The 72,089-nt window shown below is 39.8% G+C and overlaps 3 protein-coding genes across 3 annotated transcripts; all 3 read left to right on the top strand.

The window, feature by feature from the left end:
- Window positions 1–24,717: 24,717 nt before the first annotated feature.
- Window positions 24,718–32,935, top strand: LOC124152639 (transient receptor potential cation channel subfamily V member 3-like). Its single transcript, XM_046525635.2, has 2 exons — window positions 24,718–24,884; window positions 30,546–32,935. Exon 2 carries the CDS (start codon window positions 30,562–30,564, stop codon window positions 32,761–32,763), a length of 2,202 nt encoding a protein of 733 aa, XP_046381591.2. The 5' UTR covers window positions 24,718–24,884; window positions 30,546–30,561; the 3' UTR covers window positions 32,764–32,935.
- Window positions 32,936–38,114: 5,179 nt separating this feature from the next.
- LOC125377461 lies at window positions 38,115–39,008 on the top strand. Its single transcript, XM_048391037.1, has one exon. It carries the CDS (start codon window positions 38,115–38,117, stop codon window positions 39,006–39,008), a length of 894 nt encoding a protein of 297 aa, XP_048246994.1.
- Window positions 39,009–49,570: 10,562 nt separating this feature from the next.
- On the top strand, window positions 49,571–62,476 carry LOC124129024 (transient receptor potential cation channel subfamily V member 3-like). Its single transcript, XM_048391502.1, has 2 exons — window positions 49,571–49,714; window positions 59,122–62,476. Exon 2 carries the CDS (start codon window positions 59,137–59,139, stop codon window positions 61,426–61,428), a length of 2,292 nt encoding a protein of 763 aa, XP_048247459.1. The 5' UTR covers window positions 49,571–49,714; window positions 59,122–59,136; the 3' UTR covers window positions 61,429–62,476.
- Window positions 62,477–72,089: the final 9,613 nt, after the last annotated feature.

Genomic DNA, 72,089 nt, shown 5'->3' with positions numbered 1-72,089 from the left:
ATTCCACATAACAGCAGGGAGGATAAAGTCCTTTTAACCAAAAAAACCCAATAATTTGACAGAAATGTAATATAGATTAAGTGTTAGTCTAAGTTTTGCGTTAAACCGCCCTATTTCGCAGGGTTTCAAAAAGTGTCACACAACAAAGATAGCTGTATCGCTTCGAGCTTTCCTCCCACGCCGAGCTGACACGTCGTCACATGGTATACTGTTATATGTGGCGTTCAACCCAACTCACTCACTCACTCAAAACAACCAATACAACCAATACTGCGCTTACTAATACGAACCTAATTCTCATGTATGGAAACACACAATACAAGTTCTGCAACAATAACTACTTCTACTGCAACAACGTCTTGCATTATTACGACATCAGCTACTACACTGCCACAACAAATGTCACTGTCAACCACAACTACAGGCAATATACGCCGTATTACAATGTGGCAAAAGGATTCATAACATATACTAGATTCGCACAAATATATACGACATTCCTAGATATATTTCATGTATCATATCACAACAACAAATCGATTCTCTTTCAGCAGGCACGCTTTTAGAATTGAGAGTGGAAAACAAATTCAGATATTAATCTGAAATCTAAAGATTTTACTCCGACAGTTTGAAATGTCTTCGCCATAAAGTACAGTCGCTTTCGATATTCTCATGCACCTTCTAATAACTAAACCTGTCGCCCAAGACGCTCAATTCGCCATTATCACACCTGTCACCGGTGTGACGTGACATCACGTGACATATGGGGTGAGGTGGATTGACAATGGGCACAGAAACTGCAGTAGCCGCAAACAAAAGATTCGAAACCGCAAATGTCCTTGTAACTTGTTTATCAACATTGACGTACGCTGTTATATTATTCAGCGTGGCAACACAAACGTCATCCAGGCGCGAAATTAAAACATATATGTTACAGTTATGTTAATGCTGTTGACATATATAAACTCCATTATTTTACATATGTTCATTATCGAATATGAAAAGTTTGGCATAGTTATGTCCCCTGGCAAATAGGTGGGATTCACGGGTTGCACTGAGCTGGGTTTATGTTTTGTGATTGCAATCGACGGTTAATTGGTTTCGTATTGACCAGTGATACTATGACATTCGGGGATATTTATGTTTTATATTTTACATTTTGCTAAAGTAAAATAAAATTTTGGTGTTTCAGCTAACACTATTACAAGAACTTGTAGATTTGTATGTATCTAAAACTGATAATCTGTTAGATTTGAATTGCATATTATTTATTCTTGGCGAACCTAGCAAAGGTATACTACTAAATCACCTGTTCGGTACACACGTAAAGATACGGGTTAGACCAGGTCCTGTTCACTATTACTAAGCAATCCCGCCCCGATTATGTTTCTAGGTTTGTCAGCACCATACCCGTGCTCGTGGGTTTTACCGAAGTGGTAAAATTCATAAATGATGATATATAATTAATGATGGGGCACGGGTGGCCCAGTCGTCTAAGGCGCCGCGATTCGCTGTGCAGAGTTGCGTCCCTTGGGCACGCCAGAAACCTATGATTGTGGGTTCGAATCCCGGTTCGCCCCGATTATGTTTCTAGGTTTGTCAGCACCATACCCGTGCTCTAGGGTTTCACCGAAGTGGTAAACGTCTGAGACCTGCATCACTTCGGGTTTCCTCCCACATTATGCTGACACACCGTGATATAACTGGAATAATATTAAAAGCGGCGTTAAACCCAACTCACTCACAAAGCTATGCATATGTACAAGCAAATGTCCCAGTTGAACCATTTATTACTCAGAAATATACATGAAAATGGAATGGAAAAATGCATAAGTAGCGAAGATAAACTATGTACAGATAGATGGACTGCGGGATCATAACGATAGAAGCATTATAGTTCATCATTAATTATAGTGAGTGAGTGAGTGAGTTGGGTTTTAACGCCGCTTTTAACAGTATTCCAGTTATATCACGGTGTGTCAGCTTAATGTGGGAGGAAAGCCCGAAGTGATGCAGGTCTCAGACGTTTACCACTTCGGTGAAACCCACGAGCACGGGTATGGTGCTGATAAACCTAGAAACATAATCGGGGCGAACCGGGATTCGAACCCACAATCATAGGTTTCTGGCGTGTCCAGGGGACGCAACTCTGCACAGCGAATGGCGGCGCTTTAGACGACTGGGCCACCCGTGCCCCATCATTAATTATATACCATCATTTTTATGAATTCTACATTTAGTCATAGCAGTATAACGATCTATAACTATATATCCTGTATTTGAATTATTTATTCCTAACGCAATGTAACATGTTTTATATGATTTAAAATGTTTTAATATATTTTACAAATTGCTCTGTTTGGATCATGTTTGGCTGATGTAAAATTGAGTGAGCGAATGTTGCTTCACGCCGCAGTCATATTGCTCATCATTACATACACTATAAGTCCGTGTATTTCCTGAGATAACTGCCCCTGGAGAAAAGCAAGGATACGCTTTATACCAAACTGACATAGCTCTGTAATGTGTTTTCTTTTATCAGTGAATAAGTTAGAGTTCGAATCCCAAGATTAGTATGGCACGCGAGTCCCCATCGACATATGGCAGTAAGCACTTTTTTAAACATTTAAAAACGTAATGCGTTATCGACTATGCATTTCGGTAGACAGTGAGTGATCTTTTATACTAGATGTATTACAACTTCCTACATATAATCGAATTGATAAACACACACACACACACACACACACACACACACACACACACACACTAAAGAATTGACTAAAAATATGTTTGTTTTCTGTTTTGTCTCTTTGTTGATAAACGCCGCACTCAGCAATATTCCAGCTATGCGATGGCGGTCTGTAAATAATGGAGTCTGGACCAGACAATCCAGTGATTGTTATCATGAGCATCGATCCACGCAATTGGGATACGATGACATGCATCAACTCACTGGCTCACAGGCTCGTTGACGTGGTTGATCCATGTCATCGTATCCCAGTTGCGTACATCGATGCTCATGATATCAATCACTGGCGTTCCGTCTGAATAAAGTGTTGTTTTGTTTATGGTCCTTGGACCAGTAATTGAGTTATACAACAGTATGCCAGCTTCATGTGGGAGGGAAGTCCACAGTCGGATCAGGTCGTAGCAGACCCATGATCCCCGGTATTGTGGTGAAAAAGCAAGAATCACAATCAGGGAGCATCTAGGATTCGAACCCGGATACTTGCAGCGCTAAGGGATGCAGACCGTCCGCGCCCCACGAGGCTCCGCGCTTCATTATTTCCGTTGGACCAAAGATGAAAATCGGAGAAGTTCCCAAACCGGTTCACTAATCAGCTGGTTCAGACATTGTCACTACGATATGTTCTGGCACGTTCACAGAGGTTTCGATACATTCACGAACGCCGATCTGAAGACGTGTACGTTCGCCTGTGGACGAAGAGCTACCGAGTGCATTGTTGAAAGACTTACGTCTAATTATAGAGAAAGTTTGGCATCAACTAGACTACTTGTGAGGCGTAACAAGGACGAAAGCTCAGTTCCAGAAATTCTTGCCTCTGATCCAAGAACGTGCAGGCGTTTCATTCAACGCTGGAAAACTATCCGACCCGGCCGGCGCTTCCCGTCTGGTGACGTCATCGGAAAGGGTGGCGCTGCTCGAAGAGCGTTGTTCATTGAGTGAGTGAATGAATGAATAATGTTTTACGCTGCAGTCAGTAATATTACAACGAAGACCAAGACGTATTATTATTATTATTATTATTATTATTATTATTATTATTATTGATTAGACAAAGCAGTGGATGACAGCATGAGAATCGACAAACCTTCCACGGGGAACAATCAGTGGCGGGTGGCCACTCCATCTTTTGTTTTACATCTGGTGACATTTTGTTTGTGCATATCCCAGCATGATAACATGTTAAGGTGGTTGTTAAAGTAAAAATAATAATGGTTTACACATAGAGTTTGTGACTTTTGGGAGTAGGCTTTTGAAGTATGCCCCGCTGAAGTTACAAATGATCCAAATGGACCCCCAACCCCCCAACCCCCTCCTCCCCCTTTTTTTTAAATCCTGGATCTGCCCTGAACACTGATGTGTAATTTGCCGAGAAAACTGATGCCGGAGTCCAGTGAATGCCAAGCATTGTTGGGTTTCACCCTCTGGAATCGGAGCATGTGATTTAAGTAATGAAATGTGTACTATCCCTAGAAAATATCAGTGTGTTTGTTTCCTTTCCACATAGGTGTTTGACAGTTTGAGAAGGTGAAATGTCGTGTACATCAGAACTACTAGTTTCTCTTGTCTCTACGTTGGTTGTTGGTTGGTTGGTTTGTTGTTTAACGCCGCACTCAGCAATATTTCAGCTTAATGACGGCGGTCTGTAAATAATCTAGTCTGGACCAGACAATCCAGTGTTTAATGTCATGAGCATCGATCCACGCATTTGGGATCGATGACATGCATCAACCAAGTCAGCGAGCCAGACCATCCGATCCCGTAAGTCGCCTTTTACGACAAGCATAGTCACCTTTTTCGGTTGCTGAAGACCTATTCTACCCCGGAATTTTCACGGGTCGTCTCACCTACGTGGAAAACGTCTACAGTCTGAGTCACTGTCGGCTCTCCTCCCACATTAAGATTACACGTGATCAAACCGACGTCAAATCCAAGTCACTCCGAAGTACGAAGTTATTAGTATGAGAGTGTTTAGATTTCAAGGAATACAAGTGACATTGTTGGCTATCGTGACATGAAAATTGAAGCAATTTATACAGCATTAACACATATTTTTGTCTGCAACTTGGACATTGTTCAAAAATACTGCCCGACTATTTCGCAGCTGTTTGCAATTTTGACCTGCCTCACTTCGTGTTTTCCTCGCACATTAAGCTGACACGCCTTTTAGCAGTGACATACTGTATTACAGTAGACTGTGAACAGCGAATGGTAGGCAAACGTTCAGTTCAGTGAGCATCTCGGCGTTCAAGAACGTTAAGGTTAACAGAGTTACTCCGCTTTAAACAAACTGTCGCGTTTCATGCAAATGATAGCACAGTAGAAGCCCTGATCCGCCCCGATAGAGATGCTAAGATCCAAAGATCTAAATGAGTCTACGACGTCATTAATGGACAAGGGAGCTAGTTCTATGGATACACAACTTCTATATTATAATGAATGCCACGTTACCGTGTATATACTAACACCGTTATCATGCAAATGGCGAACAGACATGTGAAGATGTACGGTTATATGCATGTAGATAATTGATGTTAACAAGGTAAAATGATGACAGATTGATGTTTACAGAACAGATAAGGTTGAAATATTAAGCCTGATTTATAAACCTACGAGTATTAGAATAAATTCACCATGAGCACATCACTAAACCATCTTACCCTCTACTCTAGATACTGCTTCCAATACACTTGCCCGTATCAATCACTGTATCCAATCATGCCTTGTTAATCCTATTTATAATTATATTTATATCTTATTTTAATTTTGGTAAAGGTGGTTTTAAGTATTTGATAATATGTTTATAAACATACATTTGCTATAACAATATTTGGAGTTCAGAAACCTTTACCATCAGGATTTTCCTCTGTTAATGTAACGGTACATATATTCGTATGTGGTTTTCCAGTAGAAACATGTAACTAAGGCGTCTCAATGCACATACCGCTGTAATGATACAACAGATACATAGAGCACTGGTTGACACCGATTCGTTGAAACAATGTTCCAAATACCTGGTGTGACGAACACGTGGTTAAGAAAGCGTACAGCTTTATGGATATAACAACTTTTGGTTTAATGCACATAACTTTATTTCTATATGCAATAAACCAGGAGTTGTTATCCATAAAGTTGTACGTTTACTTACGCACTCACCAACGTCTGGAATGCCAATCAAACAGTTAATCCATCGATTGATGAATTAAGGAACCATGCCCAGAGAAATGTGTACAACTATAACTGTTCAAAGACAATTTATGTGATTATTTCAATTCTCAGTTACCAGAGTAAGTAAAAGGAATAAATAATGACCCTGGGGTATCGCACATGACATACAAGAAGGGCTTGTGTAATTGTGGAAGGCTGGATGGCACCCGGGGTCCTTATAGGATTCGAACTTTCATATTCATAGTAGCTGTGACAGAAATATGAATGAAGTGTCCGTGTTTTCATTCACAACATGGGGATGTTTTGGTAGTATATAAGTAATGCATCTATTGTATTTGAATATTTTAAGTGTTCTGGTGATGTTTTGACTGTAAATAAATACAATCCATAACACCATAATTAGTATGTATGCGATCAAAGTACATATCTGATCCTCGCCTTGTATAATTAACTGGTGTACGACACCTAATACACAAAAAAGATCTAGAATTGTAAAAGGCTGGATGGCGCCTGTGGATCTTAAGGGATTCGAACCCTTATAGTAACCTTTCGGGAGTTAATTGTACCAAACAAAGCGAAGTATCCACATGACTGGGCCGGCCTCGCGGTAACAGTCGAGATTGTAAGTCTATATACGTACCTCTAACTACCGATCTTTTGACAGACAACTGTGAATAACAGACATCTTTGAAATTTTACCTCGAGAAAGAAAATCGTCTTTACCCATAATTATGTAAGCTTTCGTTGACGGTCTATTTGAAACGAATATCGGGTAGGAAAGTTATTTATAGTAACATATTGAGGGTTAGGTTTCCACCCTGCGCATGCGCTGAGGGAACACGTTTGCTGCGAAAGTGGCTGCCAGTGAAAGTTACGGGTTCGAATCTCGTTTTTTGCAAAGTAAATGTCACCGGACGAAAGACGTATTTTATTTTTTGAATTAAATCCACAAAACCTTTCAGAACTGTATATACCAAATATATATGCATATTTATGTATATTTTGAGTGAGAATTTATTCAAAAGAAAATGCATTACATTACATTATTCGATGCATCTCTATGTGTGTGTGTGTGTGTGTGTGTGTGTGTGTGTGTGTGTGTGTGTGTGTGTGTGTGTGTGTGTGTGTGTGTTAGGTTGTAATGTGTTCCCAATTCGTTCATTATTATCAAACAACTATTTCTAGAAACTAATATCTCTTACAATTTTGGAAATTTTGAGTTATTTCCGAGTATCGCCGACTTTGATTGAGAGTATATTAACGCTGCTTAATCCAATAACGTGGCTGATATTACCGTTCGACCTTTCAATTCTTTTAGCGTTAAGTGTCCGAATCTATGGAATATAAGTTGTTGTCTCCATAATAAGGTTAAACGTTATAAAATCAACAACGTTAATCAGTTTTTATTTTTGAATAACGAAATCATGTTGCAATTTCACATCTTTTCAATTTGTCCCCGTTACTTTTGAAAAAAACCAAAACTGTTCACCTCAAACTGTTGTTGTATTTAATCATGCCTTGTTAATCCTATTTATAATTATATTTATATCTTATTTTAATTTTGGTAAAGGTGGTTTTAAGTTTTTGATAATATGTTTTTAAACATACATTTGCTATTAAATCACTCGTGTTAATTTCATTGTGAATATGTGTTTACTTGTGAACACGTGTTCGGTGTACAGTCAAAGGGATGCAAGTCTGCCCTTTACCCAGAACGTTTCTCTCGAAGCTATTTTGACGCTTGTCCAAATGTCCCTTCAATGTTTATGATGTAGTTCAAATGCTTCTTTCCATAGCGTTTTATCTAAATTGGACAAACTTCTAATGATCACAGACATCCAACATGCGCTACATCAGGTTTACAATAACATCTCTTATTTAATCGAATAAGAAAAATGTCCCAGAAAATTACTGAAAAAAGTAATTGTGCTTCAGACTGATGAGGAATAAAATATAATGATGCAACGTGTATTTCTTCTATAAGTATTCAGGTTCAGAGTTTTAATTGAGAAAAAATATCTGGGTTTTGCAGCTGCAGCTGAAAAAATATCTTATCTTCATAAAGAATCCCAGCCAAGCCCTTGTGCAAGGCAATACGTCAGAGAAGTATGGCAGTAGATGTTATGACTGCGTACTATCTTGAAAGACGATAGGGGTAAGATGGAAATTTATAACTGACGTTTGTGGATCAGCAGTCCGTAATACCGCCACGGGTTGTCAAAATGGCATTCACACGACGAGTCATACTGGGTATGAGATGGCCATGGCATCCTATGGATCTTGTGCTGCTGGAGGAGTGCATTGACGTTCATACACGGCGAGCACGGGCGTTGTCGTCCTGAAAGACACAACGCCTTGCAAACGGGACAACAAAGGATGTGAGTATGTTGTCCCGATGGTACTGTCCAGTGACCATTCCTTGCACAATATGGTTCAAGCAGTCATTGTGAGACCACCCTACACCAAACAGTGATCCAACGCCAAGTCTGGAACGAGGTCTCAGTTTGACATTGGATTGACGTTCATTTTGACGTCATCAGACACGACCATGCTTATCACGGAAGTGCAAAGTGAGAGAGACACAAACAGTCACACAGTGAAATACACAAGTCATAGGAACATACACAGGCACACATACAGACACGCGCGCAGTAACGAGGAAAGTATGCGATGTGTGTATGTGTCTGTAAATGAATGTGTCTGGGGATAGGTCAACGAAAAATGAAATATAATGTAATGTATTTTCTTTTGCATTCAAACTCAATTTCAACTCAAAATATATATAAATATACATATATATTTGGTATATACAGTTCTGAAAGGTTTTGTGGAGTTTATTAAAAAAATAAAATACGTCTTTCGTCCGGTAACATTTACTTTGCAAAAAACGAGATTCGAACCCGTAACTTTCACTGGCAGCCACTTTCGCAGCAAACGTGTTCCCTCAGCGCATGCGCAGAGTGGAAACCTCAACCTCAATACGTTACTATAAATAACTTTTCTACCCGACACTCGTTTCAAATAGACCGTCAGCGAAAGCTTACATAATTATGGGTAAAGACGATTTTCTTTCTCGAGGTAAAATTTCAAAGATGTCTATTATTCACAGTTGTCTGTCAAAAGATCGGTAGTTAGAGGTACGTAGATAGACTTACAATCTCGACTGTTACCGCGAGGCCGGCCCAGTCATGTGGATACTTCGCTTTGTTTGGTACAAAATAGGTCTGTCACACTTACTATAAGGGTTCGAATCCCTTAAGATCCACAGGCGCCATCCAGCCTTTTACAATTCTAGATCTTTTTTGTGTATTAGGTGTCGTACACCAGTTACCGTATTCGAGGTAATAAGCGCCCCGCTCTAATAAGCGGCGATATTTGCTGATAGATTGTCTAGTGAACAAAGCCCAATTAGCACCCCTTCCGATTGATCAATGTACACAAGACTTATGTATTCGGTATAATACGCACACGTGTGTTATATGCACCCTTATTTCAATTAAATTCTGGGGAAAATATATCTGTCGTACATAAACATTTCAGGCTGTCAGTATAAACCACAAAATTTATCTTTCAACCATGTTTTGTTTCACCAAAATAGTCCCCTATTTCTAATTTTGAGATCGCCCCGGGCGCTTATTACGTCGAATACGGTTATTATACAAGGCGAGGATCAGATATGTACTTTGATCACATACATATTAATTATGGTGTAATGGATTGTATTTATTAACAGTCAAAACAATCACCAGAACATTTAAAATATTCAAAGACAATAGATGCATTACTTTTATACTACCAAAACATCCCCATGTTGTGAATGAAAACACGGACACTTCATTCATATTTCTGTCACAGCTACTATGAATATGAAAGTTCGAATCCTATAAGGTCCCCGGGTGCCATCCAGCCTTCCACAATTACACAGGCCCTTCTTGGATGTCATGTGCGATACCCCAGGGTCATTATTTATTCCTTTTACTTACTCTGGTAACTGAGTATTGAAATAATCACATAAATAGTCTTTGAACATTTATAGTTGTACACATTTCTCTGGGCATGGTTCCTTAATTCATCAATCGATGGATTAACTGTTTGATTGGTATTCCAGACGTTGGCGAGTGCGTAAGTAAACGTACAACTTTATGGATAACAACTCCTGGTTTATTGCATATAGAAATAAAGTTATGTGCATTAAACCAAAAGTTGTTATATCCATAAAGTTGTACGCTTTCTTAACCACGTGTTCGCCACACCAGGTATTTGGAACATTGTTTCAACGAATCGGTGTCAACCAGTGCTCTGTGTATCTGTTGTATCATGTACAGCGGTATGTGCATTGAGACGCCTTAGTTACATGTTTCTACTGGAAAACCACATACGAATATATGTACCGTTACATTAACAGAGGAAAATCCTGATGGTAAAGGTTTCTGAACTCCAAATATTGTTTCCCTTTTTAATGTAATGATTCTGAAAATTAAGTTAACACATATTCACAATGAAATTAACGCCAGTGATTTAATAGCAAATGTATATTTAAAAACAGAGAGAGAGAGAGGGGGGGGGGGGGGAGGCTCTGAGTGAGTGAGTGAGTTTGTAATAAGTAATCGTCATTAACACGACGACTGATACCAACAAAAGGACTCCCTACAGTGTACCCATCGCGTGACGGGCGAACGCTTCAACCGCTAGGTTATCGTGAGCACAGGGAAAGTTAAATGTAACTTAGAAAGAAAGACTATAAACCAGGTTTTATTAAACTTAAAAGTTTGGATATTCGAACTTTTACATTCATAGTGACTGTGACAGAATTATATATCCTACGTGTTCGTATCCTCATTAATTATATGAGGATATTTTGAAAGTAAATAATTAATGTCTCTATTTTCTTAGGAATATTATAAGTGTTCCAGTGTTTAATTCATATCACCATAACTATTAATATTCAGTTATCAATAACTGTATGTGACCACAGTTACTTTTTCCTTGTATCATCAACTTGGTGTCTGACACCTGACTCATTAATAAGATCTAGTACTGTAAAAGGCTGGATGGCGCCTGAGGTTAGACCCCTTAGGGACTCGAACCCATATACGTCAGTCTGACAGACAGACTGATAGACTGATTTCGCACCGTGCAGGGGGGAAGTAACCACATGACTGAGCCTGCCCCGCGTGGGAAGGGGAGATTGTAGGTCTACATACCTACGTCTAACTGACTATCTGTAAACAGACCTTTCAATTTTTACCTCGAGAAAATCGTGTCAATGCACACATAACAATGCATCACACAGTGCAAACGTTCGAAAATAAACGGTCGACGTGAAGCGACGGTTAGAGGGGAACATTATTTATAGAAACATACTGATGCTGAGGGAATACGTATACAGTAAAGGCGGCTGGTGGTGAAAGTTACGGGTTCGAATCCCGGTTGAATGACTTTTTGTGGTGTATTGAAATAATTATCTTTTGGTTTCCACTTTTTAAGAACAGACCTTTTCTTTTCATTGGCCGTTTCCTAATATTAATTCACATTTCGAGGGAGAACATGTAAAAAATGAAAAACTACAAACACAATGCATAACTACAGACACAAAGTGTGCCAAATTTACATCGTGTATCCCATGATTGTATAACCACGTGCAATACATCCATTCTTATATGGCTGATTATTATTATTTATCTCCTTTTATAGGAGACTATAGGATGTTTATTAAGATTATTTGATTATTATACATATATTTAGTAAATTCACAACCTAACTTGCCTATATTATAGTATGGCATGCCAAAAACAAATGTTCAGATATGGCTTAAAAATAGAAAATCACGAAGAGTCATAGAGCTGATAAGCTATCAAGATAACCAAGGGGAAATGTTCAGATATGTCCGTCTCGTACACACATCAATTAGGTCCGTTCAACACCTACAACAAATACCAGCCACGTGCAGTCCAATAAAATGAGGTGTGTGGCAATTGAAATGATCTAATATTGTAAAAGGACGGATGGCGCCTGTGGATCTTAAGGGACTCGAACCCTTTAGAGTAAGTGTGACCGACTTAATTTGAACCATTTCAAAGCGAAGTATCCACATGACTGGGCCGGCCTCGACGTTATCGGGTAGATTGTAAGCCTGTATACCTACATCTGACTATCAGTCTGTAGATACACTACTGTGACATGAATCTATATCTTGACAACGTCATCTTATAAAAACCACTGTCCCCTTCCCTTATTCGACTTAGTCAATGCAAGATTTCGCTGACAGTCTTATGCATTACTTTGTGGCGACAGGTCGGGATGTTATTCATAGTAACATGTTGAGATTACGATCTGCGCATGCGCTGAGACAATGCCTACACTGTGAAGACGGCTGGTGGTGAAAGTTACGGGTTCGAATCCCGGTTGAATGACTTTTTGTGGTGTATTGAAATAATTATCTTTTGGTTTCCACTTTTTATGAACAGACCTTTTCTTTTCATTGGCCGTTTCCTAATATTAATTCACATTTCGAGGGAGAACATGTAAAAAATGAAAAACTACAAACACAATGCATAACTACAGACACAAAGTGTGCCAAATTTACATCGTGTATCCCATGATTGTATAACCACGTGCAATACATCCATTCTTATATGGCTGATTATTATTATTTATCTCCTTTTATAGGAGATTATAGGATGTTTATTAAGATTATTTGATTATTATACATATATTTAGTAAATTCACAACCTAACTTGCCTATATTATAGTATGGCATGCCAAAAACAAATGTTCAGATATGGCTTAAAAATAGAAAATCACGAAGAGTCATAGAGCTGATAAGCTATCAAGATAACCAAGGGGAAATGTTCAGATATGTCCGTCTCGTACACACATCAATTAGGTCCGTTCAACACCTACAACAAATACCAGCCACGTGCAGTCCAATAAAATGAGGTGTGTGGCAATTGAAATGATCTAATATTGTAAAAGGACGGATGGCGCCTGTGGATCTTAAGGGACTCGAACCCTTTAGAGTAAGTGTGACCGACTTAATTTGAACCATTTCAAAGCGAAGTATCCACATGACTGGGCCGGCCTCGACGTTATCGGGTAGATTGTAAGCCTGTATACCTACATCTGACTATCAGTCTGTAGATACACTACTGTGACATGAATCTATATCTTGACAACGTCATCTTATAAAAACCACTGTCCCCTTCCCTTATTCGACTTAGTCAATGCAAGATTTCGCTGACAGTCTTATGCATTACTTTGTGGCGACAGGTCGGGATGTTATTCATAGTAACATGTTGAGATTACGATCTGCGCATGCGCTGAGACAATGCCTACACTGTGAAGACGGCTGGTGGTGAAAGTTACGGGTTCGAATCCCGGTTGAATGACTTTTTGTGGTGTATTGAAATAATTATCTTTTGGTTTCCACTTTTTATGAACAGACCTTTTCTTTTCATTGGCCGTTTCCTAATATTAATTCACATTTCGAGGGAGAACATGTAAAAAATGAAAAACTACAAACACAATGCATAACTACAGACACAAAGTGTGCCAAATTTACATCGTGTATCCCATGATTGTATAACCACGTGCAATACATCCATTCTTATATGGCTGATTATTATTATTTATCTCCTTTTATAGGAGATTATAGGATGTTTATTAAGATTATTTGATTATTATACATATATTTAGTAAATTCACAACCTAACTTGCCTATATTATAGTATGGCATGCCAAAAACAAATGTTCAGATATGGCTTAAAAATAGAAAATCACGAAGAGTCATAGAGCTGATAAGCTATCAAGATAACCAAGGGGAAATGTTCAGATATGTCCGTCTCGTACACACATCAATTAGGTCCGTTCAACACCTACAACAAATACCAGCCACGTGCAGTCCAATAAAATGAGGTGTGTGGCAATTGAAATGATCTAATATTGTAAAAGGACGGATGGCGCCTGTGGATCTTAAGGGACTCGAACCCTTTAGAGTAAGTGTGACAGACTTAATTTGAACCATTTCAAAGCGAAGTATCCACATGACTGGGCCGGCCTCGACGTTATCGGGTAGATTGTAAGCCTGTATACCTACATCTGACTATCAGTCTGTAGATACACAACTGTGACATGAATCTATATCTTGACAACGTCATCTTATAAAAACCACTGTCCCCTTCCCTTATTCGACTTAGTCAATGCAAGATTTCGCTGACAGTCTTGTACACAACGTTGTCGTGGTTGTGGCGACATGGCGGGAAGTTATTCATAGTAACATTTGAGATTACGATCTGCGCACGCTCTAAGGGAATAAGGACACTGTGAAGGCTGCTGGTGGTGAAAGTTACAGGTTCGAAGCCCGGTTTAATGACTTTTAAAGGTGTTTTGAAATCATTATCGTTTTGTTCCCTCTGTTTAAGAACATATGGTTTCTTTTTATCGTGATTGTTACCTAAAATAATTTGAGAACCAAAATGCTGGTGGAGTGAAGTCCTCGAGTTTCATCATAAGCTGAGTAGCATTTATCAGTTATGTCAGGTATCAGCTATTACACCGAGAACTGTCGCCTGTGTACTCTTGAAGCAATAACAGCGCGAACTGTCGTCTGTGTACTCTTGAAGCAATAACGGCGCGAACTGTCGTCTGTGTACTCTTGAAGCAATAACAGCGCGAACTGTCGTTTGTGTACTCTCAAAGCTATGACACCGCGAACTGTCGTTTGTGAACTCTCAAAGCTATGACACCGCGTACTGTCGTTTGTGAACTCTCAAAGCTATGACACCGATCTGTCGTTTGTGTACTCTCGAAGCAATGATACCGCGAGCTGTCGTCTGTGTACTCTCCAAGCTATGACACTGCGAACTGTCAGTCTTTGTACTCTCGAAGCAGAAGTGACAAACGTAAATGAGGAATGTATTTTGTGATCATGGTTTAAGTGCGTTTGGTTGTTGTGCAAACAACACAAAATGAGTTTCTTATAGTGTTGTAATGCCTATATTGAATGGTTGTAAACAAATAAATGTTCCCATTACCGCGAACGAGGCGCGAATATTCGCACCCCATTCGATTTCAAGGGGACGCTTATAGCGGATCGAAACGGGCAGATACGAGAACATACCCAGAGAGATGCGGCTGTGTCTTACCTGCAAAAATGTCATAGAAGATGAGAAGCATGTCCTTTTATTCTGTCCCCTTTACGACGAAATACGTTTTAGCCTCATCAACAAGTGCAATAGTTTATGGATAGATTTTACTTCCTTGACAGAGCAAGATAAATATATTAGGATTCTATCAACTGATGACCTCACCTTTTACTGTGCCAGAACCTGCCATGACATTTTATTTACCCGGAGGAATATTTTATATCATTGAGTCTTAAACATTGTATTGTATATTAATGTATGTATATTTTAATATTTAGCTTTTGCTAAAAAAACATTTATTATGTGCCTGTTTACAATGTACCGTCTCTCATAAATCGCTGTGCGATTGGTTGTATACAACTTTAATGTAACTATATTTTTAATTTGTTTTAACAAAAATGTGGTATACAAGTGAGACGTTAATAAAATCTTCTTCTTCTTCTTCTTCTATAGTAGAGTGTGATTTCTTCGTTGCCTTGTTGCTACGGTAACGTTGGGAGCAGTTTTCATTTGCATGGAGCACGACGCGTTGATATTGTTTTACGCCACATACTACGATATCTACGCTATATCATAACGGCCTTGTAACACTGCACCTCATTGCTTACTGACTGGTAATCGAGTACATCCCGTGTGAAGACCCGGGTTAGAATTGATCTTCAGGAACCCACGCTGGAAAGAGGCGACTAACGGGATCGTGTGGTCAGACTCGCTGACTTGATTGATGCATGTCATCGTATCACAATTTCGTAGATTGATGGCCATCTGGACAATCACTGGATATTGGTCCAGAGTCGATTATTTATAGCTGGAATATTGCTGAGTGGACATTAAACGGCAAACAAACACACAAATAAAACACCAGAAACTCCATTAATCAAGGGACATCTATCGGAGTCACATTGTAGGATACAATAATTATTCACTTATTATATGGGGTCATTGTATTTATCAATTAGCATAAAAATACACATACCGTTAAAACAGGTATAAAATGTGTCCTGATATCTTAGTTCGAGTCAAATAGATTACAAACACTACACTGTGATTACAGATAATTATTCTAACATGTTGGCAGTAGGTTACCAATGAAAATCCTAATAAATGTTGAATACGTCATCAATGTCGGGAAGAACAACAACTTTGGACACTACATGATGGCAATACCGCAGAGAACATGGACGAGCAAGAAAAACAACGTTGTTGACACATGGGATGTCGGATATCCGAGCGATATCAGGCACCCAGCCATGGATATCCCGATGGTTGATATCAACCACGTACACTTCTCCTCGAGGATATCCAGGTCATTCGCCAGGTCTGGAAGATGGTTGAATGAGATGAAGTAAGCCAAGGCGCCGAGGATTGCTCCAACCATGAATACGGTAAACACCGAGACAGCGGACTGGGTCTTCGAGTAGAAGAAAGCAGCAGCTAGTACATCGTCTCTTCTCCTGCTTCTGTAATAGTGAGTTAGTGAGTGAGCTTGACGTTTCTGGCACTCCCACGGGACGCAACTCTTAGTGTTCAGAGTTTACTCAGTTTTCTGACACATATAGTCATACAAATAAAACATACAAACAAACAACAAACATGTCACCATTCGAAAAGATACGGTGAAGTCGAAAACGGTGCAGGCACTTTAACAATAGGTAATCGATTCATTTAAGGTGATGTGATGTGCTGAATGCTAAAACATTTAAGAGTATATTTTAACTTGATCACATCATGAATCACATAAAGAAGGACCGAACAACAATACCAGGCCACGAAGAGACCGGACCCATGCAGTGTCACCCCGTCAACTTTTGAAATGACCAATCAGATCCACGTGTCTGACGCCGAAAGCCTGCATCAGCCCAAACACAATGACGTGGGAGTAGAACAAGCTCAGCTCGCACATCGAAGCCCATCCCGTGTCCTTCTCGCGAACCATGGTGAAGTTAAAGATACCAGTAATACTGTTCGAGAAAGACATGTGTGATGATCCAGGGTATTATCAGTCGTCATTCTATACTGAACCAAATTAGAAACTTCACAATCCTAAAATTGTAACATTTTGACCAGTTATCATTGTGGTCCCTTATTGTGTATTTAAACAGTAATGGCCACGTATTGTCTTCAGATAACACCCGTTTTTGTGCAGGTGAATCGATCAAAATCATGTGCACAGCACTATAGTGGCAAAAGTGGTTTTTCACGTGACTATAATAACGCACGTGTTTTCAGCCATAATTGTTAGCAGTCATTAACAAAAAAAGAAAAACACAAGAAAACAAAAGTCTTTACGGCCATTTGTCATGTCACGCCTTTCAAAGTGCAACGTGAACGTGCCATCGGCATGTTGCAGACGGGAACGTCCGTAGCTGAAGTCGCAAGGACGATGGGTTGTAGTGTGGCAGGATGTATATATTTGGGATTATTTTAAAAGTAGTTTAGTATAAACTTATCCAAAACATAGGTATGTTAGGATTAGTGTATTTATTAAATAAATTAGTTTACTTAGTCCACTAACTCACACCTCAGTAACATAATCTAACATGTGGTGATTGATTCTTTGTGCTAAGGCTACTGCGGTCTCAGCCTAGCCTATTGTTCTCTGCCGGTCAGCTTGGCCTGGCTTTGTATTTCCCGCGTCACATGACCACCTTGGTCATGTACTTCATACCTTTACTATGTGCACCATTTCTAGTCACAACTCTCACTGGGAAAGGACAGTTCCGTTTGGGGTGAGTTAAATATATTTATTATCATTGTACTTAGGTTTCTCGTATATATAATGTATTTTAGTACACTCATATTAAGTCATTTATGTTCCATAAGAACAGTATATCATGTATATGTTATAAACATGAATTATCAATATATTCATGTTAGTGCAATGTATATTTAAATATTGTAGATGTTACCATTGAGGTATATGCATAATGAGTGTACTAGATTTAAGCTTGTATTGGTACTATTTTATCATGAAAGTGTAAAATACCAAAACAGTATATTTGTTGATTTTATCATACATATGAAATGCCTGAAAATGTTGATTTTTATACTGCTAGATGAGTTTCACATGCCATGTATACAATGTATGTGATGTTTACCATACCAGTAAGATTCATGTAGTTATATATCATTTATCAGGTCACGTAAGATACTGCATGACCAGTTTTGATGACATCTGGTTGTTTGGCCTCCGTCCCTTAGACGAGGTGAGGGGTTATTTCCCTTGGTTATACATATATTTATGTCAACATGTCATGGCATAATTGTCTATACTATTGTAATGTTATATCGCTTAATATAGTATTATTCAATTGCTTTGTACTGTATTCAGTGATATCATCCTCACTGAGGAGATATCCTCCATAACATGCTTTACCGTACTAAATGTAAAGTAAGTGTTCACAATATATCTTATTGATTCGCATATCAAACACATGTAATGGATGTATAATGGCAGTATTCTTTTAATGATCTATTGGTTATGATGTTTGCCTACATTTTGTAAATATTGTGTTTTAGGGTATCATCTTCATCATCATCATAACCACTGATTGCATGTGGACCATCATTGGAATAAATCCGGTTGTAAAAGAACAGCATGCTTTTGTGTCTCTCATTACCCTGCATAAGCCTCTGCGACAGTAGTCGACGGACTGTTTATGATTTACAGACGCCTCTACAGCAAACGGGTACCACCGCTGATCGCCCTCGGCCAGGTCGACCACGTGTGACGACACATGCAGAGGATCGTCAGATTGTCTTACGTCACCTCCGTAACCGATTTTTGACGGCAACATCAACCAGAAATGAACTGTTTAGGGGTAGACTGAGTGCGCAAACTGTTCGAAACCGTCTGAGAACTTCTCACCTTCAATTACACAGACGTGGACGTCAATTGTGGGCACAGCGACACTTACGGTGGACGGGATGGATGGAGGAATTTGAATCAAGTCGTCTTCAGTGATGAATCCCGATTTAATCTTCGATTTGCTGATGGTAGGGCGAGGGTGTGGAGGCGCCGTCATGAACGTTACGCCCAGTGTTGTGTACAGGAAGTTGACAGATTTCGAGGCGGAAGTGTCATGGTGTGGGGTGTTTTCAGTGGCAACGCTGTTGCTTACCGCGACCAGGTACTGGCACCAGAACTTCCGCCTTTTATGGCAGCAAAGTGTGTGCGTGCGTGCGTGCGTGCGTGCGTGCGTGCGTGTTTGTGTGCTTTTACATTACTGTAGATGGATTCTAACATTTTACCCATTTAAGAACTCAAACCATGTTTGTACAATAGCTTCCATATAGAAGATGACGCTGAATGGAGTCGAATGCTTTAGAGAAATCCATATATGCTACAGAAAATTTACCTCCTTTACGTGAAAGATAATGCTGAATGACAGACTTTAAAACAAAATAGTTAGCAATAGTTGAATAACCTTTTCGAAACCCCGACTGACATTCAGATATTTTGTCAAGTGTTGCAGCCCAATACACTAGTCTTCTGTTTAAAATAGATGTAAATACTTTACTGATGATACTCATGAGGCTTATAGCCCTATAGTTATCAGGAACAGAAGCGTCCCCTTTCTTATGTAATGGGATAATTATCCCAGTTGCCCAATATTCAAGAAAAACACCGTTTTGATAAATTCTGTTAAATATAATTTCGCGTGCGAAATACGCATATGTCGGAGAGCGCACGTTAACTTCCTAAATTAAGTTAGTAAGTAATTTTTAAATAAGGTATTATAACAGCCAACGAATATTTCAGATATTCACTAAGAATGTCGTCAAGACCAGAGGTTTTAATATTTTTCGGGGCACTGATACTTTCAAAAAGTTCGGATCTGGTGATTGGAGAATCTAATATATCAATTGTTAGTTTTTGCTCATAACCTTGACATGTCACCATATCCTCCACCTCACCAAGATCATCCTGAATACCAATCTGTTCGGAATACAGCGACGAGAAATAATCCCCCAGTCTTGTATATCAGTAGGGTTGGGGCGTTGCGGTCGTCCAGATACACGCTTTATAATGTCCCAGATACGTTTTGAGTCTCCCGCTGCAGCATTTTCTAGGTCACTCCTTTTATATTGTGCATATTGGTCCTTCTCTAATCTACATAGAGATCTGTATTCATTGCAAACTTTGTTATACTTAATAAGAATTGAGTTATCTTTAGTTTTTCTAAACGCATTTAAATAATGGCACCGTTCATAATTTTTACAGAGACATTCATCATCATACCACAGTGAACGTCTATAGTTATCGGTCACTCGTGTCTTCATCACAGAAGCGGCTGATAAAAAAGCATCAGGTAATAACGCGACTGCACCAGACATGTTTGGAAGAGAACAGAGTGCTGCCTTCTTTAATAAGTCTGCTGTCTACCCCATTTTGTCTATCTTTGTTCTCATACCAGGTCGATCTCTCCGATTGGATATATGTAAACACAGATACTGTATCTTTATCGAAACCAAACATACTTTTATCAAACAGAATAGGCATAGCATTTTCTCCATATATAACACCAATAATATATCTTACCAGTGAATATTTTATCAAAACCACTATTCCTCCCGAATACCTCCCGAACTGGGACACTTTTGTGGCAGGTAAACAAAAACGTTTATACTCTGAAAATATGTCACTAAAGTCATTTTCTATTGTCCGTGTTTCACGTAGGGAAACAATGTCATGTTATGATACAAAAGAAACAGTCATTATCGGACAGTTTGTTGATTAAACCTTCTATATTCCAAGTAATGCAAGATATGCCTTTGCCTGTTGACTCGCTATAACAGCCCAGGCCACCCCGCTGTTTCCCTGTGGCTGAGTTAAGCTTTGACCTTGATCTCAGCACCCGCTCCTGGTCCACAGTTGATGACGTTCCGCTTGAGTTGCGATCTGCAAGCTTGAGTCGCGATCTGCAACTGGAGCCGACGACTGATGATCAATACCATCCAGGCCAGTAGCTGGCATGTCCTCAATAACGAGCCTGCCACTATTATGTGGCTGCAGTGGATATACAGGAGAAGTATGTAATGCCTAATGAAGCTGTAGTGGATATACAGGAGAAGTATGTAATGCCTAATGAAGCTGTAGTGGATATACAGGAGAAGTATGTAATGCCTAATGAAGCTGTAGTGGATATAAAGGAGAAGTATGTAATGGCTAATGAAGCTGTAGTGGATATACAGGAGAAGTATGTAATGCCTAATGAAGCTGTAGTGGATATACAGGAGAAGTATGTAATGCCTAATGAAGCTGTAGTGGATATAGAGGAGAAGTATGTAATGCCTAATGAAGCTGTAGTGGATATACAGGAGAAGTATGTAATGCCTAATGAGGCTGTAGTGGATATAAAGGAGAAGTATGTAATGCCTAATGAAGCTGTAGTGGATATACAGGAGAAGTATGTAATGGCTAATGAAGCTGTAGTGGATATACAGGAGAAGTATGTAATGCCTAATGAGGCTGTAGTGGATATACAGGAGAAGTATGCAATGCCTAATGAGGCTGTAGTGGATATAAAGGAGAAGTATGTAATGGCTAATGAGGCTGTAGTGGATCTAAAGGAGAAGTATGTAATGCCTAATGAGGCTGTAGTGGATATATAGGAGAAGTATGTAATGCCTAATGAGGCTGTAGTGGATATATAGGAGAAGTATGTAATGCCTAATGAGGCTGTAGTGGATATAAAAAAGAAGTATGTAATGCCTAATGAGGCTGTAGTGGATATACGGGAGAAGTATGTAATGCCTAATGAGACTGTAGTGGATATAAAGGAGAAGTATGTGATGCCTAATGAGGCTGTAGTGGATATATAGGAGAAGTATGCAATGCCTAATGAGGCTGTAGTGGATATAAAGGAGAAGTATGTAATGCCTAATGAGGCTGTAGTGGATATACAGGAGAAGTATGTAATGGCTAATGAAGCTGTAGTGGATATACAGGAGAAGTATGTAATGCCTAATGAGGCTGTAGTGGATATACAGGTGAAGTATGTAATGCCTAATGAGGCTGTAGTGGATATAAAGGAGAAGTATGTAATGCCTAATGAAGCTGTAGTGGATATACAGGAGAAGTATGTAATGCCTAATGAAGCTGTAGTGGATATAAAGGAGAAGTATGTAATGCCTAATGAGGCTGTAGTGGATATACAGGAGAAGTATGTAATGCCTAATGAGGCTGTAGTGGATATACAGGAGAAGTATGCAATGCCTAATGAGGCTGTAGTGGATATAAAGGAGAAGTATGTAATGGCTAATGAGGCTGTAGTGGATCTAAAGGAGAAGTATGTAATGCCTAATGAGGCTGTAGTGGATATATAGGAGAAGTATGTAATGCCTAATGAGGCTGTAGTGGATATAAAAAAGAAGTATGTAATGCCTAATGAGGCTGTAGTGGATATACAGGAGAAGTATGTAATGCCTAATGAGACTGTAGTGGATATAAAGGAGAAGTATGTGATGCCTAATGAGGCTGTAGTGGATATATAGGAGAAGTATGCAATGCCTAATGAGGCTGTAGTGGATATAAAGGAGAAGTATGTAATGCCTAATGAGGCTGTAGTGGATATACAGGAGAAGTATGTAATGCCTAATGAAGCTGTAGTGGATATAAAGGAGAAGTATGTAATGCCTTATGAGGTTGTAGTGGGTATACAGGAGAAGTATGCAATGCCTAATGAGGCTGTAGTGGATATAAAGGAGAAGTATGTAATGCCTAATGAGGCTGTAGTGGATATACAGGAGAAGTATGCAATGCCTCATGAGGTTGTAGTGGGCATAATGGAGAAGTATGCAATGCCTTATGAGGCTGTAGTGGGCATAATGGAGAAGTATGCAATGCCTCATGAGGTTGTAGTGGGCATAATGGAGAAGTATGCAATGCCTCATGAGGTTGTAGTGGGCATAATGGAGAAGTATGCAATGCCTTATGAGGTTGTAGTGGGCATAATGGAGAAGTATGCAATGCCTTATGAGGCTGTAGTGGGCATAATGGAGAAGTATGCAATGCCTCATGAGGTTGTAGTGGGCATACAGGAGAAGTATGCAATGCCTTATGAGGCTGTAGTGGATATACAGGAGAAGTATGTAATGCCTAATGAGGCTGTAGTGGACATACAGGAGAAGTATGTAATGCCTCATGAGGTTGTAGTGGACATAATGGAGAAGTATGCAATGCCTTATGAGGCTGTAGTGGACATAATGGAGAAGTATGCAATGCCTTATGAGGTTGTAGTGGGCATAATGGAGAAGTATGTAATGCCTAATGAGGCTGTAGTGGACATACAGGAGAAGTATGTAATGCCTCATGAGGTTGTAGTGGACATAATGGAGAAGTATGCAATGCCTTATGAGGCTGTAGTGGACATAATGGAGAAGTATGCAATGCCTTATGAGGTTGTAGTGGGCATAATGGAGAAGTATGTAATGCCTTATGAGGCTGTAGTGGGCATAATGGAGAAGTATGCAATGCCTCATGAGGCTGTAGTGGATTACAGGAGAAGTATGCAATGCCTTATGAGGTTGTAGTGGACATACAGGAGAAGTATGCAATGCCTTATGAGGTTGTAGTGGGCATAATGGAGAAGTATGCAATGCCTCATGAGGCTGTAGTGGGCATAATGGAGAAGTATGCAATGCCTCATGAGGCTGTAGTGGATTACAGGAGAAGTATGCAATGCCTTATGAGGCCGTAGTGGATATACAGGAGAAGTATGTAATGCCTAATGAGGCTGTAGTGGACATACAGGAGAAGTATGCAATGCCTTATGAGGCTGTAGTGGATATACAGGAGAAGTATGCAATGCCTTATGAGGCTGTAGTGGATATACAGGAGAAGTATGTAATGCCTAATGAAGCTGTAGTGGACATACAGGAGAAGTATGTAATGCCTCATGAGGCTGTAGTGGACATAATGGAGAAGTATGCAATGCCTCATGAGGTTGTAGTGGGCATATAGGAGAAGTATGTTATGCATCCTGAGGCTGTAGTGGATATACAGGGGAAAACTAGCTTGCTCATGTTCAAACATGAGTAAAAGGCTTTCTGGAAAGATTGTGATTTATCTGGTGAGCCGTACCAAAGTCACAAACTGACCACAGGGAATCATGCAAAGACATAATGAGCTGCAGTGCCTTTATTGAGAGGACACCGGTAAGTCTCGACCATGCCAGTGGCGCCGGGAGTCCAAGGAGTTAACTGTCACCCTGCAACTACGGCAGTGTTTGCCTTTTACAAGTACAAGCACACAGTTTTATGCAGTTGTTCCAGTGATTAATACAAAGGTACAATAGTCACTTGGTTGCCGTTAAATCTGAACAATGGCATGGTCGGACACAGCAGTGATCATAAAGATGTGTGACTTGAAATGTGCAATGTCATTTGGTTGAAGTTAAATCAATCGATTGACATTTGCATGATGGAACGTTTGAATTATTAATTATTAATTTAGAAGCTCAGACTGGAAATTCCTAGCAGGTGACATGCTGCACGGTGCGTCGGCCACTGGTGCGGCGGCTCCAGCAATAGAACCCTTGCAATATTGATTATATTTGTTCCCTCCCAACTGGAACGGAGAATAAAGACTACACGCATCACCAACTAATACCTTTCATGGCATTGCCATATTTCTAGGAATCAGCGCTTCTCTGGGAAAGCTGTTGTTCAATATTAGGCAAAATCATTATTACCATAGTGACAGCAAAACAAAATCGTCATTACCCCAGTAACAGTAAACAAGTTGCGCCATGAGTATAACTAACCATCTGGAAACAGACCTCGGCTTATAGTGTCCACTGGCTGGGACGCACAGAAACAAGGTATGCAATTATATTTTAATATTTGTTTAATAGTCATCTAATCAAGAACGGATGATAGGTAGGAATACAATTCTCAATTAGTATACTTTTCCATGGGCTTCACTTAAATTTGTCCATGTGATGCTGATTTATTGTAGCTACACGTTTCTTATTTCCATTCTTCTCAAAGCTGACACAGAAATATGGAACAGGGCATGGTAATATTGAAAACCCGAAGACATTAAATCCTCTTAATGCATCTCCTGCAAATATGAGACGTGCTTACAATGGAAGGAAATCCTACACGTATGCACCAACAGGATATCAACCTAAAGCAAAAATCGTTTAAATTTGGTTGAAAAGTTGAAAACTGCTTCAGTGTCTGTACAATCCAATAAACCCTTTCTAGACGTAACAGACACTCACTAGACGCGAGGCAGGCTGATAAGGGGTCTAGAGACTGGTTGAATTGTCGATGTATTGTGATTTGCATGTCAAGATTGTAATTGTACTGACAAGCATAAATATCTACAGGCAAAATATTGACTGTATATCCATTCTATTCTATATTAAATTCAGTAAATGTATTGATCAGGGTTAGTATGGAATTCTAGAAGGAACATTTTGACCTTGGGAAAAAATGACGTGTTGTCGCCTAATGGTAAAAGTAAAAAATAGTTTTCATAGCGCGACAATGCGACAAATAGTCAAAATGTCGCACTGTCGCGCTTTGGCTCATTATGACACTTTTTCCTTGTTTTTGTAAGGGCGACAACGCAATAATGCCCTTTCTAGGATTCCATAGGTTAGAATTGGTCTTCGGCAACACATATTTGTCGTAAGAGGTGACTAATGGGTTCGGGTGGTCAGGCTCGCTGCCTTGGTTCATGCATGTCATCGTGTCCCAATTGCTTACATAGGAGGTCATGATGTCAATCACTTGATTGTCTGGTCCAGATTCGATTATTTACAGATCGTCGTCACATAGCTGAAATATTGCTTGGAATTAAACAACAAACAAACACACAAAGTAAATATATTACTCATGTACTTTCGTTGGTGGATTCCCTATTTTGGCATCTACAGTTGTTCATGTGTTCATGTCCAATAATGCCGCTAAATAGAGGATATTTTGATATGCAAATAAGAACAAAAAGATGTGTATCATATGATTTTGCTATATCATGCCAATTTACAATTTTTTCTATGAAAAACCAATGACGATACGATTTTTTTTAGCGCAAATCGATTTTTAAAGCATACCTGTCTTCACACTGTGACGCTACAGGACATCGTCCTAATTGTGGAAGGTCCTTCACAACATTGGTTTGATCAGTTTTTCTCACCCATCAGCTGATTACTGTGCAACAGTTGTCAAGTTGACGATAGTTTTAAATGACAACCCTGTGGAATGCATGCCGATTATGTGCCACTATTTTGAAGAACGGTTCGTATTAACATGTTCGACTATTAAACACTGATATTATACAGCCGCTTCTGGAAGCAACCCTTTGCAGAATGTTGAGACGCAGATGTTTTGTAGTGAAATATTTTCATTTTACAGATGCTTCTTTGGCAATTTTTAATGCAAAGGAGCAGATATTTTAATACTGATGTTTTCATGGAGACTCACTTTGTAACGAACATTTGCTGCTTGAAGAGTCTCATACGTCTTTTAGCTTCTTAAAACAGATTTGTACATACTACTATGTACATATCTTATACTGTAGGCATATTTATTAGAATGCATATCTTCGCGTGTAATATCCATGTGCGTGACACTTTAATAAATTATTTACAAGCACATGTTCAAGTACACAACAGTGGCATTTGCCCTCGAAGCCATAGGCTGTCATGTAGCTTCATTATCGTAATTAGTTATATCACTGAACATTGGTCAAAGGTTTATTCAGTAAAGTAAAAATTGAAATGGGCTTCACACATTGTACCCATGTCGGGAATCGAACCCGGGTCCTCGGCGTTTTGCTAATGAGTGAAGTCATACTTTTATATATAGGCGTTATTGTGAGAACATAAGTTCTTGAAATGCATGACGTTGTTACCTGTTATTTAGTGTATGCTATTTTTCAGAATCTTCAGTCGTCATATCACCGACATTGAAAATAACCATCGTTGTTCCGACACAAGATATGTATGCAATGGAGGATAAGAGAAAAACGTTTTCTGTGATGAGTAACGCATGACAGTCAACGTGCGAGATAATAATTACTTGAATACTTAAAGAAACACATTAAAAAGAAAACACATAAGTGGCATAGTCAAGTGGACTAAATACATTCACATGCATTCTTTTGAATACGAACCTCAATTGTACAAAGCTCAGTTTGCAGGTAAATGAGGGAAGACAATTGCATGCTGGCCATGGTATCTGTAATCTAGAGGAATCGATTGAAACAACATTGTTACATTCTTATGGTGTGGTACAGTTTATTAAATTACATTTAAGTACATCCCTCTTACTGATACATGTAGTTGCCCCGGATATTACCTTACATGTGTGGGTTTCAGGTTTGTTCATGTTGGCATAAATATAAACAGTTTGTCATTCAGAAGAAACCCAAGAAAAGTCGTAGAATGAAACCTATAGGGTTATTTCAGTATTGAATATTGGCATGGATGTTTACAAACTTACGGGAACTTCCTCTTTAAAAGGTTTGTAAATATTATTGAATGGAGTGATTGCAATGATGTCTTGTTCTTGTGTGTGTGGGGTGGGGGTGGGGGTGGGGTGGGGGTGGGTGGGGTGGGGGGGGGGGGGGGTGGGGGGATCCCAGTCGTCTAAGGCGCCGAGATTCGCTGTGCAGAGTTGCGTCCCTTGGGCACACCAGAAACCTATGATTGTGGGTTCGAATCCCGATTCGTCCGGATTATGTTTCTAGGTTTGTCAGCACCATACCCGTGCTCTTGGGTTTCACCGAAGTGGTAAACGTCTGAGACCTGCATCACTTCGGGCTTTCCTCCCACATTAAGCTGACACGCCGTGATATAACTGGAATTATGTTAAAAGCGGCGTTAAACCCAACTCACTCACTCACTCTTGTTCTTGTTATGGTAGTCTATTGAATGTTTTGGGTTGAGTTCGGTTGAATGTAGAATGTATGATTCTTGTATAGAAAATTGAATGTTTTAATCCCGGCTGAATGCATGGTGTCTGGTTCTTGTATAGAATATTTAATGTTTTTATCACGGTTGAATGCTTGCTGTCTGGTTCTTGTATAGAAAATTGAATGTTTTTATCTCGGTTGAATGCTTGCTGTCTGGTTCTTGTATAGAAAATTGATTGTTTTTATCACGGGTGAATGCTTGCTGTCTGGTTCTTGTATAGAAAATTGAATGTTTTTATCACGTTTGAATGCTTCCTGTCTGGTTCTTGTATAGAAAATTTATTGTTTTTATCACGGTTGAATGCTTGCTGTCTGGTTCTTGTATAGAAAATTGAATGTTTTTATCTCGGTTGAATGCTTGCTGTCTGCTTCTCGTAGAGAAAATTGAATGTTTTTATCTCGGTTGACTGCTTGCTGTCTGGTTCTTGTATGGAAAATTGAATGTTTTTATCTCGGTTGAATGCTTGCTGTCTGGTTCTTGTATAGAAAATTGAATGTTTTTATCACGTTTGAATGCTTGCTGTCTGGTTCTTGTATAGAAAATTGAATGTTTTTATCTCGGTTGAATGCTTGCTGTCTGGTTCTTGTATAGAAAATTGAATGTTTTTATCACGGGTGAATGTTGTCTGTCTGGTTCTTGTATAGAAAATTGAATGTTTTTATCACGTTTGGATGCTTGCTGTCTGGTTCTTGTATAGAAAATTGAATGTTTTTATCTCGGTTGAATGCTTGCTGTCTGCTTCTCGTATAGAAAATTGAATGTTTTTATCTCGGTTGACTGCTTGCTGTCTGGTTCTTGTATGGAAAATTGAATGTTTTTATCACGGGTGAATGTTTGCTGTCTGGTTCTTGTATAGAAAATTGAATGTTTTTATCACGTTTGAATGCTTCCTGTCTGGTTCTTGTATAGAAAATTGAATGTTTTTATCTCGGTTGAATGCTTGCTGTCTGGTTCTTGTATAGAAAATTGAATGTTTTTATCACGGGTGAATGTTGTCTGTCTGGTTCTTGTATAGAAAATTGAATGTTTTTATCACGTTTGGATGCTTGCTGTCTGGTTCTTGTATAGAAAATTGAATGTTTTTATCTCGGTTGAATGCTTGCTGTCTGCTTCTCGTATAGAAAATTGAATGTTTTTATCTCGGTTGACTGCTTGCTGTCTGGTTCTTGTATGGAAAATTGAATGTTTTTATCACGGGTGAATGTTTGCTGTCTGGTTCTTGTATAGAAAATTGAATGTTTTTATCACGTTTGAATGCTTCCTGTCTGGTTCTTGTATAGAAAATTGAATGTTTTTATCTCGGTTGAATGCTTGCTGTCTGGTTCTTGTATAGAAAATTGAATGTTTTTATCACGGGTGAATGTTGTCTGTCTGGTTCTTGTATAGAAAATTGAATGTTTTTATCACGTTTGGATGCTTGCTGTCTGGTTCTTGTATAGAAAATTGAATGTTTTTATCTCGGTTGAATGCTTGCTGTCTGGTTCTTGTATAGAAAATTGAATGTTTTTATCACGTTTGAATGCTTGCTGTCTGGTTCTTGTATAGAAAATTGAATGTTTTTATCTCGGTTGAATGCTTGCTGTCTGGTTCTTGTATAGAAAATTTATTGTTTTTATCACGGGTGAATGTTGTCTGTCTGGTTCTTGTATAGAAAATTGAATGTTTTAATCTCGGTTGAATGCTTGCTGTCTGGTTCTTGTATAGAAAATTTATTGTTTTTATCACGGTTGAATGCTTGCTGTCTGGTTCTTGTATAGAAAATTTATTGTTTTTATCACGGTTGAATGCTTGCTGTCTGGTTCTTGTATAGAAAATTTATTGTTTTTATCACGGTTGAATGCTTGTTGTCTGGTTCTTGTATAGATAATTGAATGCTTTTATCACGGTTGAATGCTTGCTGTCTGGTTCTCGTAGAGAAAATTGAATGTTTTTATCTCGGGTGATTGCACGATATCTAGTTCTTGTATGGAATACTGAATGTTTTAATCCTGAGTGTTTAACTTTTGAATGTTTTTATCCCGCGGCGTATGCATGACGTCTGGTTCTTGTATAGAGTGCTGAATGTTTTAATTACGGGTGAATGCAGACTGTCTGGTTTTGGTATAGAATATTTGATGTTTTAATCCAGCGTGACTGCATGCTGTCTGATTATTGTATACTATTGAATGTTTTAACTCCGGGTGAATGCATGAAATCTTGTTCTTGTAGACCATTGAATATTTTAATACACGTGATTGCATGATGTCTGGTCCTTGTGACATAGAAGTAGTGCTTGGAAAAATGCCTCTCTCGGGCGTCATAATATCAATTTTGTACCGGAATATTCCATCACCCTATGAAAGGAGAAATGTCAATTCTTGCCATGACATTATGGGTTCCTGCATTCTGATTGTTCCTCGGTGTACCTCAAACAGAAATTACCTATTTGAAAACGCTTCTTTATGAAAACCCATCAGTAGGCAATATCCAATATTAATTGAACTTAAACGACTTAAGGCATTAGACAAGTGTGACAATACATTACTCGTATTCAGTTACTCTTTGATTTATTTACAGGGTTAAAACGGGAAAGATGGCACGGAAAAGTAGAGATTTCATGTTGCACTTTGTGCGCGACTTAATGGACAAGACTGTGGACGAAGCTGACTTGATTCACTCTTTACGCCAGATCATGAGAAAGGACAAGGCGAAGAACAAAGACAAGGGTAAGAACAATGACATACTGTCAAGCTATAGATATAATGAGAAGGAGAAGAACAAGCATCAGAAATTATTAACGTCAGATTCAGGAGAGTCGGTGCTTCATATTGCCGTCAGCTGTAGAAGGAATAGAGTTGCCGAGGAAATAGTCGATTGTATTCCAAGTTTAATCAACTGTGAGAGGAAGGACGATGACTACCGTGGACAGACGCCATTCCACATTGTCATTGCCATGGCCCACAGTGAAACTACTGGTCAGCAAAAATTACTGGAACACATGATTAAAAAACTCAAACGTGAAGATGAACAGAATGATAGTCATCTGCTCAAAGAGGCGATCGAACGTCGAGTTGTAGGAAAGAAATTAAGAGGTACTGTGATGTTAGGAGGGACACCGTTGTCCATTGCTGCTTTGAATCATAACGAAAATATAGTTGACCTTCTCCTGGAAAATAAAGCTGATCTTTTAGGTTCAAACAGTTTTGGGAATACAGTTTTTCACTCGTTGGTCCTGTACGTATCTTTCTATCCAGGAAAAGAGAGTGACATCCTCAACATGTTTGACACGTTGGCACGAAAGAACAAACAGCATAAAGGTTTAAAGTATAACAGACAATATATACAACGAGAAAATGCTCGTAAACAAACAGCGCTCCATCTTGCTGCCGAGTTGGGTCTGGACAACGTGTTTAAACACATTCTTGATATGGAAGATGCATACAAGTTCTTCACTAGTCATGACGGTGTTTTTGATATCTACGAGTGTGATATAACAGAGATTGATAAGGTAACCTGGGATGAGGCTGTTCTGCAGATGTCACCTGACTACAGGAATACAGACCACAGAGCCGAGGGGCTGGCAAAAGGCAAAGAGGATTCAGGAATAAAAACCTATTGGAAGAGATTGAGACAAAATACGAACCAGAGTATTTTGGAAATCATATGCAGTTTGAAGACAACGACGGCTTATGCGTTTCTGAACGCCTACACGGTCCAAGAAGTGGTGTACTTAAAGTGGCAGAAGAACTGGCATTACTACTACATTGGCCTCTTTCTTCACCTGTCACTGATGAGTATCCTCACCTGGCATTTAGATCTCAAAGTTGATGCCATCCTGGATCCTGACCCGGCGCAGAAGCAGACCTTGAACCTCAGGGTTTTGAACATCATCTTTATCGTCATAAGTCTCCTTTATGTAATTCTAGAAATTCACAGGACATTCTTTTCGTGGCAACCATTCCATATAACAAGACTGCATCACAATGGAGTATACAGGTGCATATTTGTGCTGTTTGGTTTGGCATTACTGACAGACGCGTCGTGGAATGTTGTAACTGTTACAAACAACTACTGTCTGGTGATAGCATTGATCCTTGGTTGGTGGTCAACAATCTTCTTCCTCCGTGGAATCTCACCTTTCAGCTACGTTACTCTTATGTTACAGAAAGTCCTTTTTGGGGATATGCTGAAATTTATACCAATTATTTTCATAATGATGATAGCATTTACATGTGCAATGTACAGTTCGATGGCGATAACTCAACCTGACGCTTTTGGGAACTTCTCTACAAGTCTAGTGACGATGTTTAAACTGATGACTGGTCAGGCAGAGATAGATGGACTTGAGGGAGCATCACAGCATGGGTCTATCCCAGTTTTTGTCTTCTCTGTGATAGTCATCCAAATATTCCTCCTCAACATCCTCATCGCCATTATGTCCAGGACATGCGAAAGTGTTGAGAATTCAAATAAACTGTTGTGGCTACAGAGATTGTCCATTGTCTTATTCATTGAAGGTATACTGCCTAAATGTCTGAAGAAGGCCATGGGGACAGAGCAAAAGACAGATTATGGCAGTACGAGATATCTCCTCATAATTGACCGTTTGAGAGACGGAGACTCAATGTTCAACAACATGTTTGAAGAAAATGGCAGTTTGAATGCTACATCACTGCGCAACTTTATAAACAACCGTAAAATAGGGGAGGCAACAACACTCCCTGGCACAAACCACAATCCCGGACCACAAACTATCCAGCATCTATATATTGATGACTATTTGAAGAGTACATAAATAAATGAAGACATCATCGTAAAAGTGACAAGCCACATACGAAGTGTAACTCAGGATCATTGTCAAAAACCTATATATGGCTAAACACATGAAGGATCGTGGACTTCGTTCAAGTAAAGGGTACAACCAATTGCCTTTTAAACAACCGTTAATGTTCGGCACATTATAAAAATATTATCTCTAGAAAAGGTGAGGTGAGACAATTCACGCCTTTTACTTACACATTTGTTATTGTAAGGTTTGTGGAACAGTCTACTTGCTTCAAAATGTGGTGTTTACGAATCCGGAAATGTTCTAGACTTATCACTAGGCAGAATATTTCATGTTAGCTATTTGAATCTCATCTCAAGGTTTGATATCCATGGTAGTTGTGAAAACGTCATGAAACATGTACTATACTTCAATATATCAACTGCGGGTAGATTTACGGGGAACATTTTGTATATTTATTATCTGGATTTAGGACGTCGCTGTGCTCACAAATGACGTCATCGACTTTCACCTAGGAAGATGTGAACAGAAAATTACCACTATTTGTTTATTTACTATGCCGAAAACTAGCATTGTTACGCCATTGATATCAAATGGAAAACTTGTAAACAATATGCAAAGATGTTGGGGTTTAACTTTACGGTTTCACCTGCAGCTGAAAGAACTATTTATGGAAATGATAACAATTATTATTGTCATTTTGTCATGTATATCCTGTGCGATTTCCAAATCAATACATATTATGGATGTCAGCTGTAACTTGTTTTACTTTATTCCTGTAAATATTCACCAAATACCGCCTGTCTGAACTTGTTGTGTTTCATCTGCAGCGAGGGGGGAGGGGGGGGGGGGGGGGGGGGGTCTGTAGGACGGGTAGTCCAGTCGTCTAAGGCGCCGCAACTAGCTGTGCAGAGTTGCGTCCTTTGGGCACGTCGTTTTTGCCTGGGCTGGGCTGTCTACTCGCTTCTTGCAAACACAAGGACAAATTGATGACAGTGACTGTTGTACGGCAGCAAATGCACTATCTGTATTGAAGTGCAAGTTGTCGTCGGACTTATGTCATAGTGTTGACACTCCTTTTTATGATTTTCGCTAAGATTTACTCATTAGCTTTGTATACGTATTCACGTTGTCGATACGTTTTATTACCATGTGTGTTTGAGCTGGAAACGCCGCTCATCGTTGTGCTTGTGATGTCTGAGAAGTGATTAGGTTCATCATGTATTTGTTGTGTATTGTTAACATGATGTTTCAATGTCATGGAACGGGATGCCGATGTTGTATATCCTATCCCGGAAGAGCTAATGACCTGAAGACTGCTTGGGGACAGAGGGTGGAAAACAGGGGTGGTATGATTAAACTGTTTAAAAGTGACAGATACTTTAGTCGATTACGACTAGTTGATATTGAGACGTAATCGTCTATTTTGTAGTCCAAGTGACTCATTTTAGGGATGAGCTCTCGGTGTTTATTTCCCCCTTACTATTCACTAATTAGAGGGTGGAGTTAATTAACTCATGTGTTAATTGGTCGCAGCCGACTTAACTGACAGTCTACGCACCTGGTCCGTATCTTGTCAAAGTGTTGTTTTAGCTAGCCTCCTTTTTATAGCTGTAATAGAGTTGTTTGGCTAAAACTTGGTTGCATATTTGAGCTGATAGAACTAACTTGTGATCTGTGTGAGCGCAAATGTATGATTAAATGTTTACTATTAGTACAATTAGTAGTTATTTAATAAACCTGTGATCGTATTACCACGTTTTCTTTATCACTTTGTTCTTATTTTATGACACCCCTGATCATTGGTGCACAGCTCCGTGACAGATTGGAAAAGGTGTTCTCCAGTATTCTTAAAGGGGCACTGATCTAACGCATTTCCCCGGGACTGGTTGTTGCCTTTGTTATTGTTTTTTCCCAGTGAGTACCCGGATGTATAGCAGAAATTTAGACTAGTTCGCGACCTCTGCTGCGCCATTCGTAAGCGCATTAGTCACTTTTATGGGTAGTAATAAGGGCGTATGGTCACATTGATCAACAAAATGAAATACAGTTTTCGAGATAATAAGGAAATGTAGGTATCTTTGTGAGTAGCATCGGTAATGGTGACGACGTTTTGATAAGTCACTTGCTTGGTAATTTTGCGATTTTCGTTTACACTATTTTGACTTGCAACACAAAGTATATATTTCACCTGAGCATATGCTTTTTTTATAGTGTGTATATTTTTTACTGTCAAAATGTGTAACAAATTTATTAAACGTCTTAATATTCAGTTATTTTACAAAGTGACTGAAAAACACTTTCATCTGTATTATTATGACAACGAATTCCAAACATTTTGATGTTTAATGTCATCACCAAGAGACTGAAAATGTAACGTTGAAAAGTACATTTCTAAGTTGTTTGGCTTTTAATCCTACATAATAATCTGTTGTGATGTTTGTAGGCCCTTTTGATCGTCTTGATCAATCTGGACAGATTTTTTAGTCAAAATGACTGAAATATTTACACATTTTATAAATTGCCTGAGAGAATCACATTTCACAAATTGACGGTAATATATACACGCTTACAAAGGAAAAGACCTGTGACAACAACGACTCGCGCATTGAAGAATTTACCAACCAAGACGTAGAGAAACAAGGACGAATCGGTTCAAATGAAGGAAAACAAAATGCAGATATCATAATTACAACCTACCAAATTTATGTGTATAAGTTTTAGGCAGCTTCCTTGTTCGAGGAATGTATCCGTGAATATCCACACAAAGGAACAATATCCCACTCGTCTGCAGCTGTACAAAGAAACTTATTCGATGTCACGTGTCTCAGTAACAATCAAATATTTTAAAAGATATATATCGTTTCGGGATATTATAACCCGTGTTCGTTTCTCAACTGATGGCTTGGATTGTTTCAGGTGTTTTACAGAGGTGTCAAGTCTCAATGGTCGGCTGAGAAAGCCCACGTGACAACTATTTTCATAGCGTCCACGGTTCCTAAAAATTCCATTGAGTGATAGATAACAATGATCAATCAATCAACGTATTATCAGTTAACCCTTTGAACAAAGTAAGTTGTTTTTACATCGGCACTTCGCGCCATGATATGAGTGTATTCCCTTTGTTTTAGTAAACCTAGACATGTAAACACTCACTCTTGACATATCCATTGTGCAAGATAACAGTGATTAATCAATCAACGTATTTTCTGTTAATCCTTTGATGACTAGGAACGATCCGTTGATTTACAAAAAAAGTAAATCAACTGATCATTCATCTCTTGCTGGGCTGCCACGTGCATATTACGTAACACACATTTCACCTCACTTCAAACCTGGATTTAGATTGAATAATTACCCCAGACACAATAAATGCCAAATGGGAACCTTTGTCAGGTAATATAAGTGGTGCTACCACTAATTGTACCTGTAATAAATTCATTAACTGAGCATCAAGTGAATGACGACAAATACACAAGTGTAGGGTTATACGTGAAAACGTGGATGACAACAAGGGAGTAGTAATCGTATTATCGACGCAAGCCGAAATCCGAAAATGCTTTCACTGCATGGATACTGTTTTTAGTATTAAACTATAACCATCTGGGGTATTTCCAAATGACGACATCCGATGAGCTCCCTTGTTCTTTTTGTCTGTTTGATTAGGCTGAAGAAATGAATTAACAAGCGCCCTTTGTCGAAATCTTTATAGATCACAGTTAACCAATCAGTGTTCAAAAATGCGTAAAACAAATATTGCCTCCAGCCTCCAAGTTTATTTAGCCGTCCTTGCAGACGGAAGCCCAGTCTCTGGTCACGCTCAGTTGCGTTGCGTATCATCCGGGTACTCACGGGGGGAAAACAATAACAAAGGCAACAACCAGTCCGTTAGATCAGTGCCCCTTTAACGCTAGATAACAACTTTGTGATACACACTATTATGCATATCTTTGCACGTTTATTGATTTTACCAATGCTTCGATATATGTGGAGAAAAGGTGTAATGTTTAAACCATGACAAATGGTATATATTAACAACATGTCACACTTGTCGAAAATATGTACAGCCAAATCAGGCAAAGTGGTAATATTGTACTAGGACAATTAGCCAATTAGGAGAACTCGTTCCACGTTTTCTTCAATATTTTGTAATGACGTTGAGACAAGTACGATGGAGATTTCTTATGATTTTGGAAAGGGTTTTTATCGTTTTTATTTAAACTCTCGAGAAGAACACGCGATAATTGGTGCAGGAACGTGACTTCCGGAACACCCACAAGAGAATTGAGTGCTGTGACATGTGTACCATGTACATCTGTTCACGGGAAGACGCCATCTTGGAAAAGAAGAATACCTCAAGCAACGATAGAACTTAGCAGCTCTGTCACCAGATGACGGGTGGTTGTCGATGGTATTCTGGAACGAAGACTCCAACATTACCGTCGTGACCGAACAGGGTTCCCCGAGAGTGGCAAGTCTGTTTGCTGATGCCCTGGAGAACTGATAAAGCCAAATTGCCCCATGTGTCATTTTCAAAAGAGTTTATACCCAGCATCACTATTGTCTCCTTTAACTTGAAATATAGTCTGGAAGTTAAGTTAAGGTACCGACGTTTACTACAATATCTGAAAAACTATTGGACCTACTCCAGTCAAAGTTGGTATGAGATTATTAAACAGTCATACATAACTAGATATTACATTTAAAGACAACCGGTGCATGAATAAAAAATTCTGTCTATTTAGCTATCACTATATTTCATCAACAACCAGACCTGTTCGTCACGGGTGGAACGAGCATTCATTGTAACAGCAATCTGCATAATGCTACCCCTGCGTCACAGGGCTATATGACACAGTTGAACCAATCAACTCAACTCGAAAGGTTGCACGGGAATCACGCACGAATACGGTGTTAGCATTAGATTTCATGATGTCTTAGCGCAAGCATCTTTCCGCTGATGCGAAAGGTTTCGTTGTTAAAATATTTGAATACCTTAAGGCTGAAACTGAAAGACGTTCGCCCTTCTTTGACATTTCAAAGTACATGAAAAGAACAATTCATGCGTTACAGCTTCCCTAATAAACCGTAGTTAAGATTTTGAACTCTCATAAAAACACATGCTCCCCTGCACATCCCTTAGGGGGCATCTCAAAACAGGATAGGAAATTAAAGTTAGATTCCTTTGATAAGAAAGTTGTCAGGGACGTGATTCGGCGGTTAACACGAAACGGTTAACACGAAAACTAAAACAAATTCCCCTTACAGAGCATGACTTAGATATTACCAAATAGACCATTTGTAAACTCCTTTCCAAATTTGGATATCAGTACAAAAAAACGAAAGGATCGAAACTAGCAATGTGTGAACGACCAGATATCATTCGTTTGCGTATCAATTATTTGCGCACTATTAAAAAGAAACGAGATGAAGGCTATGAACCTGTCTATTTGGACAAAACCTTGGTTAACGCCTGCCACACAGGGCTTACCAATCGTCTCACCCAGATACCAGAGAGCCACAGCGCAAGGTCCCCTCCTGGTAAAGGGGAGCGCGTGATTGTCTTCCATGCAGGCTCCCACAGAGGTTTCCTCCCTGGCAGTGATCTAGTGTTCAGATCCAGATCTACAGATGGCGGAGACTACCATACCGAGATGAATAGTCAGGTTTTCACTGCGAAAGTTGAGGAGCAGCTACTCTTAGCACTGCCTGATAAATCCTTGGTGGTTATGGACAATGCTCCCTATCACAGTTGTCGAGATCCTATTAACCGTTGTCTAACCTCAAATTCCAACAAAGGTGAGATATGTCAGTGGTTGGACAACAAAAGCATTGCTCGGCCCACGAAAGCCAAAACAACTGACTACTACCAACTGGTTCCTCAGAACAAACCCCCGCCCTCTTATTTGATTGACAACATGTTGAGAGAACACGGTCACGAAGTGCTTAGACTTCCTCCTTACCATTATGACTTGAATCCCATCGAACTAATCTGGGGTGATTTTAAAAATATGGTCGCACGGCAAAATAAGACCTTCAAGCTTGCCGACGTCAAGCAGATTGTCCTGATAGGGATGGGAGAAATTACAGATGTACGTTGGGCAAACTGTGTCCAACATGTTATCAAAGTTGAGGAAGAGTATTGGAAACAAGACTTTATCCGACCAGATACTGTCCAGCCTGTTGTTGTTCATTTAGGTGACAGCACAGACTCCGAATCTGACGACGAGGGCATTTCGTGGGACCAAGAATAGTGCAATACATATACCCCTGTTTCACTACGACATGTAATAGCCCGAATGACCACGGATATTAATTCTTACATATTCGTACATATTCTTAATCAGCCCCGAAAGTCTCGAATCATCTACGAAAATATTAAAATATTTTCTTCGAAACCATAAAGCAATGATTTGTCTAAATGAATAATTACGTATGATATATACACCTAATAACATGATGCATGAAATATAATAATGTGGCAAGGAATGATACATTCAAGTCAATAACACTGACCTGAAAAAGAATGCAAAAATAATTGGATAAATATTATTAAATAACTGCTTGACACGCCCAACGCTAACACCGTATTCGTGCGTGTGTGATTCCCGTGCAACCTTTCGAGATGAGTTGATTGGTTCAACTGTGTCATATAGCCCTGTGACGCAGGGGTAGCATTATGCAGATGGCTGTTACAATGAATGCTCGTTCCACCCGTGACGAACGGGTCTGGTTGTTGATGAAATATAGTGATAGCTAAATAGACAGATGTTTTATTCATGCACCGATTGTCTTTAAATGTAATATTCAGTTATGTATGGTTGTTTAATAATCTCATACCAACTTTGACTGGAGTAGGTCCAATAGTTTTTCAGATATTGTAGTAAACATCGATACCTTAAATTAACTTCCAGACTGTAGTTGACACCTAAAGAGCAAGCGCAGTATTCTGAGGCACAATTTGTACGATGAGTTAGTAACAATTTATAGAAATGAATATATGGGCGTGTATAGCATTTATGAAGTAGCAAATGTACAATTCAAACATTTAACATGTTCACATCTATTGCTTTCTTCAGATATGTGCTGATAGAAAGGTTAAAAATGAGACCATCCCATCCTGTGGTTATCTGCTCTAAGTTCAATTAGCCCTTGTCAGATTCAGTCTGTTTGGAAGCTGATGTATTGGTCTTGAAATAGATTGAAAGATCATCACTTGTTTTTCTGCTTGTTCTTATTCACTCGCAGTTGTGTGGCCTCGCACATCAAAAGGTAACCGAGGAGCAATATAACCTGGAATCTCTATGGGAACATTTACCATAAGAACACTCTCAAAGATACAGTACATAGCAAAACTACAATCTTAAAAAATCACAATTTTAGAAGAAGGATAAAAATCATTTTAATGAGTACATGACGTGAAGGGCGTATTGAGACTATTTACATTCATGGTCCGTGATATGAAGCATTTGATGTCTCACCTCCGACATCAAATCTTTGTTTCCGGATTTGATTCAAAGATTATCTAGTCCTTCTGGTTCATCTAGTTCGTCTGGTTCATGTAGTTCATGTAGTTCATTTTGTACACTTAGGTACCTCATTCATCCAGAGGGGTACAGGTTGCCCAGTCGTCTGAGGCGCCGCGATTCGCTGTGCAGAGTTACGTCCCTTGGGCACGCCAGAAACCTATGATTGTGGGTTCGAATCCCGGTAAGCCCCGATTATGTTTCTAGGTTTGTCAGCACCATACCCGTGGAAGTGGTAAACGTCTAAGACCTGCATCACTTCGGGCTTTCCTCCAACATTAAGCTGACACGCCGTGATATAACTGGAATAATGTTAAAAGCGGCGTTAAACCGAACTCACTCACTCATTCATCTAGAATAAATTTGAGAAATAATCTTCCTTCGTGTGGTGGAACAAGCCAGTGATTGGTCAGTCGGACCAACGCCTACCCGTTATGGCCACTGCTAATTGCCAATGTTACCGTGGATGTTGTAGGTGGGTGTAGGGTCCCCTGTCCATAGCTTCACGAGTGCCAGTTAAGGAGTTACAGACATCGTTACAGCGTTACATTGCAAGTGCAGATATAAGATGACGGCTCACCCAGTGCGTAGGCGTGGCAGCTTTGTCCGGCTTCCGTGCGTGATAAGTATTTGTGTATTGAGCGACGTACGACCAATTTTTTTGCTTATGTAACACTATAAGTATATGGAATAGAGTTAAGTTGGTTGGTTTGTTGTTTAACGCCGCACTCAGCAATATTCCAGATATATGACGGCGGTCTGTAACTAATCGAGTCTGGACCAGACAATCCAGTGATTAATATCATGAGCAGACATTATTTACAGACCGCCGTCATATAGCTGGAATATTGCTGAGTGCGGCGTTAAACAACCAACCAACCAACCAACCTATTTGCTCTTGATGCTACATAAACGTATAAGCAATGTAAATTAATCTGTATCAACTTGAAAATTTACACCCTGTATTTTCCTTTGTTATGAATAACGTTCCATAGAGAATTAGAAGAACCAATTCATATGTGCAAACTTATAACACACCCTTTGCATATGGAAAAGGGTATACCGCTCCATACTAACCAACTCACCTTTACAAATACAGCTCCATACCGACTTGGAATGACAGCTTCTGTTCTAACTTGCAATAGAACAGCCTATTTCTGTTTGATAATGAATAACGGTCAGTACTGACTAGTGATCTCTATAAGCGAATGGTAAACACGTACCTCTCCTGTAGAATCTAGCATGATTCGCTCAGACACTGTGCTCTGTATCAGTGTCTAAACTTTATGCTTTAAGTCATCATAACATATCACCGTGTGTGCCCTATCATCCATTACATACATGTCATACGTTGGAACAATGGCAATTTTTCAGTGACAATGAAATATCAATGATATCAACTGCAGATACATGCTAAAACACTGATCATGAGAACTACAAAGTACAACTCATTGATCCCATATAACGTCAAAGCTGGAGAATAATAAATCCCGAATATCGTTCGAAAAATGAGGCGTTAGAGGCAAAATAGTGCTAAAAATGATATATGGATTACTGAAAATCAGTGATGACACCAGGCGATCACGAAAAAGAAGGTACCGGTAGCACCCGCCACTCACACAATTTGCATAAAAGAGGCAAAGCATTACGTTACCTGGCGCTGCACAACAACAGTACGCCTGCCATACAACAGCGACCCGTCGAGGCCCGACCAGACAATCAAGTGATGGACAAGACAACCCAGTGACACGATTGCACATTTACCAAATTTGTTGAAACTAAAGCTATATGTTAAAGTTTAATTACGTCTGCAATGTACAAGTGCAGAGATTCTGCTGCGCACAAGTAAAGAGAAACGTTTGACAAATATGTTCACTTTGCAACAGAATGGGGGTACAGTTTTAATGTCTGAGACCAAACATTTCATTTGCAGTTGACTCAGCATAATAGATAAATCCTACTGAGCTCATGCTGAAGCTTGGGGACCAGCAGACACATCAACGCAGTTCAGTAACTATATAACGTCAACGCCAGAAAATAACCAGTCTCGATTATCTGCTGAAACAGTTTCTAATGGGCGCAAAGGGCAAACAAAGCGGTGAAAATTACATGAATGGAACAGCGACCATAGAATTTGCCTGAAAAGTAAATGTTTGTTTGTTGTCTGACGTCGCTTAGCAGTACTCAACAACCACAGCTTGTAGCTGACTCAGCATAAACTAAAAAGTAAAATCTTATTTTTATGCTGTGAGACCTGGAGACCGTTGGCGTGGATAGGTTGCTATGAGCGCGGCATGTATTTATCTATTTCACCACAGACGCTTTTGCAAAGCATTTAATATCTCTTTGTAAAGTACCCAACAGGGCAAACAATTCAAACGATCTCACAGGCACATTCACTGGGGATCGGAGCGACGCTATTTGTCTACAATAAAAAAACCCAACATGCTCGTTTTTCATTTGAATGAAATTGATATGAAATATATTTTAGTCTTTTCTTATTTCTGTCCTGTGAATATGATTTATGATATATATTTAGTGAGGAGAAATTATTTACTTCCAGTTATATGAGTTTAACAAGTTTAACTGAATGTTGAATTTGAATTCACTGTTTCACTCACTCACGCATGCACGACCGCCTCCATGGTCTAGGGGTAGAGCGTCTGCCAGGAGAGAGAAGGTCAGTGGTTCGATCCTACACCGCGTCATACCAAAATACGTTAAAAGATGGTACTTCTTGTTACCCTGCCTGGCACTCGACATTAAGGGGATAACACAAGGACTGCTGGGTTTTGAGTCAGTGTACTGTGTCTGAGTGGGGTATCCATGTTAACGTACCAGTTTACAAGGATGCAATTATGAATATACGAAACGATATTTCATGCCATTGTACCATATGCTGGAATCTAAAAACTAAATTCTAAACTATTCTGGACAAGCTTAGGAAACAAACATATCAAGGAACCAAGACACGTTTAAACAAATGGTTTAATGATAATGAGAAATAAGTTATCATACAACATAGTTAGTACCTATGAGCCATTTTATATGGGGCAGCACGTGCTCTCTACTAATATGAAGACAGTGAGTGAGTGAGTGAGTATGGTTTTACGCCGCTTTTAGCAATATTCCAGCAATATCACGGCGGGGGTCACCAGAAATGGGCTTCACACATTGTACCCATGTCGGGAATCGAACCCGGGTCTTCGGCGTGACGAGCGATCGCTTTAACCACTAGGCTACCCGACCGCCCCATGAAGACAGTGAGTGAGTGAGTTGGGTTTAACGCCGCTTTTAACATTATTCCAGTTATATCACGGCGTGTCAGCTCAATGTTGGAGGAAAGCCCGAAGTGATGCAGGTCTCAGACGTTTACCACTTCGGTGAAACCCACGAGCACGAGCGAACCGGGATTCGAACCCACAATCATAGGTTTCTGGCGTGCCCAAGGGACGCAACTCCGCACAGCGAATCGCGGCGCCTTAGACGACTTGGCCACCCGTGCCCCCTCATGATTTCAAGTTATGGGAATAATATGATTCCTTTGGACCTGTATAATTCACACTAAAACCAATACAAAAACCCCGCCATTGGTATTCAGACGTATTTCGGTCAGGGTATTTTTTTTAACAAAGCCAATTAATATTCTAGATTGACTGTTGATTTACCTATCAGGCAAAACTAGGTTGCTTTCCCATTTGGGGGGTTTACATGTGCCAACTTTGACATATTCTTACAATGCGGGAAGGGTGAGGCACTGGTACATACATGTGCATATCTGCACACATTGCGGCTACATTTCGTCAGATTGAAGTCATAGCTTGGAATCTGGCGTTTTGTCCGCATGTTGGGCTTAACATCTTGGCCTTGCCTGTAGTATGGATTGATACTAACACTTGATGGTTTGTTGCTTGGTTTGTTGTTTCACGCCGCACTCAGCAATATTCAAGCTATATGACGGCGGTCTGTAAATAATCTGGACCAGACAACCCAGTGAATAATATCATGAGCATCGATCCACACAATTGGGAACGATGACATGCATCAACCAAGTCAGCGAGCCTGACCACCCGATCCCGTTAGTCGCCTTTTACGACAAGTATAGTCGCCTTTTACGGCAAGAATGGGTTTCTGAAGACTTATTCTACCCCGGATCTTCACGGGTCGGATACATATATATGAATCATTCTCTCAAAGGCATGTATACAAGTGATAGTTGTTCATAACGCAACTATGTAGTCATTTGATTATATATGATGGTGCAACTAAAACTAACACAATCCCCATGCACATGCACGTAAAAATACGCTGTGATTTAGGAGGTTTCTGGGAGTGCAGGCGGCTGGAATTTATGTCGTCAATACATTTGTGGTTGATACAAATGACTGTCGTGTTGGTACATGCGTGTTGCTATTGGTGTTTGAATGTTTGGGATATATATGAGGACTGTGAACGTCAACATAAACACAGGTACACCCACTTGACTGTGTGTGACGCCTACCCGGTACAGGGGTGGGCTAATAGACCACACAACAGAGAACTGAATTCTGTCTGTTTGCTTACAATAAAACGATACGATATAGTCCGTAATAGCGTTTCCGAGGGGAATGAATGTGTATCAATGTTACACATAGTTCACCTTTTATATTACCGCCGGTGACTCAATACCCCATAAACTAATGTACAAGATCAACATGCCCCCACCATATCCATGTCCCTGCTCATGAACGATAGGCTTTTTATCCAGTCAGTCAGTCAGTTCAATTTAAACCTGTATATCAGTGACAATAAGAATGGGAAAGTGGTTGATAGAACAAGGAGTCTAGTGTTTTTTCCAGTGGTTTTGACCATGTTCTCAGAACCTCTTCCACAGTACTACTTTATTTCGTTTTATTTGTTTGTTTGTTGTTTAACGCCACATTCAGCAATATTCCAGCTATATGACTGTAAATAATCGAGTCTAGATCAGACAATCCAGTGATTGACATCATGAGCATCGCTCCATGCAATTAGGATACGATGCCATGCGTCAACCAAGTCAGCGAGCCTGGCCACCCGATCCCGTTAGTCACCTCTTACGACAAGCATTGTCGCCTTTTAGGCACATTAAGGGGCTAAAACAAGGACTGGTCGGCTCGGAGTCAGTATACTGTGTCTGAGTGGGGTATTCATGTTAAACTGCGGCATGGTATCTCAGTGAGCTAGCACTATAAATCGGCATCACTCCGGACTAGTACAAGCAGCCACACAAACACATACTCGTACATGCACGTCGCTATATAAGTGCAATAATCTTGGACGCGACGTTAAACCCAATTTCACCTCACCTTTCACCTCACCTTTTAGGCAAGCATGGGTTGCTGAAGACCTATTCTTCACCCGGATCTTCAAGGGTCTCTCCATTTCGCAGATGGCTCACTTTGATAAACAATAAACGCGAACGACAAAGTGGGATATTTCCTGAAAGTGAGTAAAGTCGTGGAATGCGTCTATTGGGTCTCAGTGTTGCCATCTGTGCTTCACCGCGTCAGAACATATACCGTTATATTCTAATACATTTTAAATCTTATTGTCCGCCTACAAATTGTTCTAAACACCGAATTGTTTGTCCGCAATATCTTTGAAATCTAACCATTTTAGAGTATGGGGAGTTTGTGTTTTGTCGGGTGATACTGGCCCGTTTCACGTATTTAAGTTCCAAACACCTTTAGATTAAACACGTAAACCTTTCATTCCGTTTTGGATTTACAAACATTTCTAAGCGCTTTTGAGCATGTGCAGCATGTGTATAATACCTGAACAAAGGTTTTGAAGTGTTTGCTTGTGTAAATGCTTTGTTCACTCGAATCGAAGCTTAAAGCTGAATGACTGCTTAGAAACTCGCCTGACGTCCCATGTATGTGTCCTCAGACCTTCACACAGGGAGGGATCCTATCGGAGTAGAAAAATGGATATTAATGAGCTTGTCCTTCTGAGAATTGTCACCTATTCCCGAGGAAAGCTTAAGCTTCACTATCTATTGAACAAATCAGTTTCAAAGAAAGCGCCTTGCTACAAGGACAAGCAGCGTTTGCTACTTTCATTTCCCCGAGAACTCAAAATTCAAGCTTTTCATTTGTTTGAGGTGTGTCACCATCTAAAGTCCAACAGTAAACACCACATAAGAGGCCATTGTTACCTTAACCGAATCTAAGTGATATGTTAGTGGAAAGTAAGTGGTGACAGAAGAAGTGGGAAAAGAGCGGTACATTTACAAGTATCCCGCGGTACATTTTACATACAGGCTGCAATGGTCACTGCATGTTGACAAATCTGCGCTACCAGATGCACTCATGTTCATGTGCATTTTTCAACATCTGACAAATGTGAGCAACATTAGATATATATCATATTATATTAGAACCAAGCACTATCCAATATCTCTCAGCTCTTATTATGTTTTCATGAGGTCGAGGCACGTGGGAAAAGAGTATTTTCAGTTTAAGCAATAAAGAAGGTGAAGATGTCTGTTGACATGCGGAAACATTCTCTCAATTAATATTTTATTTTTGTTAGTCCCTTCTTCCAACTTCTACCTGGTAGTAGTGTAATTATAAGAAATATACTCATAGACACGTTTCATGCCATGAACTTGAACAAATCAATGCAGTCTCGATAAGGTACAATGTATCTACTGTGTCACATGTTCTATAACGCCTATCTAGTTACTGTACTTTAAAAGTACTGATGTTGCCTGGTAGCATATCTATGATGGCATAAACGTTTCTTTCAACAAACAATTTTCAATAAATACGTTCCTCAGAGTTATAAAGTTACTTATATAAGTTCATAATTTACACAAATCTTGGTTTGGAATAAGTTTTACAACAAAATAGCTCAATTGCTTTCACTGAAATGATTTGAATATGAAGTGCTGACGTTAGTTATCCACTGATTTTCCAGTACACTCTACTACTAACAGAAATGTAAACGTAATTGATCATTTCGATGATATATTCTGAATAACAGTATCTGATCTATGTTGTGACCTCGAGTGGTGACGTCCAGTAAAGCAAAGTCAGGGACAGTTGTGACTTGTGCAGCAAGTGACGTTGGATGACGTCATCGTGTCCGTATAGGCAGACTAGCTGACATCGGTTTTGACAAGACTGTGCCTAGCAAGTCTAGGAATTATTAGACATTAGACATAATCCTAACATATATTTCATTTTTTCGAGTGTACGAAATTTTGACCGCGAATGTTAAACCCTATTTCACCTCACTTCACCTCGAGTGTACTTGGGCGTATGTCTTGACTGGTTGAAACTTATGCTAGCAGAAGTACTTGATAATCTTATATCATTTTGTGTTTGGGAATATTCAGATGCTGTAAGTTTTGTCATATTACCAGGATGAGACTAACAATTTGTTTACGCACAACTCGGTTTTTTTCAAAACCTGAGGCAATATTTTTTTCCAGTATGAGTTGGAACAAAATATGTAACAGGACCACAAAGAAACAATGCAAGTATTTAATATTTAGGGGGCTTGTAAAACAGAACCATTACTATGACCATACATAGAGACCCGTGAAGATCAGGGTTAGAATTGTTTTTCAGCAACCGATGATTGTTGTCGCAAGAGGGGGCTGACGGGATCGGGCGGTCAGGCCTCGCTGACTAGGTTGATACTCGTCATCGTATCCCAATTGCATATATCGGTTCTCATGATGTCAATCATTGGACTGTCTGGTCCAGACTCGACAGACCGCCGTCATATAGCTGGGGGTATTAAAGACTTGAAGACCAAACAAACAAACAAATAGATATAGACGTTTGAGTGTTGGTAATAAGCTGGTTATGAGTTCTGAACTCGTTCTTGTAGGGTTTGGTTTGTTGTTTTACGCCGCACTGAGCAATATTCCAGCTATATGATGGCGGTCTGTTAATAATCGAGTCTGGACCAGACAATCCAGTGATTTACATCTTGAACATCGATCCACACAATTGGGATCGATGACATGCATCAACCAAGCCAGCGAGCTTGACCACCCGATCCCGTTAGTCGCCTTTTACAACAAGCATAGTCGCCTTTTACGGCAAGCATGGGTTGCTGAAGCCCTATTCTACCCCGGATCTTCACGGGTCCGTTATTGTAGGGATTGAACTGGGACGTGATATGTCGTCCAATGAATAGATATTCGTGAATAATTACGTTATTCATAGGAATATGTTGCCTTGCCTTTGCTTGTGTTTGTGACGGGTTCTACCGATGGATTCGCTCACATTTTAGCCTTCATCTGATTACCGTCACTATTCAAATAGTGTTGATAGTGGTTTTTACTTTTTTGCTGAGATTTCATATGATTATGGAAAGGGTTAACACAGAGATTGAATTAAGAGACAATTTCTGAAAATGTACGAACGGAAATATTTGTACAACACACTATTCAGCATTAAACATTCAGTGGTGACGTGGTAGAGGAACAATGACAATCCGATAGACTGTTGATCCAAATGTTGTACAAGAGAAAGACGTTTCAAATGACTTTGTTTTATAATGCACGATTTGAAGGAAATAGTTCACCTTGACCTACCTAAACTACCCAGAACACATATGTTTCTTTTGTGTATATCAATAATTGGCATGCTGACTGATACTGTTTTCGAGGTGTTCTCAAACAATAACTTAACCATGAAACTTAAAACTCTTTAATCAATTAAAGGATATAAGATTTTATAGAAGTTCGAATCCTTCGTGGGTTTTTTTCATGTCAATGACGTCGACGTCAACACCAGTTGATAAGAGTAGCTAAATTATGTTGATACCCGTCGATGAGGTAACGCCGCAGTTTTGCTGCTTCAGTTGTACGCTATCAACCAAGTGCCCAAGCTTCTCCGCCGCCATCATATATACTCAACAAAAAATCAAACTAAACACAATGGAAAATCGATTTATTGCATTGGAAACATATATGAAATATACAAATTGTAGAAACACCATGTTTCACCAAAATGGTAAGTGTTCAGTTCGACTGTGACACTTACAGTCCAAACGACGTACCATCGTGCATGTGCATTGTCCTCGTGTTTTCCATGATAGTTTCAGCCCATGAAATACCAGACAAAACACACCAATGAAAAAGCCAAAGTTGTATCCTTTTGTTGCTGTTGTTGAGTATCTGAGTGCGGTGTTACGCAACACACAAACAAGCCGATCGCGAGCTTCTGGCCCCCCGATCCATTCAATTACCTCATACAACAGGCATGGGTTGCTGGGGACCAATTCTAACCTGAAAACCTCAACGGTAATTGGGCCGTGATCACAGGCTGCATTGTATGGAATGTGTCAATCATATTGCATGGCCCCATATAAACAAACAACGACTGCGTGATCCAAGACACACGAGTACGACAGTCCACATAGTCTGATAACTACAGCTGCTTTGGTGCTCAGTAAGTATACACTTATGTTCAGATATAAGTTTTAGGCACAGTAACAATTTAAGGTATTATGTTTTGTCATATTTGTTAATTCACAATTATGTTATTGAATTATGAATAATTCCAGTACACTTGTAGTGTTTTCAATGTTCCTCTTTGTGCCAGCAGAGCTGGGTCCTCAGGATTGTCAGAATCCTATAATCGTGGTTGGAAACATGCCCCGGTTATACTTGTTGGTTTGTCTGAACCATACTGTTTTGAATTTCGCCTACAGTTTGATGAAGTTATGATAATGATAAAGTACGGAAGCGTAGTAGGGCCACGGTGAATCTTTTTTTGTCTAAGTATCTCCTACGTAGGACTTATTATCTCCTACGTAGGACTTAGTATCTCCTACGTAGGAGATAGGAAGTCCTACGTAGGAGATACTAAGTCCCACGTAGGAGATACTACGTCATACGTAGGTGATTCTAAGTCCTACGAAGAAGATACTAAGTCCTACGTAGGAGATGGTGATTCTAGGCTATACTAAGTCCTACGTAAGAGATAGTAAGTCCTACGTAGGAAATAATAAGTCCTACGTAGGAGATACTAAGACCTACGAAGGAGATAGTAAGTCCTACGTGGGTGATAATAAGTCCTACGTAGGAGATAGTAAGTCCTACGTAGGAGATACTAAGTCATACGTAGGTGATTCTAGGTCCTACGTAGAAGATGCTAAGTCCTACGTAGGAGATGGTGATTCTAGGCCATACTAAGTCATACGTAAGATATAGTTAGTCCTACATAGGAGATAGTAAATCCTACGTAGGAGATAGTAAGTCTTACGTAGGAGATAGTAAGTCCTACGTAGGAGATTCGTAAGTCCTACGTAGGAGATAATAAGTCCTACGAAGAAGATGGTGATTCTAGGCCATACTAAGTCATACGTAAGATACAGTTAGTCCTACATAGGAGATAGTAAGTCCTACGTAGGAGATAGTAAGTCCTACGTAGGAGATAGTAAGTCCTACGTAGGAGATAATAAGTCCTTCGTAGGAGATAGTTAGTCTTACGTAGAAGATAATAAGTCCTACGTAGGAGATACTAAGTCCTACGAAGAAGATACTAAGTCCTACGTAGGAGATAAAAAGTCCTACGTAGGAGATAGTTAGTCCTACGTAGAAGATAATAAGTCCTACGTAGGAGATACTAAGTCCTACGAAGAAGATACTAAGTCATACGTAGGAAATGGTGATTCTAGGCCATACTAAGTCATACGTAAGATATAGTTAGTCCTACATAGGAGATAGTAAATCCTACGTAGGAGATAGTAAGTCCTACGTAGGAGATAGTAAGTCCTACGTAGGAGATGAGTGAGTGAGTTAAAGCTTTACGTCACATCGGCAATATCCGTAGGAGATGATAAGTCATACGTAGGAGATACTAAGTCCTACGAAGAAGATACTAAGTCCTACGTAGGAGATAAAAAGTCCTACGTAGGAGATAGTTAGTCCTACGTAGAAGATAATAAGTCCTTCGTAGGAGATACTAAGTCCTACGAAGAAGATACTAAGTCATACGTAGGAGATGGTGATTCTAGGCCATACTAAGTCATACGTAAGATATAGTTAGTCCTACATAGGAGATAGTAAATCCTACGTAGGAGATAGAAAGTCCTACGTAGGAGATAGTAAGTCCTACGTAGGAGATAGTAAGTCCTACGTAGGAGATGAGTGAGTGAGTGAGTTAAAGCTTTACGTCACATCGGCAATATCCGTTGGAGATGATAAGTCCTACGTAGGAGATACTAAGTCCTACGAAGAAGATACTAAGTCCTACGTAGGAGATAAAAAGTCCTACGTAGGAGATAGTTAGTCCTACGTAGAAGATAATAAGTCCTACGTAGGAGATACTAAGTCTTACGAAGAAGATACTAAGTCCTACGTAGGAGATGGTGATTCTAGGCCATACTAAGTCCTACGTAAGATATAGTTAGTCCTACATAGGAGATAGTAAGTCCTACGTAGGAGATAGTAAGTCCTACGTAGGAGATAAAAAGTCCTACGTAGGAGATAGTAAGTCCTACGTAGAAGATACTACAGTCCGTTTGACTCCAAATGAGAACGATGAATTGCAAAATAACTCGAAATCCAGAAAAGTGTATGAAACATCAATACGGTACTTGACCATGAATACCCTTTACCCAACAAAATCTGAATTTTGTTTATTTTAAGACCCATGACGGATGAAGTTCTTTAAGAAACTATCATGTAATTTTGTATAGAAATGTGTACAAGACACGTAGGGGGACAAACCGTGGAAGGAACAGCGCAAGCACAGTCTGCACATGCTACACAGTGACCGTGTTCATTCAATGACAAGATGCGCCACTCAGCATATGTCAAACAGTTGATGTTGAATGTGTATGATTTCTTTAGAAGTGAAGCAGAAAGAGCAAAGCTTTTTTATGCATTTAATAAATTCTTGAAACGAGCTTCAAAAGCTCTTGGTATGTCCCCTCAGAAACTTTAAAATGTTGTTAGTCGACGAGATACAAATAGTCAGGCCAAGGAGGTAGGGAACATGTCAAAACCACGCAAGGTTGATAAATTAGACAGTTTTCAGAGGGATCAAGTCAGACGTGCAATTGTTAAACTACACTCAGAAAATAAGTACCTGTACCTTGAAACTGACCATGATTTACGTGTTACAAAGTACAAACTATGGCAGCTGTTGCATACATTTGGCTACAAATACAAAAAGATAACTGGAGAAAATAGGGCTGTGTTGTGTGAACGGTCTGACATTGTTCGTCTCCGGAATCATTACCTTCGTACCATCAAGCAGAAACGTGAAGAAGGATATGAGCCCGTCTTCTTAGATGAGACATGGGTAAATGCGTCACACACAGCCAGCAGTCAGTGGGTACCCAGTGGTGACTGTAAGGAGTCTGGTAGAAAGTTACCAATCGGAAAGGGTGAAAGACTCATAGTTCTCCATGCTGGTTCTGCTAGTCAGGGTTTTCTCCCGGACTGTGACCTCGTCTTTAGAGCCAAGGCCAAAGACAACAGGGACTACCACACAGAAATGAACGGCAATGTATTCCTGGAGTGGGTGAAAGATAAATTAGTCCCTGCTTTGCCTACCAAGTCTCTCATTGTCATTGACAATGCACCGTATCATAGTGTGCAGGATCCAGAAAGCAAGACTCCAACCTCTAATAACCGTAAAGGAGACATGGTTACTTGGCTGCAACGGAGGAACATTACCTTTCCTTCTCGAGCGACGAAACCACAGCTCTATGAAATCATCAAAACTATGAAACCTGACCCCGTGTATAAAGTTGACAGTTACATCAAGGATCAGGGTCACGCTGTCTTACGACTGCCATCTTATCACTGCGACCTGAATCCAATCGAGTTGGTATGGGGCATCGTCAAGGGTGACGTTGGACGATCGAACACAACGTTCAAATTACGAGACGTTGAACAACTTGTAAAGGAATCCCTTGGTCGGGTAACAGTAGAAACATGGAGGCGTTGTGTGGCCACAGTCGTTGACGAGATAGAGCCACGTTATTGGTCACGAGATGGACTAAGGCCAGCAACAGTCCAACCTATAATAGTGGCAGTCGGTTCAGGCACCAGCAGTTCCGACGACGAGATCTATGGCATGAGCGAGTCAGATTGCGACTGAAATTATCATGAGACGGCCCCTCTAACGCTCTGTCATTTCCCCTACCACAGAACGTGCAGTGCATGCGTGTTTGCGCTGTGCCTTCCACGGTTTGTCCCCCCCTCGTGTCATGTACACATTTCTATACAAAATTACATGATAGTTTCTTAAAGAACTTCATCCGTCATGGGTCTTAAAATAAACAAAATTCAGATTTTGTTGGGTAAAGGGTATTCATGATCAAGTACCGTATTGATGTTTCATACACTTTTCTGGATTTCGAGTTATTTTGCAATTCATCGTTCTCATTTGGAGTCAAACGGACTGTAAGTCCTACGCAGGAGATAATAAGTCCTACGTAGGAGATACTGAGACAAAAAAAATATTTCACCGTGGCCCTACTACGCTTCCGTAAAAGAATTAACTCCTGTTCTGTAGTTGGTGTTGATGTTGTGGATATCCCTGCAGGGTGTAGCCCGTGATTCCTATCGCTAAGTCGTGTAAGTCTTGCAGTGTCCTGTGTTTTGGTTCTTCGATTATAGTCCGACAGACTGTAAACAGTGCCTCATCATTGTCGTTTTCGGTGTAAAACTCGCTTAGTTTGATGCACGTTCGACGGGATTATTGCTACACGTAAATCAAACCTACTTTTTGTTCTGGGTAGGACAATATTACTCGGGTCCAACATTGAGAGTGAGTGAGTGAGCAAAGTTTAACGTCACTTCGGCAATATTTCAGCCATATCGTCCACCATTGAGATTAATCAAAGCCACAGAAGAGTCAAGGGACTAATACAATTTCAGTGTGAGTCTTAACATTCAAGTTATGTAAATGAGGCAATTAGTTAATTATTATATACATAGGTTGAAGTAGATTATTAAACTTGCCAAAATGTGTTTGTTTTAATATCTTGATTAAAATAACTTACACGGGACAAAAAGCCGATTTTTACGCCTATGAAAAAATCCAAATAAAGTAGGAAATGGATGCAATGACCGGTTTTGCTCAGTATTCCCGATATGAACTAACTTTTCATATGAACTACACCTTTGAAACAAGCACCAATGTCGTGAATGCTATGACCGGATGGTCAGAATTTTCCAAATATGACTTCCGAAGTGGATACCCCAGTAAATATTTGCTCAGAGCGTATTTCAAACGCATCTATGTTGATCGTCATTCGATAAATTTTTATCAATTTATAAGGGTTTGAAATATGAGCATTTCCTTGAGCTAGGACACGTTTGTAAATTTGCAAAAACTTTCAAATATGTTTATGCCTTAGAAAGTTATGGATCATTTCGGATATCAGGGGTATGATTCTTGTTTATTTTTTATATTGTCATATTACCGGTACTGGAAAAAGTTGATCGTAGATTTTTCTACCATGTAAAATATTGGGTTTACACATGCTGATACCTTTGAACAATAAGGCTCATGCGACCTAACAAACCTTGTAGCGCTAAGGGTCTGACTGAAAAACAGTATGCAAGCTGATACGTTCCCTTTAGTTCACCAGTTTAGTCACCCGGTTACAAGTTTTTCTGACAATTGTGAGTAGGAGATAGACAGAGCTAATTAATATCTCACTTCAGACACATCATACGAAATATCAATACATTAACATCTTGAACAGATCCTCACACCAGGCACGCAAGCACATGACGCACGCAAATATACTTGCACTGTGCTCGCACACATGTTTTTGTAAAGCACTATGGAGGCGATCGGGTAGCACAGTAGTTAAAGCGTTCGCTCGTCACGCCGAAGACTCGGGTTCGATTCCCGACATGGGTACGATGTGTGAAGCCCATTTCTGGTGTCCCCGCCGTGATATTGCTGGAATATTGCTAAAAGCGGCGTAAAATCAATCTCACTCACTAACTAAAGCACTGTGGCAGTCTTGAAACATTCCCTTAAATTAAATATATGATATAATGTCATACATACATGTTGGTCCGTTTGCAGTGCATTAATCATGCTCAGATAATTTGATAGGGACATCCTCACCTCATTACATGCGAATCATTGTCACACTAGAATATCCGCCGCGAAGAGCTGCAATTTTTGCAAGATAAAGGGACTTCTGTAGTTCAACAACACACGCTTGGAAAATATCAAGATATACACCCGGAACATAGTTAAGCATGTGCCGGAGGTGACGTACATGCAAGTGTGTGTGTGTGTATGGGGGGGGGGGGGGGGGGGCTGGTTGCTTGTACTAGTCCGGGCTAATGCCGGTTTTATAGTGCTGGCCCACTGAGATACCACGACACAGTTTAACATGAATATCCCACTCAGACACAATATACTGACACCGAGCCGACCAGTCCTTGTTTTAACCCCTTAATGCTAAGCGCCAGACAGGGTACCACGTTTTAACGTCTTTTTGTATGACGCAGTCGTGGATCGAAGCATCTAGACCACGAAGGAGGTCGCATGTGCTTTAACGAAATTACTGAAAACATTATCTCGGATTAACGAATGTGATCTGTAAGAACAACCCACTGACAATGAGCAACCACAAACTTTGGCAGCTGAGGTTCGATTGTGATCTGTAAGAACAACCCACTGACAATGAGCAACCACAAACTTTGGCAGCTGAGGTTCGATTCTAATCACGATATTGTGGGCTCAGTCGCCCTTCCATGTCATGGAACAGGAACCTGCTTTCGTCTGAAATGGATTTTCTTCCAGGTTCTCAGATTCCAAGCCCCATACCTAACGGAACCGCCGATGGTGATCTGTCAGTTGGGTGCATTTGGTGACACTTTTACAAGTGGTTACTCAAGGTTCTGGTGGACAAAGTTGCTTCAGAACGAGACTCGTTGCAAATGGCTACGCCATACATGGATAATATGCAGTTATGTTCTGGCAGTCCCAATTCACAGACGCACGCCCAAATCTGTCATGTAACCTTGCGTTGACGTTCGTTAGGGCGCTTCCAGACACGTCCACGCCTATCCAGAAAATCCCGAGTGAATCTCGACTCATCAGAAAATATTACACGACACCATCAACACCATCGACACCATCCCCCAGTTTCTACGCTACAAAGGTGTCTTGGTAGAATGTGGTCGCCGAGCACGCAGATCAGCTGTATGCAGACATTTATAATTTTCTGGTCAGTAACATATACTGTGGTGGCCTGGCGTAAGAGAACAGTGATTTGACTGACTGTTTAGGCTCACTTCATTAAAGCCTGGTTTCTGATTATTCAATCCCGGTCTGGCATTGACCTCTGGCCCGCGCCCTGTGCGGGGCGAAGTATTAACATTATGTCTGCAGAAACATGTTCTAAAGTCTGCAACTAGTTCTACTATTTGAAGTATGCCAATAACCCTTAGGCGTTCATCACGGTGTTGACGACGCATTCCAAATCTGATCACAAATTCTGCATCAAAGCAAGAGTAGATAGCTTACGTGTTCCTGATAATGGAAATCAACAATACTAATGGCTCTGGGAGATTTGACGACCGTTCACTGAAGTGTCAAAATCTAGAATGATCCCCCTATCCACGTGCACGGAGGAATTGCATGGCCCACGTGCAATGTTTCGGGTGTGTTTGGGCGTAACCGTTCTATATTCGGGCAGTTACTTTTCAAAGCTGATCTTACTTCTGACGGCCGACCATGACCATGTGTTTTGTTGGCAGTATGCGGAATCGGAACATGTTCCCGGTATTAATTCTCTCTGTTATAACGCTGCACTTGTGCATACATGAACAGAATCTATCACTTGTACATAATACCATTCAGATTCAAATTTACTGAATAATGATTCATAACAAATTAAAATCTAGTATATTATATAATATGTAACACTATCAATGGGCCAAGACTTCAACATTTTCAAAATCTCGGCATGTTTGGAACATGAACGTGTTCACGAAAAGTGAGGAATGTGGTCATTTGTCGTCTTTGTCAGTTAACTCCGTACCTATAAGTCCATTTGAAGTGTTCATGGTTACAGAAGATTTATTGTCGTAATAACTGTTATGTCAAACTTTCGAAAAGTCATGAGGAAATTCAATCTTAGGGCAATGAAATCAAGCATTAGAAGAAAAATGACCGTCGTTGTGGAATACCATTAAATTTCTAAAAATACCTCCTCTTTTATGCAAATTGTGTGAATGGCGGGTGCTACCGACAGAGCAGGTCGTACTTACCCTTTTTCGCGAACTTTCACTGACTTTTGGCGATCCATTCATATAATGTTCACAGCTACTTTGCCCGTTACGCTAAATGGAATCTGTCTCGGCGGATAATCAAGACCGGTTACTCTCTTGCATTGATGCTTTACATTTAAGTGATCAATTACATCGTTTCTTGGTGTAACCATGGCAGAGCAAACTACACCAAGCACATTTCTATTTAGGTTTAGATTTTGAACACGTTTAGAATCTAAACATTATGCATTCTATACAATTCTAAACAATTAAGGACGTGAACATGTTTCGTAATCAAAACGCAAGAGTAGTTACCTCGTAGTCGTCGTCTTTGTGGGTAGGAACTGCCCACTAAGAATATATAGACATGTGCGTTCACTAATTAATACCTGACATAATTTGAGGATCAGGACTTATGAAAGCAATTTGAACTCGCAGTATTGCCAGAGACCTTAGGTGCAATGGTTACACTATGCAAATAATGGTTTATGGTAATAGGGTTAAGTCATACTTTTAGATTTAGGCTTTTTGTTTTGAAAAATCATTCTTGAAATGCATGACGTAGTTTCCTTCAGGTACTCAATTTGTGCTTTTTTCACAGTTATTCAGTCAACATTCCTCGGACATTATATAATAACGTTCGTTATTCCAACAGAAGATGCAATGGAGGCCAGAAGAAAAACGTTTTCGATGATTAATGAAGAAAAAACTTTAGACATTACAGGCAACATGCGACATGAACTTGAATAATAAAGAAAACACATTAAAAGACATTATTTATGTGCCATAGTCAACTGGACTATATACATTCCCATACATGTTTTAACACGATGGTGAAACAGGTAAACCAATTGATAACTGTGATCTAGAGGAACAGATAGAACCGACACTTGTGATATTCTTTTAGGTGGATAGGTACAGGTTATTAATTCATTCTCATGGAATTCCCTCTTTTAAGATACTACGAAACAGTGTGGGTTTCAGATTTGTTTATGTTGTCAGAGAGAAATAAGTCGCAGAATGCAACCAGTGGGACTATTTTTGTATTCAATTACATATCAGGATTGACCTTTGCATGCGTATTTATTCGGAACATCGCCTTGAAAAAGCGTGTGTATTGTACCGTTATTGTTTGCATGATGTCTGGTTCCTGTAGACCATTGCATGTCTTAATTCCAGATGATTGCATGATGTATAGATCTTGTGACAGACCAAAAGTGCGAGGCCAGTTGCTTCTTTCGGTCGTCAAAATTGTCAGATGTGTCGTTGGATAATTTCTTTGTTATGGAATATTCCATCAGCAGATGAAAAGAGATATTTCAATTTGTACCAAGGATTCCCCTCGTCACGGTATGGCTGAAGTATTGCCAATGTGACGTTAAACTTAAACTCACTCACTCGCCCCATCAAGGATTCCTGCATTGTTATTGGTCCGAAATCTACTTCAGACAGAACATTTTATTTGAAATCACTTCTTTCGAAAAACCCACCAGTTGGCAATAACTAATAATAATTCTCCTCATGAAATATCGCAGATTGTTTACAGCGATTGAGGCAGTAAATTAGTTAGAGTCCTCTTTTATCTATTTTCAGGGTTAAAACTCAAAAATGGGAAAGATCACACATGAGCTTGAAGATCCCATGTTGAACCTTGTGTCCAACTTAATGGACAAGACCGTGGATGAAAACGAATTGATTGAGCTTTTAAAGAAGAATATGGGGAAGCACAAAGGCGAAAAGGGGATCAACAAAGAAAGACTGGTAAACTATAGATTTACTGATGCGGAGAAGAACAAACGTGATACATTACTAGCGTCAGATTCTGGAGAGTCGCTGCTTCATATTGCCGTCAGCTGTAGAAGGAATGCAGTTGCCAAGTTTTTAATTGATTGTGATCCAGGATTAATCAACTGTAAGAGGGAGGGCGATGAGTACTGTGGACAGACGCCTTTCCACATTGCCATTGCCATGGCCAGCTCTGCCACAACGGATCAGCTGGATCTACAGGAAGACATGACTGACACGACAGACATGATGGATAATCAACATCCGCAATTTCTTCCGAAATACATGATTAATGCACTGAAAATTGAAGATGAGAAGAACATTAATGATAAAAAATATCATAGTTTGCTCAAAAAGGCGATGGGAAGTAAAGTTAGAGGAAAGAAATTAAGAGGCACTGTGATGTTAGGAGGGACACCTTTGTCCATTGCTGCTTTGAAGAATGATGGGAGGATGGTAAAACTCCTCCTTAAAAATAACACTGAGCTGCATGATTCAGATAGTGTTGGGAATACAGTTTTTCACTCGCTGGTCCTGTACGCATCTTTCTATCCAGACAAAGAGAGGGACATCATCAACATGATTGATTATTTGGCAAAAAGCGACAAAAAGCGGCAAATTGTACAACTAGAGAATAAACAAAATCAAACAGCTCTCCATCTTGCTGCCGAGTTGGGCCTGGACAACGTGTTTAAACACATACTTGATATGGAAGATGTATACAAGTTCTTCACTAGCCATGACGGCGTTTTTGATATCTACGAGTGTGATGTAACAGAGATTGACAAGGGAACTTGGGATAAAGCTGTTCTTCAGATGTCGCCTGACTTCATGAACACAGGACACAGAGCCGAGGGGCTGGCAAACGGCAAAGTGGAATGTCCCATAGTGACCTATTGGAAGCAATTTAGACGAAGCACAAACCAAAGTATTTTGGAAATCATATGCCGTTTGAAGACAGAGAAGGCATGTAATTTTCTGAAAGTCTACACTGTCCGAGAAGTGGTGTACTTAAAGTGGGAGAAGTACTGGCATTGTTACTATGTCGGCCTGCTTCTTCACTTTTTGCTAATGAGTACACTCACCTACCATTCTGAACGCAAAACTTTTGTCATCCGCAAAGCTGGAGCAAACCATATGGAGACCTGGAACGTCAAGGCTTGGAATGGCGTCTCATTGGCAATAAGTCTCCTTTATATAATTCTAGAATTTCTTCGGAGTTTTGTTTCATGGCAACCTTTTCATTTTACAATACTGCATCACAATGGAGTATACCGATGTATATTTGTGCTGTTTGGTTTTGCGTTACTGATTGACACGGCGTGGAATGCTGAAACTGTTACAAGTAATTACTGGCTGGTGATAGCATTGATCTTTGGTTGGTGGTCAACAACGTTCTTCCTGCGAGGAATCCGACAGTTCAGCTACATAACAGTTATGTTACAGAAGGTCCTCTTTGCGGATATGTTGAAATTTGTACCAATCATTTTCATAATGATTTTAGCATTTACTAGTGCAATGCACTATTCCATGTCGATGGCGGAGGGTCCGCCTGGAAACTCAACAAGGGAGAACTCAACATGTTGTGATGAAAACTCAGATTTTGGGAACTTCACTATCAGTCTAATGACGATGTTTAAAATGATGACCGGTCACGAAGAGATAAAAGGGCTTGAGCAAGCATGGCGGCATGGATCTATCCCAGTCTTTGTCCTTTCTGTGATAGTCATCCAGATGTTCCTCCTCAACATCCTCATCGCTATAATGTCAAAAACATGTGACAACTGCGAGAATACAGATGAACTGCTGTGGCTACAGAGATTGTCGATTGTCTTATTCATTGAAGATATGCTACCTAAATGTCTGAGGACGCCCATCGGGAAAGAGGAAAAGACAGATTATGGCAGTACGCGATATCTTCTTAAAATTGATCGTGTGCGAGTTGGAGACGCTTTATCCGAAGATACGTTTGAACACACTGTCACGTCGAAGGCTGTTAGATCACTGCACAACCTACTGAACAAAACAAAGGTAGGGGAGGAAATGACAACCGGTAGCGACAGAGCCCAACCTGTCCAGTATCTAGTTATTGAAGACTATGGGAGAAGAAAATAAATAAACCAAGACGTCATAGAAAAAGTGACAAGTCACTTACAAAGTGGAAGACTGGATCATTATCAAAAACTAACATATGACCCAACACATGCACCATCGTGGGCTTCGGGCAAGAAGAGGGTTCTTTAGTTACAGCTTACAATCATTTGCCTCCTACACAACCGACAACTTAGAGTTTGGCATATCTGGAAGAATATTATCTCTAGAAAATGGCTCACTTACACATTTGTTATTGTGAAAGTCTGATTGGTTCAAAATGTGGTGTTTATGAACCCGAAAATGTTCCAGATTTATCATATGATAGACAGTTTATTGTGAAGGATTAGAATTTTACCTCTTCAAGATGATATGTCCATGTTATTTGTGAAAACGTCATGACACCTGTATTGTACTTCAGTATATCCAACTGCACTAGATTTATCGGAAATCTTTCACATTTTGTATATTTTTCACCAACAAAAATCGGTTCATTCCACTCACCGCTTTTAGGACGTCACTGTGTTCACAAATGACGTAATCGACTTTTTAGATGATAATCGTCACCTAGGAAAAGTTTAAACAAAGAATTACATTGTATTTACAATGCCGAAAACAATCATTTTTACAATTGGTGTCAAATGAAATAATTGTAAATAAAAAGGAAAATGGTAAACGCTAATTACGCTTAAGTTTTGTAAGTAAGTTGCACCTGCAGTTGAAAGTACTATTTTATAACAACGATAACAATTATTATTGTCATTATGTATTTTTTGTCATGTGTTTTCTATACTATTTCCGAATGAATATATGCTATAGATGCCAGCTATATCCTTCTTTTCTTTATTCCTGTAAATATTTTCATAAATCTCTCCCGTCTCATCAGTCCAGATCTTGCCGTGTTTCATCTGCAGTGTGGGCTACCTCGTCTTTTTAACATAAAATATGATGTCCTTTTGTCTGTGTTGGACATACAGTCTACTTGCTTCTTGGGGATGGTCGGGTAGCCAAGTGGTTTAAGCGTTCGCTCGTCACGCCGAAGACCCGGTTTCGATTCCCGACATGGGTACAATGTGTGAAGCCCATTTTTGGTGTTCCCCGCCGTGATATTGCTGGAATATTGCTAAAAGCGGCGTAAACATTCACTCGCTCACTTTCTCCTTCGAAACACAAGAGCGATTGTTTCAGGCCGGCAATTGTATAGTCTGTAGTAAAGTATTGGAGTGCAAGTTGTCGCCGGACTTCTGTCACAGTAGACTGACAAGATTAGGATTGTGTATGTGTTAACAATGTTGATGTGATTAATTACCAATCCAATTTCGGAAAACAATCTCAAGCGAAGATACTCAACGTCACCACACCCGCCACCGATGAATGTAATCATCCCAAAGGAATCTCCAAGTACACACATGTACTGTGATTTTTACCAGTATTTTACAAATGACGTTGGCGTATTACGATCCGTGTTTCTTGAACTTGAACTTTGGTTTTGTAGCAAATGTCTTATACGGTTCCTAGTTAATGACAGTTAAGTCATGGATGCAGCTTTTACTTAAAGAAGAGTTATATTTAAGTGTGACGCTCACACCTTTTTGATGTGCCATAATTTTCCTTTATAGGTTGTGTATATTGTTATATTTTGTATTGTTGTCGTTCGATTGTTGTTTAACGCCGCACTCAGCAATATTCAAGCTATATGACCGCGGTCTGCAAATTATCGAGTCTGGACCAGACAACCCAGTGATTGACATCATGAGCATCGATCCACGCAATTGGGATACGATGACATGCATCAACCAAGTCAGCGAGCCTGACCACCCGATCCAGCTAATCGCCTCTTACGACAAGTATAGTCGTCTTTTACAACAAGCATGGGTTTCTGAAGACCTATTCTACCCTGGATCTTCACGGGTCTATATTGATGTCGTCGACTTCTGGTTATTTTATGATTGTACTACCATGATCCCCGTGGGGATCCCGGGTTTGAGTTGGTCCCCAACAAGCTTTGCTGGTCGCAAGAGGCAAATTAATGGATCGGATGGTCAGGCTCGGTGACTTGGTTCATTACCGTGTCATGATATCCCGACGGCGTGGATAGTTATTATCAAACTATTAAAATCACAGGATTATCTAGTCCAGACTCGATTATTTACAGGCCGCCAGCTGGAATGATGCTGATTGCGACGTCATACAACAAAGAAACAAATCTTTGATGAGGTCATTGTTACACAAGGTTTAGAATACAATAGCTGTGGTCAATACACATCTTCTTCTTTATCTGCAATTGTTTAATGAGCAACTTGCCATGATAACGTGTTGCCTTTATGAATATACCGTCTAACTTCGTGAAGAAACGGCTTCCTCAATGGGACCTCTCTACGTTTGTCAATTCAGCATTGGTTTTCCCACTGGCATGGTATATGATAACGAGCTGACAGGTATACTAAAACCAGTATATCAGAATAAGGGAGATCCACTTGATGCCAACTCGTATCTCCGCATTATGATGTTTAGTTGGAGAAGGTGTTCACTTAGTCTAGTATACTTAACGGTAGATAACAGCTTTGTGATGCACACTATTATGCATACATGTGTATGTGGGCACGTCTATTGATTTTACCAGCAGTTGATTGATAAATATTATCCTAGGTTTGTTTCAAAATTAATAATATATTATAATAATTGCATATACACCCATTTCTATATCGCATGTACCATAAGCCCATAGCCTTTCAATATTATGAATAAACAGTATGAGACGTTTGCCAAATCTTCTAACAACGGGTGAGAACTCTTACTTATGAGACGGCCAGTTGCAAAATTCCAACAAATATAGAAAAACGTAAATGTATTGCATTACCCAAATTCGATTGCCAACTAGATTTTACTGCAATAGCACGTACGGCAGCGTGGTCTGCTATTAGGGCTTTGGGCTTGCTAATTTCCAAAGAAAAGACCAAAGGCGGTATGCATTTCCAAACCGATTCCGAATTGTACGATAGTAAGGTGTGGTCAGTTTTTGACTACGGGGCGGCTATTTGGGTTAAATTGCTGAATATAGGAATATATATTGTTATATATATTGTTACACAAGGTTTAGAATACAATAGCTGTGGTCAATACACATCTTCTTCTTTATCTGCAATTGTTTAATGAGCAACTTGCCATGATAACGTGTTGCCTTTATGAATATACCGTCTAACTTCGTGAAGAAACGGCTTCCTCAATGGGACCTCTCTACGTTTGTCAATTCAGCATTGGTTTTCCCACTGGCATGGTATATGATAACGAGCTGACAGGTATACTAAAACCAGTATATCAGAATAAGGGAGATCCACTTGATGCCAACTCGTATCTCCGCATTATGATGTTTAGTTGGAGAAGGTGTTCACTTAGTCTAGTATACTTAACGGTAGATAACAGCTTTGTGATGCACACTATTATGCATACATGTGTATGTGGGCACGTCTATTGATTTTACCAGCAGTTGATTGATAAATATTATCCTAGGTTTGTTTCAAAATTAATAATATATTATAATAATTGCATATACACCCATTTCTATATCGCATGTACCATAAGCCCATAGCCTTTCAATATTATGAATAAACAGTATGAGACGTTTGCCAAATCTTCTAACAACGGGTGAGAACTCTTACTTATGAGACGGCCAGTTGCAAAATTCCAACAAATATAGAAAAACGTAAATGTATTGCATTACCCAAATTCGATTGCCAACTAGATTTTACTGCAATAGCACGTACGGCAGCGTGGTCTGCTATTAGGGCTTTGGGCTTGCTAATTTCCAAAGAAAAGACCAAAGGCGGTATGCATTTCCAAACCGATTCCGAATTGTACGATAGTAAGGTGTGGTCAGTTTTTGACTACGGGGCGGCTATTTGGGTTAAATTGCTGAATATCATAGAGCCATTAAATGAAAAGTCTTTTCACTCTAATGACAGCGTAGAAGACGGGATTCATGTTTTGCTTCACTGCGTACCATAGGCAGGGCAGGGCAGGGCAGGGCAGGGCAGGGCAGGGCAGGACGATATCAGGGCACCTCTTTTTAATGAATGTATTGTTAAGTTAGATAAACCTGATATCGACAAACTTTGTTTTATATATTTAATGATGCCAGTGTGTGTTTTATACTTTTATACCTTATACTTTTATACTTTTTATACTGCTTTTTAATTCTTAATCGTAGAAAGCATCTTTTATATGGATAACCTTTTATTAGATAATCCTTATTGCATATCTGTACGAATTGTATGATAATTTGTCTCTCATAATTCTATTGAATGGTTCTGTACATTTTATCAATGTTTATTTGTACAAAGTTGTTTTATGCATGTACATAAGTGAGACATAAGTGTGTGTGTCTGTCTGTACGGATTAATGTCGGCAGTATAGTGCTAGCTCACTGAGATACCATGCCGCAGTTTGACATGAATACCCCACTCAGACACATCACACTGACTCCGAGCAGACCAGTCCTTGTTTTAGCCCCTTAATGCCAAGCGCCAGGCAGGGTAACAACAAACAACATCTTTAAACGTCACTTGGTTGGAGATCAGACCAGCGACCTTCTGCTCTCCCAGCAGACACTCTACCCACTGGACCACTAGCGGACAGGTATAATTAAAACAGTATATGAGAAGAAAGAAGACTCACTTGATCATGACTCATTTCGCCGGATTATGATGTTCGTTTGGAAAGCTGTTCACCAGTATTCTTAACGTTACATAACAGCTTTGTGATGCGCGCAATGAATATGAATATCTTTGCGAGTTTATTGATTTTACCAAAGCTTTCGATAATGTATGGGTTTAATAGGTTTGTTGTTTAAACTATCAAAAATAGCACATTTGGGCTTTTAGTGAAGTCATGGAGGTTGTTGGAGAGTGTTTGGACGTTTTCCCAGTTGTATGGCGCAGCAATTCGGTGTGCAGAGTTGCGTCCCTGGGCACACAAGAAACCTATGATTGTGGGTCCGAATCCCGATTCGCCTCGATTATGTTTCTAGGTTTGTCAGTACCATACACGTGCTCGTGGGTTTCACCGAAGTGGTAAACGTCTAAGACCTGTATCACTTGGGGCTTTCCTCCCACATTAAGCTGACACGCCGTGATATAACTGGAATACTGTTAAAAGCAGCGTTAAACACAACTCACTCACACACACATTCTAATAGTAGTTCATGCCATGTAAAAGAGCAAGAAATATACCCTTACCATTTGACTGGTTTCTAAAAGTAGTTCATGTTACAGGTAGGAGCCAGAATTCTAAACATCCATACTCCATACATTCATATTCCATACACACATATTCCACATATCCATATTGCATTAATCCATACTCCACATATCTATATAATAAAAAGTATATTCCATACATCCATAGTCAATATTCCATAACACCAATATTCCACAAATCCATTCATCCATACACCAATATTGCATCCACTCATATTCTATACATCCATATTCCATACATCCATTTTCCACACATCCATATTCCACACATCCATATTCTACACATCCATATTTCATACACCCATAGTCCATACACAAATATTCCGTCAACTCATATTCCATACATCCATATTTAACACATCCATATTCCACACACCCATATTCCATACACAAATATTTCATACACCTATAGTCCATACACAAATATTCTATTGTTTTTGTGTGTGTTTATTTGTTATTTTTGGTTTAATTCATATTTTTTTTATTCATATTTTTTCAAGTTATTTATCTTTGATCATACAGTTATAGAGTGCAGTTCTGACAAATGAGTAGATGATCAGAAGATTATATTATGATTGACATGACTGTATAATGTTACAGTTTGTAAACTAATCCTTTTCCCTGTATATGATTATATTGCTTACACATTTGGATAACGTCTTCTTTCTGTCGAGTATCATAGTTTTCTTTTTTCCGTTTTCTACTCCATTGGTCCCAATTATACTCTCGCCCTTCTCATGCTTGATAAGCCCGTTTTTATTTTTCTTGTTTGTTTAAATCTCAACACACTGTGGTATGAATCAAGACAGAAAATAACTACAACAAATAACCAGATTATTTAAACTTGATACGGGAGGTTATATTTAACAAAACATACCCAATTCTCCACCTCTTGTGTAAAACATTGCGTGTTCGATGGGAGCTGATATTAGTCAATTTTGAAGGAGAACTGGGTTATTTCATTGAAAATTATGTAATGACCTAAGGGGTAAAATTGATGTCAATGTTTATTATCTTTCGATATTGTTCTACATGTTTGGAGTAAGAGGTATACAGATATCATTAACATGCTTGCTTTGTTGTGGCGATATACATCCGCATCTTGGTCCTACCAAAAATGGTCGTAGTATCATCCATATAAATGTTTGCAGCTTTAGAGAGAAAATTGATTTAGTTTATGCAGAACTTTACGAATACGATGTTATTTGTATTTCTGAAACATGGCTATACTCTGACATTTATGACAAAGCAATTTTTATGCCTGACTTCTTTCACCCACGATTGCGTAAGGATATAATGACAAGGAGTGGTGGGGTCGCCATATATATACAAGACACATTATTTTATAAGCACAGGCCTGATTTATAATTACCGGGTCTAGAAGCAGCTTGGGCACAAATATCCACCCCTTATATAGGGGCGGTCGGGTAGCCTAGTGGTTAAAGCGTTCGCTCGTCACGCCGAAGACCCGGGTTCGATTCCCGACATGGGTACAATGTGTGAAGCTCATTTCTGGTGTCCCCCGCCGTGATATTGCTGGAATATTGCTAAAAGCGGCGTAAAACCATACTCACTCACTCACTCCACCCCTTTTAAGGCATAAATTGTTGGCACGTTCTATAGAGAAGGCACAACAGCCTACTACTGGGATTGGTGATTTTAATGTAAATCTATCAAGAGACATTGATCCTAATATTGAACAATTAAAGTCAGTTTATTGTCTCGAACAGGTAATAAACGAACCAACCCCTGTTACGTCTTCCTCATCAACACTCATAGATCTTGTAGCCTATTGTTTCCTATCCGGACGGAAGCCTAGAAATTGTCCCAGTCGAATGTCTTGATTGAGGTACTTGAAACCAGGAAGCAGGTAACAAGTCGATGTATTGTAACGGAAATTTACAGAACTGATTACCCTTGTAACGACCGGAACAGGATAGTACCTCGTTTCATACGGGTGTTTTTGCATCCGGGCCACCTGGAAAAGTTTACTTAAGGCCGTGCGTGCCGCACGAGCTTTAGTGAGCGTCTTGCTCCGAGCGCAAGCTTGCTGGGATCTGTCTGTACACACGTGTTTTCGGTATGGTGAGATAATTGTATTAGTTTTTGCCCAGTCACACCATTTTAGTCTAGGTTATCATGTTTATCATAATGAGATAGCGTGTGTTTTACGGTGACATTTTCTGCTAGAATCTATGTGCTAGTGTTATTTTGAGATTTTCCAAGTCTTTGAACCCGGTGTGTCAACCGAGTGATGTGTCAGATATATTCGAAGACTATGATTATGAAAGCGTTTAACGCCTACAGTGTTGCGGAATGTATTATCACCTTTGTTTGGACTGTAGCATTTTGATTTTATGAATCTCGAGTGTTGAGGCAGACTTAGTTTAGCTTTGAGCTTTTGCACCACTGAGAAGTATATTGAAGATATACACCAATTATGTAATTTAAATACTGTGCCCGTCGAATTTTGCTGTTGTGAAGCATTTTGCTTAGTTTAACATAAACTCGGTGTTTTCTGGCTCATTTGTACTGCTTGTGGTGATTTGTCTATAAGACAGATAAGAATTGTGCTTGGTCCATCATTGGTGTATTAATACTTCCATTGGTTTATCAGATATCACACAAACTCCTCTTGGAACAATGTCTCCATATATTTCTGTGCATGGTTTGTAACCAGTCGTGACGGGACTTGAAACACATGTATATCGTCCGATGTATAGTGACCTAGACCTGAAACACATGTATATCGTTCGACGTATAGTGACCTAGACCTGAAACACATGTATATCGTCCGATGTATAGTGACCTAGACCTGAAACACATGTGTATCGTCCGATGTACAGTGACCTAGACCTGAAACACATGTATATCGTTCGATGTATAGTGACCTAGACCTGAAACACATGTGTATCGTCCGATGTATAGTGACCTAGACCTGAAACACATGTGTATCGTCCGATGTATAGTGACCTAGACCTGAAACACATGTGTATCGTCCGATGTATAGTGACCTAGACCTGAAACACATGTATATCGTTCGATGTATAGTGACCTAGACCTGAAACACATGTATATCGTTCGATGTATAGTGACCTAGACCTGAAACACATGTATATCGTCCGATGTATAGTGACCTAGACCTGAAACACATGTATATCGTTCGATGTATAGTGACCTAGACCTGAAACACATGTGTATCGTCCGATGTACAGTGACCTAGACCTGAAACACATGTATATCGTTCGATGTATAGTGACCTAGACCTGAAACACATGTGTATCGTCCGATGTATAGTGACCTAGACCTGAAACACATGTGTATCGTCCGATGTATAGTGACCTAGACCTGAAACACATGTGTATCGTCCGATGTATAGTGACCGGACCTGAAACACATGTGTATCGTCCGATGTATAGTGACCTAGACCTGAAACACATGTATATCGTCCGATGTATAGTGACCTAGACTTGTAACACATGTATATCGTCCGATGTATAGTGACCGGACCTGAAACACATGTATATCGTCCGATGTATAGTGACCTAGACTTGTAATAAACCAGTATGTGGAACAATTTTGTTGTTTGTCCCTTATTTTGAAGACTTAAGCATTAATCCCTCGCTCAGAGTGCCACCCAAACTCGGAGAACCTATTTGTTAATTTTGAAAAACTTTATAAAAACTCTTGAGGCGGAAATGATGCTATAATGAAGTAAATCGCTTACAGTATTCCTTCCGCGCTATGCATGTAGACACGTCGCACGTCCGATCTGTTAGATACACACCAATGGAACAACGATAAGCCTATACATGCACCATTTCCTATAATGTCTCTCTCGGTTACTGATGTCATGCTCCCATGGATTCCGTTTTTCTTTAACAAGAGGAGGTAACTCTCAAGACTATGCATCAGCTGTGACAGTTCAGCGGTAGACATTGTACGAGCGCTTCAATTAGCGTCCACTAACAATCATCAAAATTAAACATTATACTCTATCACATAAAATTAGTTATATGTAAACGTTTAGTGTTTGGAAAGTCATTTTCTCATTCATATGAACATACCTTATTACATTCATACTGATGTCTGATTTTGTTTGCTCATTTCTTGAATTATACAGACCCTTTACCATAGCATTTCCTTTCTTCCCAATTTGTTCATATCTTTCTTGGTACAACATCGATGAAATGAAAATATTCGGTCAAGGCCAGTTTCAAACCAGGGCCCCAACCTTTTCCACACTATCGAATCATGCTAAACCCGGAGTAATATCCATTTGTATTTTGGGTAGGCTCTTTCCTTTTACGACAGTAGAGGAAAGCCAGTAAACTAACTACAACCAGATCTAGAGGCAACAGGTAAACACTTCAACACAGAACACAAGACTGTCCACTCCAGTGTAACTGCATCTTAAACCTACTCAACTACACTGCCTTCTATCCTGTATATAACATCTGTTACGATGACGTCAGAAGATCAAAATGGAGTAGGGGGTCATACGACAAAGTCACAAAGTCAATAACGGGTATGACCACCCTGTGCGTGAATCACAGCAGTGCATCGGCGACGCATGGAGTCCTCCAAATGGGCATGGAAGCCCTGGGGAATGGCCTGCCATATCCTCCTCAAATCCTGTGCTAAGTCACGGACGTTATCTGGAGGATGTGGAAGACGACGCAGACGGCGCTCCATTTCATCCCACACATGCTCTATTGGGGAGAGATCTGGGGAAACTGCAGGCCATGGCAGTAACATGACATTGTTATGGTGAAGGAAATCCATTGCGACCCTAGCCGTGTGAGGACGAGCGTTGTCCTGTTGAAATGTCAATCCCGGGCCATGACGTTGCAGGAAAGGAATGACCACAGGCCTCAGAATCTGATCTCTGTAGCCAACACCGGTGAGATTGCCCTGAACAACCACCAAAGGGGTTCGGTGCCGTGCTGTTATCCCACCCCAAATCATCACAGAGCCACCTCCAAAACGATTCCTCTCCACAATACAGTTGCGTGCATAACGTTCTCCCAAACGCCGATAGACACGTTGGCGCCCGTCACTGTGGGAAATGTTGAACCTCGATTCATCTGTAAAGACAACATTTCTCCACCATATTCGAGGTTGGCGAACATGATTTCGACACCATCTTAGATGGTTGAATCGATGACGGTGTGTCAGGATGGGACGTATGGCAGGGCGTCGTGGTCGAATTCCGTACTGACGTAAACGATTCCTGACAGTGTTGGGATGGATACGGCGCAGTCCAGGAATTGTCTGGGACGTCGTTACTGCCGTTTGGAACCTGTGTCGGAGATGTGTAACTCGAATCCATCTGTCCTGTCTTGGCATCGTTACTCGGGGACGTCCTGGACGTGGGTGGTCGGCAACGTCATTTGTGTTCTGATAACGCCTCACCAATGCCGATATCGT

The sequence above is a fragment of the Haliotis rufescens genome, unplaced genomic scaffold (genome assembly GCF_023055435.1).
Source record: "Haliotis rufescens isolate VD_foot unplaced genomic scaffold, xgHalRufe1.0.p SCAF_9, whole genome shotgun sequence".
In the NCBI taxonomy this organism is placed as follows: Eukaryota; Metazoa; Mollusca; class Gastropoda; order Lepetellida; family Haliotidae; genus Haliotis; species Haliotis rufescens.
The sequence above is the reverse complement of the archived record's forward strand: the minus strand, read 5'-3'. Positions and strand labels throughout refer to the sequence as shown.

Bases quoted from the DNA above. Each gene is read 5' to 3' on its own strand.
- LOC125377461 (XM_048391037.1), top strand. From the start codon at position 38,115: ATGTGTGAACGACCAGATATCATTCGTTTGCGTATCAATTATTTGCGC.
- LOC124129024 (XM_048391502.1), top strand. From the start codon at position 59,137: ATGGGAAAGATCACACATGAGCTTGAAGATCCCATGTTGAACCTTGTG.
- LOC124152639 (XM_046525635.2), top strand. From the start codon at position 30,562: ATGGCACGGAAAAGTAGAGATTTCATGTTGCACTTTGTGCGCGACTTA.